General features: G+C 39.5%; 4 protein-coding genes and 1 long non-coding RNA gene across 6 annotated transcripts in view; 4 read left to right on the top strand and 1 right to left on the bottom strand.

Annotated features, from left to right (window-relative positions):
* Positions 1-10,836: 10,836 nt before the first annotated feature.
* Positions 10,837-17,035, top strand: LOC103463646 (uncharacterized). The gene is made up of 4 exons (XR_533533.2): positions 10,837-11,304; positions 12,203-12,401; positions 12,864-12,976; positions 16,951-17,035. It is a non-coding gene; the product is annotated as an uncharacterized LOC103463646 (long non-coding RNA).
* A 12,420-nt stretch (positions 17,036-29,455) lies between these two features.
* foxq2 (forkhead box Q2) lies at positions 29,456-31,480 on the bottom strand. Of its 2 annotated transcripts, XM_008407130.2 has the most exons (3): positions 30,800-31,480; positions 30,296-30,387; positions 29,456-30,074 (listed from the first exon to the last, which is right to left on the bottom strand). In XM_008407130.2, the coding sequence occupies exons 1-3, from the start codon at positions 31,281-31,283 to the stop codon at positions 29,694-29,696; spliced, it is 957 nt and encodes a 318-aa protein (XP_008405352.1). In that variant the 5' UTR covers positions 31,284-31,480; the 3' UTR covers positions 29,456-29,693. The 2 variants fall into 2 exon arrangements, with proteins under 2 accessions (XP_008405352.1, XP_008405351.1); XM_008407129.2 differs by lacking the exon at positions 30,296-30,387 and having other exon boundaries at positions 30,795-31,480.
* A 3,927-nt stretch (positions 31,481-35,407) lies between these two features.
* On the top strand, positions 35,408-46,671 carry pias4a (protein inhibitor of activated STAT, 4a). Its single transcript, XM_008407131.2, has 11 exons — positions 35,408-35,483; positions 37,977-38,358; positions 38,438-38,522; positions 38,618-38,659; positions 38,798-38,888; positions 39,881-40,009; positions 40,894-40,999; positions 41,123-41,196; positions 41,286-41,446; positions 42,995-43,152; positions 43,559-46,671. The coding sequence occupies exons 1-11, from the start codon at positions 35,457-35,459 to the stop codon at positions 43,831-43,833; spliced, it is 1,530 nt and encodes a 509-aa protein (XP_008405353.1). The 5' UTR covers positions 35,408-35,456; the 3' UTR covers positions 43,834-46,671.
* A 2,367-nt stretch (positions 46,672-49,038) lies between these two features.
* On the top strand, positions 49,039-59,456 carry map2k2a (mitogen-activated protein kinase kinase 2a). The gene is made up of 11 exons (XM_008407132.2): positions 49,039-49,810; positions 50,148-50,358; positions 51,636-51,782; positions 52,265-52,342; positions 52,840-52,891; positions 57,103-57,227; positions 57,811-58,024; positions 58,125-58,189; positions 58,309-58,370; positions 59,117-59,162; positions 59,249-59,456. The coding sequence occupies exons 1-11, from the start codon at positions 49,722-49,724 to the stop codon at positions 59,357-59,359; spliced, it is 1,200 nt and encodes a 399-aa protein (XP_008405354.1). The 5' UTR covers positions 49,039-49,721; the 3' UTR covers positions 59,360-59,456.
* Positions 59,457-61,746: 2,290 nt separating this feature from the next.
* Positions 61,747-69,914, top strand: part of zbtb7a (zinc finger and BTB domain containing 7a) — a 29,250-nt gene continuing 21,082 nt past the window's right edge. The window contains exon 1 of the mRNA XM_008407133.2: positions 61,747-61,959. Coding sequence (XP_008405355.1) covers positions 61,939-61,959 — 21 coding nt within the window. The 5' untranslated portion in view covers positions 61,747-61,938. The remainder of the gene's footprint in view (positions 61,960-69,914) is intronic.

The following is a 69,914-nucleotide window of genomic DNA, read 5'->3' as shown; positions in this document are numbered from 1 at the left end:
CACACACACACACACACACGCACACACACACACACACGCACACATTTCCTTAAACTTTATGCATACGCCTAGAGCTTAGTTTTAATTTGTATTTTAATGCGCTGCTTTCAGATCCAAAAGAGCATATCCTATGGCAAATACAATATAAAATATTAACTTAGTCAATATCGCCATTGTGAGTGGGGCGATGCTGCGCAGAATGGTGATTAATTTCATATTAATAAATGCGAACGAGCACCATTTTGGCATCGACTCAGTGATTGCGCAGCAGACTGTGTGCGCGCTTTAGCGGCCCTGTTTATAACTCCAGGTTCTGTTCTCAAAAGTTATAATAGATTTTTATGGAAGTACATAGACGATTAACAACAAATTAATCCCTTCAAATAAGAAGATTCAAAAATCTTTTATTATTATTATTATTATTGTTGTTGTTGTTGTTGTTGTTTGATTGTTTTTCGCTTTTTCTCAAAGCAGTGTCGATCAAGCAATCAATGCCGCACCGACAGCTCTGCTCTGATGGCTCGATTGTGCCAAAAATATCTACTGCGCAAAAATTCCTCTATATATTTTATTTTTAATTCTTGCAGCAATTTTTAGAATAGGTTTTACTCGTGAAAGTAATGTGACAATTAATTATTTTTCAGACAGAAACGAGTGTCTTCCCAACTAAATCATAATAACTATATTATAAATAACAATCAACGGTACTGTGTGCGTATAATGTGTGTGTGTGTGTGTGTGTGTGTGTGTGTGTGTGTGTGTGTGTGTGTGTGTGTGTGTGTGTGTGTGCGTGTGTGTGTATGTGTGTGTGTGTGTGAGTGAGTGTGTGTGTGTGTGTATGCTGCGTATGTGAAGCATTTTTCTAACGCAAGTTGTGTACTTATTTTTTCATCCATTGTTTGTCATTCGTCCTTTTCTGATTGTCCTAGAAATGCAGAAACTATTTGTCCAAAAAACACAAAAAGACAGTTAGTGGTGTCCAAATGTGGTTAAAGAAGTTGTAGAGATGAATTCTCTGTGTTTAGGCCAAAATTGGCCAAAAAAAAAAAAAAAAGAAATTTCCAAAGCTAAGTATGAAAGGACTGTGAAACGTGTCTTTTGATGTCCGATGATTGGAGGGTAGATTTAGGCCCTGAATCAATTTTTTATTTTCTTTAAAACTTTTTTTTTTTTTAAGTTCAATCATTTAATATCTCCACACTGCATCAGAGCGAGTGTGTCCTCCGTTAGACGAGCTTCCCCGCTAAGCTTGTCTATTTTCCCAGGAATCACTCGATAGAGACAGACTAATCTTTTCATGACTTCTTGAATGACTCCGCGGCTGATGCATCACGCCTAATGTATTCTAAAGTATATTTACTTGAATCTGGCTATTGGCAAAAGTTAAGTAGCAGTGTTTAGTAATGTCGCATTGATCAGGCCTCTGAGCAAGTCAGCGGGACGGGGGAAGCTGCTGCTCTCATCCCCAATCCACACACACTACAGCGTGGCCCTTCTGGAGATAAAACTCGCGTCATCTGCCTTGTTTGCCCGTGGCTTTGCCCTAAGTAAGCGGGGGCTGGAGAGTTTTGTATGACTTAATGTGTAACATCTCGCCATAAAGTCGAGCTCCAGTTTATTCAGCACATGCAGGAACTGTTTCTGCAGCTACACTCGCTGTTTTTATTGTAAAACATTTCTTACCACATACAGACTATAAACAACTATATATATATATATATATTTTTTATTATTATTATTTATTTTTATTTTTTTCAATATTCGCTTAGACCTTTAACTTGCCTAAGATTTTCTCCAAAGTTTCAATAGCCCACAGGCCAAATCAATGTCACCCCGCATTTTGAATGTACCGTGTTTGTCCTGTTAAATCTTTAAACGGCAGCCTACTGTTAAACAGTTTGTTTCACAGCCAGGCCTCTGCGGCCACATATAAAAGAGCTTACATGTTGAATGGAGGGAATGGAAGAGAGAGGCGGAGTTAGAGACACCCCCACCTCCTCTGATCTTTCACCCGTTTACCAATTAAGGCTCTCACGGTGGAACCCAGAGAGGGGGGGGGGGGGGGAGAGAGAGAAAGAGAGGAATCAGTTGCACATTGAATCGCTGTGTTTGTAAAGCGTTTGGCTGCAGTTTGTTAAGGAATTAGTGTGTTGCCATAGATTACTATTTAGGTGCATTTGCATTTGAAAGCGCCCCAGCAATATAGAGGACCGTGGTGATCAATAGCCCTGGTGCCATATCGATCCATCCGCAGTCTGATCGATCGGCAGGAAGAATTGGACGCGCATTTCCACCCCTCTGCTCTCTGGGTTTCGGTCAAAAATGAAAAGGAAGTTGTTCGGAAATAGACGCTCCGTGCACTATAAAAATGAATTTTGGAGCGTGATAAATGTTAGTCATTTAGTTAAATTAGTTAAAATCTAATTAAGAACACAGTTTAAGTGTAATGTTGAATAATTGTTCAAAGCTAACCGCGTTATCTATTTTATTTTGATAACCAATCCCACATAAATATGTTTGATTAGTATTTAATAGTGTTGTTATGTTGTCAAATATATTTAAATAGACTGTATCATGAAATTTCCTATACATACTAACAAAGTACAAAGGGCTTCTCAAAAAACCCTTTACAATTGAATTATACAATTAATTTTGCAAGTTTAAAAACTTTTAACCAATCAAAAATGTTATTTAACACAACTTTTCAAATATGCAATATATTAGCCACTAAAATGTTGCCTCGTAAACAATCAAAATACACTGCCCTAATTGGCTAATGTCCAGCAGACGAATGAGCAGCTGAACTATTTACACTGATTCAAGATAAGTTATGAAGTTAACATGTTAAAGGACAACAATGCTGGTTTTTCTGATCAGAGTCCATATATTAAGAAATCTGTGAAAACAGTTGAAAGGTAGTACACCAATAAAAATACTTTCAAAGGCACGACAACTAAACTGTTTGTGTCAAAATAGATCATAAACAAGATATTGAGCTATCTTATAGCAGCAAAATACCCAAAATGGTTGCTGATATCACCAAGAACTCAATCGAGTTGATAATGACATTTACTTAGCTTTATTTTTTAGCAAAAGCTTTACTTTATTGGTCTGTTATAATAATAATTGTATCTCTGCAGTGTGTTATACTGAAGAAGCTTAAGTTCTTAAGAAATATTGTATTTTTTCTGGAGGTGACGAGCTGTTCCAACTCAAATGGGATGGCAATGATGTGATTCTTGCTTTCTTCCCGTATCAAGTAATGGTTGCTGTATTTTTAGTTGAGTCAACATACATTCATGTGAAAACGAAAGTGTACATTTCAGGTACGTGTTTATTTCCTGAATTTGATATTAAATAGACACCAATACGTCATGTCATCATTTGCACAACAAAGACAGTTTCAATGGAAAGTTTGTGGAAAAACTAGTTTTCCACTAGCTTGTGAAAAACTAAATAAAATTCCATAAAAAAGCAAAAAATATGGGTGAACTATGTTTTCAATATAATTTCAAATATTCTCATCAGAAGTTGGAATCACTTTCTGTTGTAGTAGCTGTAATCTGATTAGATTGATTAGTTATCTGTTCTTTGATGAATATGATAGTGATTATAATTTTGGGTGTTATATCTCGCTTAGATAATTAAAACAGGCATCAAAGTATTTGTACCCGAGGACCTCAAGGTTTGATCCTCAGGGGCCTCAAGGCTTTTGGGGCTTTGATTATGAATTAATATGTCATTCAGTTAAGAACTGTCACAAGAGTTGAGGAAGTTTCTATGTGGGAGGATGAATTTATGTTCGCAATTAGCCTTTAGCAACACTGATGCTATAGTTAAACATGCATGCAAGATTATTTCTTCAGGCGTGTGGGAGTTGTTGCCAAAGAATGACAAATCTGAGGTACACGGTTGTCAGGGAAACAGTTTATATGCCACCTTAGTAGAACAGATTTTGTTTAAAATTAGCACTATTTCACTAATGTTTTCGGCTGTATTTAATTTCTTTGACTATTTAAAGGACAGTGTTAATTTTAAGTCAAACTTACTAGCAAGTTAATTTTCTTAATCCTTTGCAAGTCGTTGCCAGTGAGTGGAACATCTTAGCTGTGGTTTTCAAGGGAAAAGACTAATGTTAAAATAAATATAAATTGTGTTTCCTTTTAACATGGCAGAACAAACTCGACGAGTGCAATAATCTTGATAATTAGGCAAAATATAGCTAAGAACATTTTAATAATGGGCAGGAATTTATCTTCGTTATCAAACTTTCTTTTCACTGTTCAAAACTGTTATTTGACTCGGTAAAACGTCTCTGCATGATCAGAATTGTCAATAGTAAGCTTCTGACAAGATCCTCCAATTAGCTACAATGTCAGACATGTGCAGATTGCCCTCCTGTGACTCCCCGTGCAACACAGAACACAGGTTAAAGTCCTGATTTGGACTTTTAATCCTCTGCCCGGTGACACACCATCATCTCTGATCTTTTCCGACTGCATGTGCACCACCAGGATTCTGAGGTCGACTGGTCAGTGCTCATTATCTGTCCCTAAATCAATGCTAAAAACTAAGGCCGCCAGAACATTTGCGTTTATGTTGCCATGCAAATCTTTGTCCTTTCTTGTATTTGTTTTGTGTTCCAGAAGCAGCGGAGGAGTGATTTCTTCACGTTGGCATTTTGAAAGCGGGTAAGCATTGCATCTTATCTGATTTTGCATGAGTGTATTTTACATTTCCTTTGCTTTTATTTCATGTCATTTATACCTGACACATTTTACTGTTTCACTGAGACGCTGTTGTGATTTTTATCTTGACAGGTTTTGTTAAAATACAATTGCTGCATGAGTTAAGCTGGAAAATGTTCTACTCAGAAATATTGATTATAATCCATATAGTTAAACCGATATAAATTTGAACAGTAACTCTATTCATTCAATTTTAACAATTGGTTTTTATCAGTGTGCACACAGCAGGCCTCTGTGCATGGATTGGCACTGGGAAGAAATGGGACAACAGGTGCAACCTAGGAAGGCCTCTCTCACAGCCTCAAAGACTAATCAATAATTCTTATAAGTGATCAAATACTTTTGTGTATATTTTTAATTATAACAAATTTAAGCTAAAACAAATATTCACATGATTTTTTTTTAAACAATATGAACGTGTTTCCAGATTAAATAAAATTGAACTAGGATAGTTAAGAGCTTTTATCTTGTAAATTCCGTAAGCGATCCCCGTGAGAATTATCCTTCAGAAACCTATCCGGGCTCAATTATCCGTCATTTGACCAAATTGGAAAAAGACAAATGCGCTCAAACAATCGCCGCCCGTCCGTCCCTGTCTTGTAATTTATCGGATAGGAAAACGCAACTGGAAACAATAACGCCGTGAAAAATGCCTACATATATTTTGTCATAAAGGTCGCGGAGGCCCTGCGGATTTATTTTTGAATGTGACAAGCTGTTAGCGACCGAACCATCACTCAGGTGCGCCGCATGTGATGTCACTGCGATCAATACAGCTACTAATCACAAACACGATCAATACAGCATCGATCTGATCGGAGATGGATTACACAAAATGTTATATGCCCGGATTAACTTCTTTGTCTTTTGGGGGTACTTTCGGCTGATTTTTTTTTTTGTTATTATTTTTTATTTTATGTGAGGCCATGAAGAAGCGCTGCTGAAGCGGTCGGTGCCTGGTTTAATGTATTTGTAAGAGGGGTGCATTAGGATAATATAAAGCCTATTAAATGTGTTGCTATGCAGCGGAATTCTAACATTTTTCTGCAGACACGTCTTTTCAACAGCAAATGTATAAATGTATGAACAAAATAAGCAAGTGTACAAATTGTATTGTTTTGAAATTACCCACATTTCAAAGACAATTAAATATCTCTAACCTCTTTTACTTATCTATACATTTAATAAGTCTACAAATAGAAAAAAAATGAGTCTGTGATTAAGTGTGTTTATAGGTGTGTGAGAGAGTAGGTGTTATCTTTTTGCTTCTGGTGGTTTCATGTCATTGTCATTTTCAGCAGTTTCAATATTTCTTCTGTTAATCAATAAATATGTTAAATTAATCAGAGAATAAACTGTTTTCAGACGAATAGATGAAACTTTCCTGACTTGTTTCTGGACAGATTCAGAATAGAAAGGCAGAACTTCACTGTCACCATTTCAAAAATAAAGCAGCTAAATACCGGTCGGCACAGCAGACATGTGGTATTGACAGGGTGAAAAAGCAACAAAGAGGGATAAAATAGAACAAAATTAAATAAAGAAAAATATATGTCATTCATTTGTGTATATTGTCCCTGGATTGTATTTTGTATTTCTTTTTTTTTACAAAGAAATGCTGTCTGTATTAGATTGACAGCATGTAGTCAAGCTTTAAAGGTTATAGAATTGGTTTCAATAGCTCGGTAAGTGGTGAGCAATAACACTATATTTTCAATAAGAGCTAAAGTGCAGGCAAAATAAACTCCCATATTCCAAACATGCGTACAAGCCAAGATACTGTGCTTTTAAAAAAAAAAAAATCTATACCACACATGCAAATAGTTATTTTTACACCCTCTAGGTCTGTCTCTGCAAAGCCTGTAAGGCCTGAAATACACACATTTATTGTATTTCACAGGCTGCTGATTAAAATGAGCATAGATTATGAAATGATTATGTGTGTGTATTATCTCCAGAGCTAGTTAAGAGCATCGCTCATTGTTCTCCTTCCACTGCCTGCCTGCTTTTTAAACCACACAGCTTTTTTCTTGGCTCTTAAGTACTCCTAACGCTGGATTTATTAGGCTTAAAGCGTTGCAGACACATCTTCCTCAAAGGGGATCAGACATTAAGCGTAGATCAAAAGGATAAGGTCTTAAAAACAGAACAATACCTCTTTGCACAACATTTTTGCTCTTATTCCCTCACGCATGTTAATGCGGGGATTGTGCATCAGACCGCTTTAAGTTTCAAATTAATTTCAGGCATTCATGCGCTGCAAGAATTCTCTTGCAAACGGACCTAAGGGGGGTTATTGAACTCGCCATTTTGTTGCTCACAAAACACGACGACAAAGTTATCTTAAGAATTCCAGGTAACAGTTTCAAATATGTTGATTACGAACCAAAACATGCTGGAAGTGTTTTCTTTCTACTTTTTTTTTTTTTTTTTTTTTTTGGAGACAGAAAAGCGGAGGCTTAGAGCTACGTTTTAAAATGCAGGCTCACTCTGCTGTGCTTTTGTGGTTTTCACAGACAGGGCTCACTGTATGAAACAGTGACACAGCTTGAGGGGAGATGATGGACTGCTTGGCTGCATCAGTAACATTCAGATGCGTACACAAACAAAAACAAAAACAAAAAAAAACACACAAGTGATGACCTACTACTATACTAGTCATCCTGGCTCAGGCATCAAACACTTCCCCCCCGTTTTGCTTCAGCTGCAGCACTTTATTTGCGAGCTGGAATTTTTCCTTCTAGTATCACTTTACCGTCTTGTGATTTGTTCCTTACATTCATCGGAGGAGTTGACAAACCTCTGTTGCAAACTATAAGTGTCAGAGCATCACAACTGTGGAACTACGACTGACTCCTGCTCCTCGCCCCCCCAATCTGAGTCCACCTACCCATGCGTGCCCCCGACACTCCCTCAATGCCTCGCTTCAACCAACCCCTCCCCTTGTGAAACTCCCACCCTCCACACCCCATAGAGCACCCGTTGCTAAGCGACAGAGGGAGAGAGATGGATTGAAGAGACATAGTCAATCAATTCTACAGAGAGGGTGAGAAAGAAATGGAGGAGGGTTGGGGGGGAGTAAAGAAAGAGGGAGAAACAGAGAAGAGAAAGAGAGGAGGACAGAATGCAGAGTGATTGTAGTCGTATTAAGGCTCCAGTTGAGGCTAAAGATGCTCCTTCCAAACATCTATCTTTGTTAACTGTATCGTGCCTCTGAAAATAAATCCATCTCTGCAGCTGTCCACCCTTCCATCTTTGTCCAAGTGCTTTCCTTTAATACTTTTATCACCACAAATTACAGTCTGCACAAGCAGCTTGTGTTTAATATTCCCTCACTCAAAAGAGAGTTAATTGTATATTGCAAACGCTCTTTCTCCCCGGGCTTCCTCTCTTTCTCCATTAGTCACTGCTGCACACACTCTCACACACGCACACACACATGCATACACACAAACATGCAGATGCCCAGCAATACCACATGCCCCTCCATGTCTGTGTGTGTGTGTGAAGCTGGGTGTTGAGCGCATCGACTGAGTATCGATCCCACCACTCACCTCCCTGCAGTCAGCTCTTGTCCTACATAGCATGCCCTGTCTGATTTCTCCCTTAATGGCTTTTATCCAGCTCCAATCTTTATTTAAACTGAAAAGTAGGAATTAGCACCCACTTCTATCCTGGTCTCTCTTACCTTTTTCTTTTCAGCATCGTCCCGGAGTTTGAATCGGTGAGTATTGGTCCATTGACCCCTTCTTTCCCCCAGCTACAAATGCCTTCCCCACATGGAAATGTGCTGGACAGCATTTTATTTCCATTTCTCCTGAGTTCCCACTGTTCCTTATATGCCTCATATATAGATACAGTGCAGCATGCAGTGCTGTAACTTATGTTTTCTTCTCGTATTGATAGACCCGCCCTGCGCTTTGTTGTTTCACTGTGAGTTTGGTCTTTAAACTAAAAATGTCACCATAGAAATTACAAAAGATGACCGTTGCGGCCTTAAGTCGGATGTTTTTGAGTTACTTTTTATTGAAAAGTAACTTCAATAACTTCATAGTATAAAACATGTTTTCATGTCACCGTAATACAATTTTTCTTTTCCAAATCATTTCAAGTTCATGCGATGGATTTACAAAAAGAAAAATCTGAGCTGCAACAGCTTTTTTAGGACTTACACAAGACACCAAATCCAACTAAACTTCGAAAAAATTAATTAAAAACAACAATAAAAGATAAACATACAGGTAAAATTGGTGCATTAGAACAAGACGCAAAATACATGAAGAAAAGTGTTAACCGACATATGCCGCATAAATTGATGTAAATTCGTGGCTCTTAACCTGTTGTTCTACTGCAGGTGGTAAGCCCACTCCTCTTGAAAGTACACAGAAAAGAAGGTGGCGACTCACAAATTACAAGCACTGTAGCAGTTTGCAGCTGATTATGAAGTAGTCCTCAACTGCAGTAATGCGGGCATTTCTCCGGATTGCTGTGGTGAAGAAAGAACAGATTTACTGGTCCTCACACCTCACCTAAGGTCATGAGATATAGATCATGCCTGAAAGCATGCATAGTATCTCTGGATCAATTCTCTCTTTAAGCCATCAAAACATTTACACGCATGCATACACTGAACTGCAAGTAGGTTTGCAACTTGGAGTTAAGGTCATGCCTAAGGAAGAAAACTGAACAATGTTCTCATCGCCAAAAGACACTCTTCTCAGAGTCAAGCTAGCAGAGCAGAGGGAGCTAATTGTGTTTGTCAACAATTCTTCTTACTTTGTTTGCAAACAGCTTGAATAGGTGCATAAGTCAAGTTTACACGCTGAATGCTGAATCTCTGATTTGAAGTTGTTTTCCTGACATGCTATATTTGCCAAAGCATGTCCTCTATTCTGGTACTAAATCATTCAGTTTTAGACTCATCTGTCCAAAGTGCATTACTCCAAAAGTTTTGATATTTGTCTAGAGCAGGGGTCTCAAATTCAATTTACCCGGGGGCCGCTAGAGGCAGAGTCTGGGTGAGGCTGGGCCGCATAAAGGATTGCACAAAAAACATTTTAAAAATATCCTCAAATGTCATCAACATTTAATTATTTCTCCAATACATGAACTGTATGGAGAACCAAAACTGACATAATAAGAATTAAAAACATTTAGGTTTTCCTTTTCCTTACACATGAGTTTCTGTCAAGTAATGTATAAATTTTCTTTATTTCCCCTAAACATGCGTTTTTGTCAAGAAAAATAGATATTTTGCTTTGTCTATTTTTTTTTTTTTTTGCTTCTCTCTTTTCTGCACTCTGTATTTCTGCTTGCTGTTTTTCCATTTGCTGTTTTTCTGCTGTATCGTGATGTTAATGAGGAGAACTGCCTTCTATGTTTAATATTGACCAATAAAGCTTTCGAACCAACGTCACTGCGTCAGACGTTGTGGGGCGTTTAGGTGCAGTCGCTCGGTGCCATCTTTCCAGGCCACAGACCAAAACAAACTTTATCCCGGTGGTTTTATTGTGTTACCGACTGCAGTGAAGTTTGTTTCAAGTTGGATATTGGATTTTCCAATATCCGCCGAGCAAGCGGTGTTTAGCTCAAGGTTGATCCGATTTATGAACGCTAATTTCGGCCAGTCGTTCACTAGCTCCCTCCTCAGCCTCGGAGGTTCACTTCACTGCAGTCGGCAACACAATAAAACCACCGGGACAAAGTTTGTTTTGGTCTGTGGCCTGGAAAGATGGCACCGAGCGACTGCACCTAAACGCCCCACAACGTCTGACGCAGTGACGTGACGTTGGTTCCAAAGCTCTATTGGTCAATAGTAAACATAGAAGGCAGTTCTCCTCATTAACATCACGATACAGCAGAAAAACAGCAAATGTAAAAACAGCAAGCAGAAATACAGCGAGCAGAAAAGGGAGAAGCAAAAAAAAGACAAAGCAAAATATAAATTTTTCTTGACAAAAACGCATGTTTAGGGAAAATAAAAAAGAAAATATATACATTACTTGACGCAAACTCATGTGTAAGGACGGTCCTCCACAGAACTGCAGGATTTGGCTTTGACAAAGATATGATGAGGGTGTGACAAAATGTAGTTTATTCCACTTGGCGTCGCTCTTGTTCTACGTTTTATAGAAGTCTTTAGCCAGCTAGCAACGTATGGAGAACGTCTCGACGCGTGACGTCATTACCGCTTCCACTTGTCACAAGAGTGCGGCGGATGACGAGCAGCCCGGTAGCAGTCGCCTTTCTCTGCGTTTGATCGTGACATTTGTTAATGGTAGAAAGTACCGGAATGGCGACTGCAAAAAAAAGGCAATTGGTACCGGACTGTTCCATCATCCCCCGCACTATTGTTACAAGCGTAGTGTGCATGAAGTCAGTGTAGCTTTGGCTAGCCTAGCACCGAATGTCAGCCATGACGAGGAACGGCGGGCGGGACTTCAGAGGTCCGCTCACCCTGCGGGCCGCACTAATATACTTTCACATCAAGGTGGGAGCCACGAGACATCGTCCTGCGGGCCGCGAGAACGAGACCTCTGGTCTAGAGCTTTCTTCTGTAAGTGTAAGTTAAATCACTGCAGTCTTTTCCTGATTGTACAGTCACACACTTTGACAACAGGAGTCTGCCATTACTCCTGTGATGACATTTTAAGGTTTTTGGAGACTTCTTTTAACAACTTAAAGTGTAATTTTATAAACTTAAACTTTGAACAGCCAGACCTGGGCGTGTTGGCAGGGATTTTCAATATCCTTAAAATTGTGAAAACTTTTTTTTCTCCACACATAGATGATTTCCGATATGTTTCAAACTTCGTTCAGTCTTCAAAAGATGCTACAGCCTTCTTCCTGGAGGCTTCAGACAGCTCTTTAGGTTTTACCATGTCAGTCACTCTTGTTTCGTCCATCAGAACAACACCAAACTAAATGTTTGAGGTTTAAACAGGGCAAATCTCTGTCAAAAATCTGAGTGATGACTTTCTCTACATCTGAACTCAATCTGTGTGTGTGATTTTAGCCATAGCACAAGTGAGTAAGTGTTGTGTTCTTCTAATTTGTTCCTCACTAGTAGCTACATTTTTTTATTAACAAAAAATCTCTAAGGTCTTTTGCTCAGATTTTATTGTTTAATTATATTACTGGAATTTTTCAGTAATATCAAAATTCATACTGTCTATATAGTCACATATGTTAGAGAAACACCCAAGATTTTATAGGGTGTGTAAATTTTTTACATGTTGGTAAAACAAACTCAATTATGAAGAAAAATAGAACAAGAACAACATGCCTGTGGTAAAAAGCTGTGAACTGAAGCCTCTCGGCTTTCAGCCACTGAAAACGCTGCACAGCCTCTCTACCGATTTACTTTTTTTCTTTAGCATAAAAAATTTATCCTCAGTAAACTTCAGTGTATAATCAAGCTAACCATAATTTTTTTGTTTTTTTTTTTATTTCAGGTTTTTATATTCCGTGAGTTTTACTCTCCGCTTTAATGCAGCAGTTTGCCTCTTTTGCCAAGCAGAGGCAGACCCAGGGTGGAGCAGGCCCTAGTGAGGTCAAAGTGCAGAGTATAAACCGCCGCTCCAGAAGGGTTCAGGAGTAAGGGAGAAGTCACTCTTCAGTTGTTCCCCAAACCGGGTTTCACTGCAAAATCTGGTAAACTTCTGTATTAATGCAGCTCCTACTTCATGCACACATTTGTTTCTGTGTCCGTTGACTCTGTTGTCGTCAGTCATAAGTGGGTTCATCAGCTGAGTGGAGTTAGTTAAAAGGCTTGCATTCACACATCATGCACTGTCATAGCAACAGGGCAGACATCCTGGCCCTGGAATGAGCTGTGTTTATTCTGCACACACAACTTTTCATATTGATGGACTTCCCTTATTGTGATCAGACAGCCACAGCCCGGGGAGGAACCCTGTGCGTGCCGTCACCCCCTTTTCGATTTGATTTGATTTGTTGCTCATAGAGCAAAGTGACGGGAGACACTCTTATCTTGGCTGAGCAGAAACAAGCCGTACCAAATAAGACACATTGGGCTATCTGTGCTGGCACACACAATAGGGATTAATTGATCTTCTAATACCACAGATAAATCAATCCCTTCCTTCCCCCCAGTGAGCTCTCCGGCCAATTGGACTCCCCGCCTTTTGATCCACGCGCCACATTCAGCCAATGGCAGGAGCTCGGAGCTTGACTGACAGCGATACCGGAGAGAGCCCGAAAAGAAGGTAAGGGAGAAGAAGTCCATCAGAAAGCCATTGGCAACGGGAGTGAAAGTGTGGGTAAGCAATCCGCAGAGAGCACGAACACGCACAGAGGTGGAGTGAAGCTGCAGAAAGCAGGTAGAGCGTCGCTGTGATTGCTGAGTGATTTAGAGAGGAAGCGCTTGTTCTCAGGTGTGCCAAACCGACTAAAGCGTCACTTAACTGGAAACAAAAGCAAATATTAAACTGAGAGGTTTTTTCTCTTGATGTTAGCGATCACATATCCTCATAAAACAAAAAAATCCTCTCTGTAGCTGTTCTCCTGGAGGCTACTTCAAGCTCTATCACTGGCCGAGACATCAGCCATTTTCTCCCATCTTATCTCCACCTTCGTTTGATCCATCTCCATTAGACCCCCCCTCTCTACCCCCACCTCCCTTACACAGCCCAGCACCACCGTCGTTCTCAGCCCTCTCGCTTCTTTTTGTTTCTCTCCCACCCTATCTTTGTCTTACCAGAACCTTGGCATTTCTGTCATTCCCACAAACACCGTTTTCCTCATGCAGCTCATATAATAACGGGCTAAAAATATGCCTTCTGTGTGTGTGTGTGTTTTTTTTTCCCTTTCCAGTATTGATTTTGCCCATAGCATTGTCTATGGAGAGCAAGAGAGGAGAGAGACAGAAGGCGGGGGAGAGAAATGAAGTAGAAACAACTGGGAAAAGAATTGCTTTCTACGTATGTGGTAATGCTCTCACCTTTCCTATTTTACTTTAAGTGGGAAGCTATACCCTACTTTACCTTAGTGCAGTACCTTTCAATTAAAAGGTAACTGCGGTCAGTGTGTTCCTCTCTAGCACATCTTTACCTCTCAGCATCTCGGAGCAGCAAGACGTTTACACACTGTAGGCATTTAATAATAACCTGCTGAAATTAGAGAAACCCTACCACTGCAAATATGCTCCAGATCAGCTTTTCAGGGAAAATGGTTGGCTCTTTTGGCACTGGTGTGTAATGGGAATGGAGAGAGTTGATCAATAGGCTATTGATCGTAGCCGGCCAGAGTCTGGGGAATTGAGAATGAGAATAGAGGAGAGTCAGGGTAGGGGGTTGGCTCCAGGTTGAATTTTTAAAAACGCTCTATTTCAGCGATGACAAATAGTCTATTTGAAAAAAGAGAGACAAAGGCGGAGGGAGGGAGGGATCGTCATGAAGACTTAGAGAACGGGTCTCTGCTTGCGGTTTCTCTCCAAGCGGAGAACTGAGATCTCCCCATTTCCTAGAAGTTACAGTATTTTGGGCGAGAGATGCTGAACTACAAAAGACAAAGGGAGCGGGGACTTCTCAGGCTACAGCAGCAGCTTGTACTCTGGCTGGAAGAAAAGAGGAGGAGGGAGGGAGGGACGAGGTTGTTAAAAAATCCTTATGGTCTCTTGCAGGGAAAAAAAAAAGGTTTAAGACGAGGCTGAAGAGGAATAGAATAATTCATTTTGTGGACAGCAAATTTAGTTTGCATAAATCTATATTTTGGGAGCAGGATTGTCTTATGTTTACACCAAGTGAATGTTCATGATTAAACCTTCCAAGCTGAGCTATTCCCACAGAATAAAAAGTTCATGCTCTTTTGTGTAATCACAGAGTCAACAGCATGTAAGACGGCATTTGGATTATGCCAGTGTTGAAGCAAAATACATAAAGCGCAAACCATGCAATCTCGATGCCTTTCCCCACACCTTCTAACGGACATAAAGACTTTTGTGCATCCTTTTTCATTTTTGGAGGTTGATTGTGTACTAAACTTGATAAAGGGCCGAACATTAAAACAGCACAATAATAAATGTTGCCTCTTCGAACTATATTGGTTGCACAGAAATGAAGGAAGTTGAAAGACAGTAGTAATCACAGAGATTGGGTAAGCTTTAAAAGTCTCGCATCAAACCAAAAGTTATTCCTTGATTCCTGCAGAACTTTAGTGGCCCTGCAAAACAATTTATATTTCTCCTATTGATACCTATGGAAATTAATAATTATACAGAACTGTGAAGTAGAAGGAAAAAAAAGTCTAAATTTTTATACCAAAAAAATCTGAGTTTTTCATGTAACTGTATTATTTCTTTAGTTTGTTTTTTACTAAAACTCAATATAACCAGTTGTTTTAGAAGCAATCTGACTTGAGTATCAACCCCACCTGTGCTATTTTAATTTTTGTATATATGCTCTGTGAAGGCTGCAGAGGTTTGTTAGAGGACAGATAACACCATGAAGGCCAGGGAACATAGCAGACAGGTCAGGGAAGTAGAGTTGGGGTGTAAAACAACACTGCATATCAAACGTGCATGTAGGAAACACAGCAAACACGCGAAAGAGCTCTGCTATGATGAAACCAAGCCCTGAGTTTTTTGGTCTTCAGGAGTAACATGCTTGGCAGAAAAATACCACATTCTAAACACCAGGTCCACAGTGAAACAGGGTGATGGCACCATCATGCCGTGGGAATGCTTTTATTCCACCAGGTCATCAGATCTGATAGAAAGACAAATGACGCAAAACTTAGTCCAATCATGGAAGTAAGTTGTTTTGAGAGTAGAAAGCTGGGGTGGAGGTTCCCCCTCTGGCAGGAGACTAACACAAAGATGCCGAGAGCTACAAGGGCATGATGAACTACATGAAAACACATTAATGTCTTTTAATGGCACAGATAAAGTCGATAATCTAATTGGGAATCTGTGACAGAACTTAATTATTAGTGTTTGCACATGCTCTCCATCCAGGCATGATGGAGAAACCTGAGTTGCAAGACGTGCAAAGCTAGTCTCACTAAATAAAAAAATCTGATTCAGAAAAAATTTAAGGCACATATAACTATGCTTTTTTTTTACAACTGCACTTTGTGTCAATCTATAATATGAACTCCTAGAAAAGACATTTGTGTTTATAATTTCAATTGCTATGAACTGTCTTGAGAGGCACTGTATAAGTCTGTGTGACATACATGTACAGAGGTCGGTTAACATGCATCAATTTTAAATGCTGCTCAACTCTGCAGGCTAAACTCCAAGCAGTTAGAGCACCAGTCTGTAAACACCCCAGAGAGGAACCTATATCTCCGTAAAAATTCAGTTGTAAATAATGTATTGAATGCAAACTTCAGGTCCACAGGGAGATATGGATAGGCTCATTACTCTTTTAGTTCTCTGGCCTTTTACGTAGTCCACCCAGCTCTCAACAATCGACTCCAGATGCACCCTCTATCTGTTTTGATTTAAAGCTGCTTTTACCTGCGGATATTGTTATGGATATAGGTATTGTTTTTTTGTTTTTTTTTGTATTTCCTACACATCGCCATGAGGTTTGAAGGCTGTTAAACTTGTGCACCCACCCACATGTCTTGGGCCCGGCGCGCATGCACGTGGGAGTGCGTGCTCCGTCTGTGTGCCGGTAGTGGAGGTGAATATGTGTCTGCCTGCATCTGTGTGTCCTGTCCGGGGTGCATTGATCTCGAAGCAGGATGTCAAACATTTTAGCGCCGATCCCGTCCTTGTTATTGCCTCACACAGCCGGGTTGTTAATGCATTAAAAATCGTTTGTCCCCAGCTTTCCAAACTCATCTCACCCTACTGCCCTGAGCAACACAAGAATACCCCTCAGTTGTCGCATATGCAACGCTGCCGCCCCCCTCCCTCCCTCCCTCCACCGGTTGTTTCTATCCACATCCCTCCATCTTCTGTCTCAATCAATCTTTACGACACCCGGTTGCATCTCGCTAATGTTTCCGGACTTGACCGTATCCCCGTTCAAAAATTCTTAATTAAGCCCGTTCTGTATGTTTACTGTTGAGCAAATTGCAATCTGACAGGGATAATAAAACATTGGCGAGAGAAGGGGGCAAGAGGAGCATGTGGTACGACCCTTACCTCTTTCACCTGTCCCTATCTCCAGCCCTGCTTATCTCCCTCCATCCCCACCTCCTCATATCTCCTCTATTTTCTACTTCACAGGTTTTCAGGAGGAAAGGGAGGGGACGGCAGAGAGATACAGTCTTTTGGCACCAGCTGCTGAGAGTCTTCTCTCCACCGCTGTCAGAGTGGCTGTTTATTTTAAAATGCTCCCGTGGTGCCACGTTGATACGTCTTGGCAACCCCGCTCAACCTACCCGCTTCTCAACTCTGATAATTAAGATTCATGAACCTGCCTCCATGTCAACTCTTACAGATGTGAGTCATATATCTGCGTTCACATCAGCATCTTTCTTCATTTAGATATCGACTCATATAGTGCTCTCACATTCTGCGATCTATAGCCGCGCGCAGTGTGTATTATATCTCTATTTCTGCACGGTTTTGTCTGGTCACTTGAGAGCAGCCGTTTGCTCTACGCTTCAGAGTGATGGGGACGAGGGGAGCATCGACGAGGATTGCGTTAGCCGCATGGCTTAACACCAACTGCTAAAGAGCTCCAAAAACTATGACGGAGGCTTTAATTACTTTAACTATACCAGCAGAGGCGCACTGATTTTTACAAACGGAAAAAAGCTATTCAAACCAATCTGGTTATTTTGAATCAAGAATGTGACTTGACTGTGATTAACCGCATTGTTAAATCAATTTCACCAGTCAAATTCAAGTCTTAAAATAATAATGATATTAATTAACAAGATCACTTAAATAGACCATGCCTGACAACATGAAGTAGGCTAAATGCAATCAAAAAGCAACAAACATCACTGACATCTACCAGTCTAGACAGATATTTCTAAGTCTTAGGAGCTCCAGTGAATTACAGAGTGAGCTTTTGTCCACAAAAAGAGAAATCATCCACTATTCCCTATTCATCCACAATTAAGCTACTTGGACACTTTCGGCTAGAAAGATAAAAATTAAAGCTCTCTTCCTGTTCTGCTCATTCAGATGCTTTTTTGGTTCCTCACTACACAGTTTCTCACTCATTATGTTGTAATTTACAGCATCATTTTGAACATCTTAACTTTTTAGACTTGACAACAAAGGTTTTAAATGTATATTTAAAGCATTTTCATAATGAAAATAAAAATAAATTTCTGATTTAGGGAGAGGAGGAGAGAAACCACCAAACCTTATTTAGTGGTGAATATAGTGAGACTGGCCAATATGGGCAACAGTGATTAACAGGTATTGACTACATTATTACAAAGGCAAAATAAAAGTGCTTTGCTTGATTTTAATCTCTTTCTGTTATTTTTGTTTAGCATAAATGCCTATTTGTATTTCTAACAGGATAAATATTACACTTTATCCCTTTCTAAATTGAAATGTGGAAGTAGCCTACAACAATTTGTTTGCATGCCAAAATTTAATGTTTAAAGATTAAAAGACAAAGGTTCAAATGTTAAAATAATATACTGATGCAGTTATAGACCTGGCATGCATTTATTTAAAAAAAATCCATACATTAAAGACTTGAAGCTTGACTATGAGTTAACTCTTAGATTTCAAACCTGACTTGGAGTTGAGACTTGACTTGGAAAAAATTACCCAGTCAGAAAATGGCTTACAAGATAAAAGACATACAACTAAACTCATCTATATATGCAGCCAGAGAAACAATTAAACAGTTTTCAACAACTGGAAACGACAATAACCAATTTTTATCTCGTTTTTACAGCCAAGATCAACAAAATCTCCTAAGCTTGTTGTTAAAGAACCAAAACCTGCCATCCCATTGTGTCTCCATAGCGACGATTTGTTTTAGGGGTTTTGCTCACATCTTACCAGGGGTCCCAGTTATTACACAGGGTGCTGTTTATATAAGCTACGTTTATGCTAACTAACATAATCAGGTTTGGGAGGCCTATGTGTTGCAATTCAAGTGATCAGTAAAGACATTGATCATTGTTACAAGGAGATACCAAAACGAGTCTAACACCTTTTTGCATCTGTAGTGAAAACAGTTCAGATGATGAGATCCTCTGTTTGTCTTCCAGCACCGCCAACAAATGACACCATCTGAAGAAATATAGAAGAAAAATAGTAAAACAATTGTAATGTATGAACCAATTGCAAAGCTTTATATTTCCAGATTGTCAGCTTGAAACGGTCAAGACTGTTTGCAGTAAAGTAGTAAGTATGCTTCTCATAAAAGAACATGACAAGAAACATCTGCACATTCTCCAATAAATATTCAATATATTGTTTTCTTGTTTTTATTTAAAATATGTTGAATTCACTGCACACTAGTTTACATTTTACATAATATTTCTGAAAATTGGGTTGAAATAATGAACTCATTGTTTTTATCAGAACATTATGTAACTGCATTGCAATCCACTGTAGGTCTCACATGCAGTCTCAGACATAAAACGGTTCAAATAAACCTGGAAGAGCTCTCGCTCAGCTACAAAACCACAGACTGAAGGTTTTTAAAAGGGCATTGCGTGGAGCACAACAACACGTTGTGGAAACTGGGTCAGTTGTATCCAAAGCACAACATCAGGCAGACCAAACGCGACCACACGCTCAGAAGATCAATACATCAAGCTTTGTTTACTGAGAGACAGAGATGCAGCTTCATCACAGACATAGAAATTCCCTGGAAAAAAAAAAGAATGCAATCAGCGAATGCATGGCTGAGGGAAGGCTGTGTATCGGCTAGGTCAGAGGAACATAGCATCTCTGAGACACTCACAAGGAGAAGTAACAATGTAAAAAATGTGAGACCACAGACATGTTGACAACAGAGGATTTTCAGAAAAGGAGGAAAAAATCCTGACGGTGATTGGAGTTTGTATCAAAGCCCTGGTCTGAAATATTTTTTTGTCTTTGTAATCAGACTAAATATGCAATCTGCTTACTGTGACAACAAAAATAAACTTAAACACAAATAGAAGCTAAATAAGAACTGCTCGAAGTTCAAAACACAGGAATGCCTGAGTTAACAACTTATTTTAATATGCATACTCTGGTAACTCGACATATGTGAACAAAGAAGGTAGGAATGAATAAATTATGATTCTGAAAGAATGTTTCTGACACATTTTGAACAATAATGCCTTTCGTTTGATACACCAATATAAAGCAAAACATGGGTTTGCAGTAGAAGATACTTTTTGATGGGTTTTCTTGAATAAAATCTACAAAGTGTGGAGTGCATTAATATTCAAATTCTCTTATTTAAATTAAGTCCAGTATAATTAAATAAAAAATTTAAAAAGATTGGGCATGTGTGTAATTTATTATGTGAATATATTTGGATGTTCAGGAAAAGCTTCAGAGGTTTATGTAACTAAACATTAGTGAAAAAAATATATACTGGAAAGCCAGTCAGAACATTTTAACAAGAACAGCAACCAAGAGGCCCACTGCAACTCTGGAGGAGCTGCAGAGATCCACAGCTCTGGAGGAAGAATTTACTCACTCATCAACCATTGGATGCATTCCACAAACTGGGAAAAAAATTTTTACCAGGGATTAGAAAGCAGGTCAGAGTTAATGGAAAGATGAATGGAGCTAAACGCAGGGAAGAAAACCAGAAAACTTGGTGTAAACAACTTGAGACTGAGATAGCCTCACTTTCCAACAGAAAAGCAATTATTACCAGAGGAGACTGATCTACAAACTCGGTCTTGGATCAAAGCAAATACATGTAAAAGAATAGACGGACCAAGTCCAACTGAGAAACTGTGGTAAGACGTGAAAATTGATGTTAACAAATCCGTATATCAAATTTGAATGAGCTTGAGACGTTTTGAAAAACAGAAAAAGACAAACTCCCAAAGACCTTACAACTGTAATCGGGATATGAGTGGTGCTGGAAACAAATGCGTCACATTCTTCTGAATTTCAAAAACCATGTAACATTGTAATTTTGCTTAAGAATTACACACTTGTCTTGGTCTACCATAAAAAATCTCATTAAAATTACTATGTTTTTAAGATGGAAGCATGTCAAAAAAAATTTAAGGGATGTGGATATGTATGTAACTATTCTGTGAATAGTAAAGTGAATTGGTTGTATTTGTCACTTTATTTTGAATTGATTTTCCAGGTAAATTTCTAAGTAATACTCCCATAAACTTTTCTTTACACTTATAATAAAAACAACTGAAAAGTCCAGTTTTTCTTTACTTAATGTACTGCAGGCACATCTCCGCTTGGTTCATGGGTAAATACTTTTAAAAAAGCTCCAATGGAGCACCTGACTGACAGGTGCAAAGCCCTGTGGGATGGCGCTGTTGTGTCTTACACTTGGCTGAACATATACAGCACATCAGAGGTGCAACAAATCCATCGCTGACTGCCAGAACCTTTCAGAGGGCTCCTGTGCCTGTGAACAACACATCTTCAGGTTTTTCCACACCTCAAACCTGATGCGTCTGACACACCGACACGCACGAATGAAATGTAGCCTCGCAAACCAGCGTGTGTGACTTGTGGCAAAGAGAGTGGCAAAGTGTGTCTCTGAAATTAGTCCAGGTGTGTGTGTATGGTTCGGTGTGGGGCGATTGTGTCTCTATAGCGTCTTCAGAGCGGTTAATCAGAGTAGGGGTTGAGGAGAGTGCCACAGTGAAGAGTCCTTGAGCCCTCTCTCCTGTGTTGACACCTCTTAACCTCAGTCTATCATCTCTCACATTCACACACTCCACTTCTATTGACACTCGCTTCTCTGCAGCTCTCCAAAGACCCGAGGAGAATCCACTACAGTGATTGCCTGTGCAAAGGGAGAGTCTGGGAGCTTGCAGAGACCAGGGGGATTATATAATGCGCAGACATACAGAACAATAAGCGATCGGATTTAGGAGTTGTTTGGCTCCTATAATCGGCATTTCTCAGTGGACAAGCAAGAAAATCTTTCAGAGAGCATGATAGCTTCAACCTGCTTGTATTAGTTTCTAAATGGATTTCTCCTGTGTTTTCCGTCTCAGCAGGACGCTCGTGGAATCTGTGTCCACTACTGTCACTGGCCAATGTAAATGGGGTCAGGAGCTGGAGGTCAACTGTGAAGAGGTCAAAGGTGGCCAAGCAGTGGGTCTTGTTAAAATACCTTTTAGCTTCCTTCAGGGATATTATGTAATGGCTCTGGGAATAGGTGGGGCTGCATGTTGGCTTTATAGTGGTGGAAGTTGGGTGATATATGCCTTCTGCTTTAAGCCGGACACATATCCACCGCCCTTTAAAAAAAAAAAATTCAATACAGCAGAAGCGCTGACAGGTCAGCAAGAGATCAAGCCTAAAAAACCGCGTTTATGTATTTTTTGTTTTGAATAGTCAATCTTTTAAGAAGAACCCCTAAGACCTATCTAACATTTAGCAGAGATAAACTGATCAGGGTTTTAATGACTAATCTGGAACATGCAGATATTTTTTTATCACCAATTTATTTTAGTTTTGTAATTAAGCACTTATCAGCAACAGAGATTAACCGGAAGAGAAAAATATGCTGCAGTTTTCTTGAAGGAAGTGTAGGATCTAAAGGAAAATGAGTGTCATAAAGAACCAGAGGCAGTGCAGAGATCTTAATAATGACGACGCAGGCAGGAACAGGACAGGAAATGGCGCTGGTATGAGAGTGGCAGAAAAATCCAGCATGGAATAGTGAAAAACCAGGATCTTAAAAACAGACAGGGGTGGAAACTTAGAAAAGAACCAGCTGAGTTAATCACAAGACTCAAAAGGATCAACAAGCTAAAAGAAAAGCTTGAAACTAACATAAGAAAACAAACTGAAATGATTATATGAAGGAACAATAACATCAGACTAAATAACCAAACAAAGAAATGAACTGATGTGGAAAAACCTTAATGACTATCATAAACAACTGAATATGGCGATATTATTTCTAACAGTAATAAACCCAGACGTAATTAGATATGAAGACAAAAGAAAACCAAAACACAAACATCCGTGGATCATGAAAATGAAGGGATTAGATTAACCCCTTTTATGCATCAAAACCATACAGCAAGTATTGATCACTCAAAAAAATGTCATTTTAAAAATATTCCTATTGGTGCTTATGACTTACAATTCTCACCTCGTGTTTGCAACAACTCAATGAATACACACACACAAAGACAAATTAAGACCAAAAATTAAGTCATCAAAGAAAATAAGTACTGAACACATGAATAAAAGAAGCTGGGCAAAGGCACAGATTCTTATTCCTAGTTTCCTTCCTCTTTAGTGCTAGTTACTTCATTTCAGAATTTTATTGTTTTGATTTGTTTGTATATGTGGATTACTTGACATGTTACTGATAACTGGTGCTAAACTTTGTGTCAATATTTCTCAGTATGTTTGCAAAGTTGACCTGATTTTAACTAAACTTAAAAAAAGGAACTGCATTAAGAGTTCTGTTTGTTGGTACGTTTACAGACCAAAAAAAATGGAAGTTCTCAGTTTAGATGCACTTAAAGAACAGGAGAAAAAGACAAAGAATTAAGAGGCATTGGGGGCATCACTACTAATTTACATTTTTACTTTGTGCCACAAATTAAAAACTTTTAAGGTTTTTCAGAGTTTTTTTCTACAAGGGTTATGTCAAAAGCTCACACCTAAGAGGTCGGCAAAAAACTAGGTTGTGCTGATCAATATATTCGAGACGTTTGAATTTCAATACAACGGGAACGCCTTTCTTCAATCTTAATTTTTAATAAGGTGATAATAAGTGTATTAATTTTCATAACTCCTGTTCAATATCATCAGAATATGAGCGATGGTGGCCCATTTTTGCAGGCCGAATATGCATCTCTCTCCTCTGTGTTTCCATTGATCAGTCCTTAGCTGTTTCTCGACCTCCCTCTCTCGCTTTGTCCTCCAGTCTCTGCCTCCTTCCTCACCCTCGCAACCTTGCAGTGTAAAATTCATCCTTATTCTCTGCTTTAGCAGCCTAACTGCGCGCACTACCTTTTATCAGTCCAGAACTGTTAAATTAATAAATTGATATTGACGAGCTATCAGCCGCGGGGATAAATTATTTGGGAGCGGGAGGCTTGGGTCACATGACTTTTAGTACCTACGATTCTGTAATTATTCCCCTCGAGAAGATCAGTAGAGTGGTGCAACGCCGCAGAAATAAACCCGCACAGACGCTCACACATACACATGCATGCACACCGTCATATAAAGACCTGTAAATATCCTTACATCTGGGGGTTGGTGGGTTGCAAGGGCCATGGGAATACTGAAGATCATTACTGTTATCATAACCACCATGATACAGGGTGCTACACTGCTGCTAATTGGATTTTAGCATAACGGTTTACACAAAACTGAGGTGAGAAACCAAAAGCTCACACACAATGTGCGGCTGGATGCAAATTGTACAATATTGAGCCTTATGTTGCCGTGAGCACAAAGCAGCCTACCTGCAGATGTGCAGAGTAAACCAGCAGGATGAAACTCCTGCAGCTGATAGTCCTGCTTTCTGTAACATATGCAAACTAGATTTTGCAAATACAGGAGGCGAGCCCGGCAGAGAGGAGAGCGGCAGCAAGTGCATCAGAGGGCCAATCACGGAAGTGCTCTTGCTGCCCTCTGGCCATCGCTGACCTCTTGACCCTGGCCGTGGCCTAAATGTCAGAGGTTACCAATCAGGGTCACTGGGGATCACCAAAGGACCCTGGCCATGGATGCATCGCCATGGCAACGCTGAGCCGGCCATAAAAGGTGAGATGGGGGGTTGTTATGCATTCTGTATGCTAAAATCATGCGAAAACACACACACGTATGCATGTGAAGTTCAGCATGTTTGTTTGTTTTTTTCTGGTCAACAGAGAGTCAAGCTGCCCTCAAACAGCTTCATGAAAGCCAGCAGAGAGCTGGGAGGGTTCCAGCAAAGCCTGGCACGAACACTGAGAAAACTAACTTGTTCACTTTTCACCCTGACAGTCCCTGAGCTGGGAGCGGGCAGTTTGAGTTTGATAAAACTCAAAGGTTTTAGTAACAGTAATTGTTCTAGTGCTACTCCGTCCCACTTTTTTAAACATATGTGTTTTGTGACTTTCGATCAAGCAAAATGTGATTGTTCGCGTTGTCCTAATCATGAACTAATGAATGAAGAACTTTAATCAGGCAGGCGGCAAAGGGGCGCATGTTAACTCTGGAGGACCAGCAGAGATCCACGGCTCAGGTGGGAGAATCAGATAGGTTTACGGGGTTTACGGTCACCATGTGACAAAATATAAAGAGTCACAGAGTGAAAACACAGTGTTACATGTTCGACAAACTGGTTGTTTTTTTTATCCCTTTTGAGCAGATCTTCCCAACACGGACTGATTTCATGTGTAAATGTTTTTAAGGTGGAAATTGTAAGAAAAAAAATAGCCTAAGGGGGTTATAGATTCCTGAACCAGTGTTATCTGATATTCACATGTCTGATTTATGGATCCATTTCAAGTTAACATCCAATGTGAGTGCGGATCTCATTGGAATAAAGATCTATTTGTGATTTTTTTTCTTCTTTTTTTATGAATGAAGACCGGGCTAAATATATACATTGACAGGAAATATATAAAATAAGATAAGTGCGACATTAATTATTCGCGGCTATACACTGCCATTAGCTGTTAGTGAACGGAAATTGTGATCGAGGGGTCCAGTAAATAAATACTACTGCTATTAAAACGTTGCAATCAGTTGCATTACTAGCTGAAAAGCCGCTGCCAAGAAACATTCGCTTGCACCTTGCGTCATCTAGTGGTCGGTCGCACCTCTTCCTCCTCCTCCTCTTCCTCCTCCGCCTCCTGCTCCTCGGGTGTTACAGCTCGGCTCTTCGGCGCTGCGGAAGACGGGGGATGAAGAAGGGAGAAAAAGAAAAAAAAAACCCAGCTAGTCTGCTTTTGTCTCCGGGGAGCTGCGGGTCGATGCCTCGTCCCACCATATGTCTGATCGCAGCTGCCAATCAACAGGTCAACGCGACCCCGGGGAGGCACGCACTGGTGGGGAGGAAAAGGAGGGGGTGAGATCAAACAGTGGACCTCAGGGATGACAGATGCAGATGAAAAAAAGAAAAGGCAATAAAACATTGCTTCAAAGATGGCAACGGTGCACTGGGAGGCAAATTATTGTTAACAGTAATCTGCAGAACAGCGCCTCGCATTCTGATCGATTCACTATTATGGAGCCTTTGAAGCCGAGGTAACGCCGGGCTTTTGTTCATAGTGGGACACAAGCAGAAAATGGGCTCTGGTTTGGGTTCAGCCGCAGCGCTTCTTTAAGCCCTTAAATGCTGCTTACTTCTATGCAATCATGTTTTTCTAATAGTGCAGCAATTTGGGCTCCGCCAGGCTTCGGGGGCTTTTCAGAGTTATTCAGCTGCAGGAACAAACTTCTGAGGCTAATCATGAAGTGAATGGAGATCTGCAAATACGTGGAACAGCAAACGCTGTTCCACGTATTCATGATTGTTATTAATATGTTAATGGATTGGTTTGTTTTTAAAATTAGCTAGCATCCGAACAAAAGTATTTTTGTTCTAAATTATAGCATAATGTCACATTCTTATACATTTTACCTAAACCATTCCATGAGGCTCTAGCTGCTGTTTAAGTGTTTCTCGTCTCTAATGAGGTTTTCCTTTATTTTCCATCATCACTGACCAGCTTCCCTGCCCCTACTGAAGACAGCCATCCCACAGCATGAGGCTGCCATCACCATGTTTCACCAAGTGGGTGTCATGTGCAGGTGCAATGTTACTTTACATAGTGTTATCATGTAGGTCAAAAGGTTTGACTTTGGTCTGACACTGGGTGACAAAAATAACTTCATACAAATATGTGGTGTGTAATTTTTGTGTCCCTATACCTAACAGCACCTCTAAAGTTTTTTTGTTTTGCCACTCTTCTATATTAGCTGGTTTTGTTCATGCACAGCTACTAGTTCTGTGAATTGATATTCCCGCCTGAGCTGTAGATTTCTGCCGCTCCTCCCTGCAGTCTAAAGATATGCATTTTTGGTTAATTATCCACTCTGAATTATTAGATTTGAGTGTGTTTGCTTTGTTCTGTCCTGTACATGTTCAACGCCTTATGGAGATGCTGTATAACAGGAGCTTTGGACAGTATTAGCCACTAAAGCCAATTAAATTTTCATCAGACTTGTCAGTGTGTAAATATATCGATCAGTAAAAAATGATTAAATTAGCGAGTCCTAGTTTAACTTGGGTAAATTCTAAACAATAAGATTAGAATTTAGATATTAAAGTTAGTAAATGTTTTTTTTTTTTTTTTATCTGTTACATTTGAATAATTTCTCTCCAAAAGGGTTGATTCATTTACAAACAACTGAAATATATGCAAGCTGTTATTGGTTAGGTTTCAACAAATAGTTTTATCTGTAGGTCAGTCTGCAAGGATTAAGCGAGTAAATTCATGGATGAATATTATGTCCTTCCTTTGAAATATTTAAACGCCTTGAATTTCTAATTATAAGCACACACCTGATTTTAAGCTGAAAATCACCTTTACTGAAGTGAAGCTAACCTTTCAAGCAGCTCCCCTCGATCTATCACCACGTATAGATTTATCCTGAATGATCTGTTGTATGTTGGTCAAATCGCTGAGTTACACATGAGTTAAAGGGAATCAGCTTTGGAATGCTGCTGTAAACAGAGTGTATTAAAACACGGCCTTAATGTTTCCTCGCCGTCTCAGCAGGGCTGATCTTCTTAGCTCACTCTCTGCTAATCAGCAAAAAAAAAAAAAAAATCTTTGGGCTTTAATCTACGGCCCCCAGCACGCCACCACCCATCTCATTAGATTAACAAAATAACATGCACATATGCATGCACACACAGAGACACACAGCTCTCAATCTGACCTCAATCGGATTCGGAGTAATAATGTGGTTAATTATAATTTAGTGTGACTATCAACTTTGCAACACTTTTTGCAGGAGAAAACTGTTTAAAAATTGTACAAATATCTTATACAATGCTTCACTTAGCAGTGTATTTCTTATGCAGAAAACAGTAGTGTGTGGGGGGGGGAGGGGGGGGGGGCGTGTGTGTGTAAGTGTGTGTGTGCATAGCAAACATATGCAACGAAATTAAAGCCGCAAAGCTGGTGAATTGAAGAGGATTTCATGCAGAGACTTGTTCATGGGAATTAAGCAAATTAGTTGTTCTCCAATTAGCTGCTGACATTGAATAGGAAGATTTGGAGAACAAAAATTAATTAGATGGATTTGTCATTTTCTAATGAACATCGCCAGAAACTAAGTGTGGTGAGTAACACCTGCTCTCCCAGCTCCTGATCCATCTGACATATTGTTTGTCTGTTCAGAATCTAATTTTATGTCAAATACTGCTGTATTCAAATATTCAATATTTTGCAAATAGGAAGCCCACATGAGCGGAGAACAAACAAACTTTAGAAAAGTCAATGTATGATCTAATCCTCCTAGGCTGAAGAACTGTGGATCTAAATGCCAACCTTTGCAAGTCAGAAAGGAATTTCACTATTGATGTGAGCAGAGCAGGTAAAAATTAACTTGATACTTATTTTCATGGCAGTATTGTTGGCATAATCTCAGAAAGAAAGCTGCAATCTGGATTTTTTTAAAGACAGAGGTCAATCATAAGTACTGCTCAGTTTGGTGAATATTTGCTTTCATTGTGTAATCTTCTTTAAAGTCAAAATTTTTGTCTAGTTACTTATTCTGGTAATTTAAAGCAGTTTTTTTATTTCCATTTTATCACTAGGTCAAAAAAAGGCATCCCTGTAATACTCAAGATAAGCCAAATTATCCAGATTAATTTTCATCTACGTTTTAACATTTTTAACATTTTACAGAATAATTTCTCATTTCAAGTAAAAATTTGTCATATGCCACCTTCTATTTCTTATTTTTTTATAATCTAGGAAAGTTATTTCCCCGTTTTTTATATAGTATGTATGAACTACATAGTTCATATGTACATTATAAAATGTACATACCATAATGACATCTTCTTTGTTGTTTCTATTTTTGTTTCCAATTAAACTAAAGAATTAGATACAATATATGCTGTTCTTGGATTTTTCTCCAGTAACTCATTGCTTCTTCCCTCTTCCTGCTTCCTTCCCTTTTCTCTGCTTCCTACATCCAAGACCACCCATTGTCCCCCAACCCTCCTTATTTTAGAGCTGCGGCTGCGGATTACACAGTGTGATAAGCTTCCTAGTTCTTGAAACTATTTGGGATTGCTGGGATTATCTGGCCTCATTTCCTTGGGAGTCGTCTTTGGAAAGCCCGATTTTAGTCTCTTAGGGCTCAGGATTTTGCATCCCGACAGCTTTGACTAATTAGCATGTAGCAACGGGTGGGGTCCTATTAGGAGGCTCACTTTTAGTATACTTTTAACAAAATCTGCACACACACACACACACACACACACACACACACACAAACACTCAGTCTGGTCCATATGTCTTTTGGGGAACTATGTTCATGATGTTCATCATTGGGTTGTTTATGCTAGCTTGTCCTATAACATAAAAAAGCTGGATTCTAAATAAAGCTATAAATAAAAACACACACAATGAGAAATTTTACATAATTTAATGAAATTATAGCACAACTTTCTAATACTAGAATACAAGGGAGTGAAATGCAGAAAATATTTAAACTTCTTCATTTAACTACTCATATTTTTAAAATTAGGGCTATAATGTAAACTGGAATCATCTAACGACATGAACAACATGAAATAAAATTCTAGAGTTTTCCCTTTTACCACATAGTAAGAACATGACATCCAAAACTGCAAATACAGAAGGAGTCAAACCCTCTCAGGGTAAAGAGGGATTGAGACCCAGGTGGAGACCCACTTGTGGGTGCATGCTGGACCATGGCCAGTAGAGCCTGGGAGTCAAACAGGACAGAGGAAGTGTCGGGATCTGAGGGCAGCACCAGCAGGTCGTTCTGTGAGGAAGGGTAAGAGTGGCGGCAGGGTGGTAGGGGGAAGTTAGGGAGGAAAGACGAATCTGAGCTGCCACCCTGCGCACCCTTCTCCGTGCCCTCCGGCATTGGTAGTCGCCTTTTGAAAAATCTTGGTAGTTTGCAGGGTGAATCGCCCAGAAGTGGCCTTTGCCATTGTCGCTTCGACCTGCTTTGATGAAGCAATCATTGAGGGACAAGTTGTGGCGCACGCTGTTTCTCCAGTTTTTATCCTGTTGGAATATGTAGAGTGGAAAAAAAAAATGTGATCAGAACAAAATTTGCTTGAAAGCAAGCAAGAGTAAAACGATGGCTGATGGCTGTTCGCAACTGGAAAATAACTAACGAGGCCGTTAAGTACCAGTGATCCACTTTAGTCCTGCTGCTGGCAAGCAGGCGCCATTGTGTGTCGAGAGCCTGTATGATCGCAGTAACACACAACACCCCAAGTTACCTTTTTAGCACGTCGACTAGCGATCAACTTTAATCCATTGGCCTGCATCCAATCTGCTGTCGCACCTGGTGAAGGCAGTGACAGTTTGCGACCTAGCAACAGGATTACTTTATTTGCGAATTTGCCAACAAGAAGCTCATCTACTGTCCCTGTGAGCACCTAATTGCTTAACCACACAGACAGATTACCTGAGCCAACTAGGTCGCTTTGCTTAAGAAAATGGTTCTTAGACCATGTTTCTGTGACTGAACTGAACACAAGCAGTAATTTGTAAAAACATTCATTCCTGTTTTTTTATTTTTTTTTATTTGGGACTCACTTGAAATGCATTTGTCTCAACATATCAAAGAGAGACATTTTCAGAGTGCTCAGTTTACTTCAAGTTAACACCCAAGTTTGACTTCTTGAATTCACAACTACACTACCTTATTGGAGTTTTCATAAACACACAGTTTTTTCTTTAACATTTAAGCATAAAAACAGATTAACATGAATGTACCTTACTCTTGAAGTAAGGATAGTGGTCCATGATCCACTGGTAGATGTCACACAACAGCAGTTTCTTTTCCTCAGACGCCAGAATTGCCTTTGAGATGAGCGCAATGTACGACTGGTTTGGTTTGTCTGAAGATTTGTCAGAACTACAGCTTGTGGTGGTCATTTCCTCCTCTCCCTCCTCGTGTTTTTCTTTGTTCCACTCCTCTTCGGTTTTACTTTTTCCTGTGTCTAGGTCCGGATCCTGTGGGAGCGTCCCCTGTACATTGCGATGAATCTCCACCTCTTTTAGTTCAGGATTCTGGTCATTTAGCATATTGTTCTCCGTCTGCTCCGTCGCGCTACTTGCCGTCACTTCTCCTTTCGAACCTTTGACTCCGCTATTGAACAGAAGGTAGTCAATAGTGAAGCTCAGTCCAAGCCTGTCGCTGCTTCCGTTGTGGCTGTTCCTGCTCTCCATCGTCAGTTCCAAGTTGGGTTCTTCTACACTCATCGTAAATGTTTTAATGGTTTCACGCTAAACGTACAGTAGATTTTTAAGTCATGAATGAAAAGGGAATCTTTTAAAAGATCTTCTCAGAGTTGTTATTTGAGATTCAAAGCCACTTTTAAAATAGAGCCCCTCATAAAGCGATTGCCTCTGTGCCAACGGATTCTTTCGCCAAAGTCTTACGGTTGACAAGATCACGGATAAAGATGAGCCTTTCAACTGTTGTGAACCTCGATGCGTTAATACCTGACACAATCGCCACCCGTGGAAATGACGTCAGCAGCTTTGTTAGCCAAAGAAAACTATTAACTTTTGGGTTTCACACAATAAACTGCAGCTACAAACTTCTCTCCAGCTTCAAATTTTCCGAGTCAAAAAGGAGTTCTCCCATTTGTGAAGTGAAGTTGTGTCTCTGTTTATATAACTGTGATTTTATCCCTCACAGAAAGGAGCAAAGAAGGCACAAGGGAGGTCCAGGTAGGGGGTCTCAAATGAGGCGGATTATTATTATTAATCTAAGCAAATCTTTGTAATTACAAGAGATTAAACTCTCAAGATTTAGCCGGACATGGAGTGATAAAAAAAATGGCTATAAAAAGCTTTTAGCTTGTTTTTAACGAGATGTTGTCCAAAAAATTGCTTCAACAACCACAGGGCAACAGTTAATAGGCAAAGCTCAGTGCTTTTGAGTTTAGGCATTTCATTTTACTAGAGAGAGCACATAGTGTTGTATTGCAACATACCAGAGTGGTACAAGATGATGGACTATTTTCTGTTATTGATGTGAACTATGTTCTAATTTTAAGCAGAAAGCATTTTCATAAGCAGAACACTTTTGTTTATATTATTTTTTTAATTTGAACATAATTATGATGACTAATACTGTTAAATATAATTAAAACTACAGTTCTCTGGAAAATAAATTATTATATCTATTTTTATATAATACTTTGTGGTCATAAAATCTTAGCAACTTTTTATAAGCTTTAAGAAAAGCACTTTTTCATTACTGTCTTCCAATAATGCATCAACTTTTTCAACTCCAATTAACCTTTAAAATAATGCTTTCTTTATTGCTATCCATTGTTATCAAAGAAATTAATGCATAAAGAATTCCAGGTTGACTGTATAGAGATAAATACTTTGTATTTGTAAATACAAAGATGCAATCCATGTGCATCCTTACATGGATTGCTTTTCCCAGTGACTAAAGGGGAAAAAGGGCGTACTTGTTTGTTTAAACCTGTGGTTAGAAAACTGCTTTTCCTGAACTTGTTGCAGTTCTATTTGACTTATTTTATTAATATTATCCTTGAAATCTATTCTTAGGGCCAAATATTTGTTATAATGTTGAGTTGTGAATTACAGTTCTCAGGTAAAAGCTTATTTCAGACTATTTAAACTCCGAGAAAAGTGGAGATCATGCATTTGTTTTGCAAATTAATTAACATTTGTTGTTATTCATATTTGATATTCTAATTTTATTGATTCTAAAGTAGACAGATTTATTTAAACATATCTTTGCATAAACAGATAGTATTGATCAAATTAAGTGAAGATGTCTGCTTTGTTCTATGTCTCCAACAAACACAATAATTCAAATCAGACTCACTTTAAATCATGCACCATGTTGCCCTCTTCTGTTTATATAATGGAACAAGATGTACATTATGGATCACTAATTTAAATGTTTTTGTACTATCGCAAGCCAGATAAATTTGTTTTGATGTGAATGTTCCACCAATCGGAGAAATACAGATGTGGTGAGATGTTAGCACACATCTCACCACATTATTGACATTAATTGACTAATTAATGTCAATAATTAGTGGCTTTTAAATGTTTACGTGGAACTACTCTTTTTGCAGGGTTGAATTATCTTGTTTTATTTTGTTGTTATTTTAAGTCATAAGTACGCATACAGGCTCAAATAAATATACCCCAATATTGCTCATATTCAATTACACATATATACTGTTATTGCTGCCAATAGTATGCTTCGGGCATAAATCTGGCTGTATACTCTTCCTGAGAGAATTAGAATGGGTCATTATAATTGGTTGGTTTTCTTGCATAAAACTTTTTTTGACCCTGTGATATTGATCTGTCATGTATTAGAGAAAATTGAAAGCCTGCATCTCAGTTGAATCATTGACAGATCGAAGTTAATGTGAAATTAATGGCTATGGTATTTTGAATTAGTTGCAATTCAAAATTCAGCACTGCAACAATTTATAAGGCCATTTACAGGACGGTCTGCTGAGGTTCACATTAAATTATGACAAATTCAGTATAAATTATTACATCTGGTTTACTTCACTCCAGCAAAGGTTAGAAAGTTGCAGTCAAATGAGAAAAAAAACTCCTTTTAGATTCTCAGTTTTCTGAAAGTTTTGCTTTTCTAAACCTCTGATAAGAACTGCAGCTGTCTAATGCTGCCACATGTAAGCACAGAAGTAGGAAGTACTGCAAGTCAATATGTAATGTTGACTCGGCTTTGTTACATATGCAGCTGACAATTTGGCATTACTCATTGAATAAGTACTGTTTGACAAAAAATTACATTTTATTTAGTCAAGTTTTTACATTATAAAAATTAAATAATTTATTACGTTGATTTAACTTAAGATTTTATGTTTTATTAAGTTGATTTAGCTTAAGATTAATTACATTGATTCAATTTAAGATTTTATGTTTTTATAATGGTAGTTAAAAAGTCACAAACTCATTTTAAAATGTTTTAACAAATGTTGAGCAAGTTTTGTCAAAACAAAATTCTCAATTTGGAATTCACTTCTAAAATAATAAAATCGATTCTTAAGTGTTTATTCATGTATTACTATATATATATGCATTGTTTTACAACTGTAAATTTTTTATTCTATTACAAATTAAGTTACAATGGTCTTGCGAAGCAACTAACTTTTATGAACAAAATTTTTTGTTCAAGCGAAAATTACAAAAAACATTCGTATTTTCCTTTTTTTGACAAATGTTTAGTAAGCGCTTATTAGATGTTCAGACATTGAAGAAAAAAAGGCACTGAACAAGCTAGCTACTTAAAAGTTCCACCTAAATATAGCAGTAAGTATGAAATCAAAAGACATCTGACAAACTTTCAAAGCAAGAATATGGGTATATCAAACACTGTGACTAAAAAAACCAGAATAAGTACTTACTATGGGAAGATGAGAATTCACGTGAAAGAAAAGACACATGCGTGTTCTGTTAATCACAGCTGCAACTTGTTTTCTTAATTAGAGAGAATTGACTATTTCCAGTTTGTCTTTCTCTCTTTAAGTTGAAGTTCTAACACATTTTAATAGGTTAAGTGAGATAATGTGTACAGTTAACTGGATTACATCAGTCCAGCTGACTAGAACCCTAATTGTTTTTTGGGGGTTTTTTTATAATAAAGATAAAATATATTACAATATGGTCACTCACTTCATAACATCCTATGGTGCAGTTTCACAGATTGATTTTCTATGAGGCTGTTTTTTGGAAATATGAAGAGCTACTGGAAAATCAGGACTGGATTATCAGGATCATGTTGACTGATTTTTTTTATATAAGTATACATTTCCAAACATACACTTGTAAGAAAATGCTTGAACTATTTGCTGCAATAGTAGTATTCATGCTTTAAATTGAATTTAACTGTTTTGTACAGTAATGCCTGTTCATTTTGTTTAATTTAGTCGTTTTTGTGTAATTGTAACCATGCCTCACACAAAGCTTCACCTTCACATCTCATGACTGGTTACAAAACCCGAAACGGAGTTTTTTGCTCGGACGGGATTTCAAAGGACCATGCTACCCCATCCACTTTGACAGCCTGTGCTCTACTTTCAGCTTGAACTTCAACAGTACCAGAGACATGGGTTCGAAATTTCTCAACATTATAAAACTGAAACATATTATGTTGGCACCTATTTTGAAGCCCATTGAAATTCATTGATACTGAGGCCTAATGTAGAAAAAGAGACCTGCCTCAGAGTATTTCTTAAAAGGTGTACCATATCTTTAAAAGACGGTAATCCCGCCTATTTTAAGTGTCACTCTTTTGTTTCGCATTCTGATTGGTCAAAACGTCAACTCTGTCGAAAAGGTTTGGCCTTTCATTGGTCGAGGACTTGTCGTCATTTGTGACTCTCGCGGTACTGCAACGCGAAGATGGCGGCCGAACTGGTGGAAGCGATGGTAGGTAAAGCTTGGTGGCTTTAGCTTGATGGGGAAACGGACGCGGGAATATGACCTGAAAGTCACACCGGCTCTGGAGTAACATGGGCTCGTTTATCGATATTTTAAATATATAAATTTCTACGAATTTGGCATATTTAAATCACGACGAAAAGAACTAGCCTGTGGGGCTAACAAAGCTAGCCTGCTAGGTTATGTTAACCAGGCAAGTGCTTGGTTTAGTTAGCATCATGCTGGGTCTAAGGGAAGACACCGATAATGAATGAGACCACATATCAAAGATGTACACATTTCACCTAACTTCATTTGTAATACAAATAGTTTAGGTATTTATTTATTAGTTAGCTTCTTTATTTTTAGAGCCGGCCATCTGTCAAAATGATTGAATACTGACAAGCTAGTCTCTAGAGAGGCAAGCATCCTGATTGCTACCTTATTGATGCTGAGCATTTTGCTTTCTAAACAAAAAGAACAGAATTGTGTGGGTTTTTTTCAATCTAGACATAAAGCATCCGTCCACTTGTATCCAAGTGAACACCGGCAGACAAAGTAGCAACATGTCAGGTCGAAAACAATGTTTCAATCGCTCTAGTTGCTCATTTGAACAGACGTCCTCTCTTAGGCTGCTTGTTTTTGTCTAATATACCCTGTTCTCTGCTGAAATGTTCCTCTTATTATGAGATCAGCAAACGAGTTCTTTACATATGAGTAAACATGACCTCAGATGTTTATCAAGTCATGGGAATATATTTTGTAGCATTGAATGTCAAAACAAAACACTTATAAATTGAAAATCATACACACACTTATGCTACTGATCTTGAACCACCAACAGGCTTAATTTGAAACGTTTAACAAGTTATATTTAAATGTTTTGGCTTTTTAATAGTCAAAAATGACAGTTAATCAATTTGTAATACACCTTTTTATTCATTTTCCTTTATGCAGAATGTTATATATTGATAAGTAAAACATGTAGAGGGAATACTCTATCATGCAACACAAGGATTAGGCTTGGATTATGTTTCATTAAAATCATATTATTTTAATGAAACATATAAAATGTAATACTTACAGAAAAAAATACATGTCCATAATTCTATATGGAAATTGTACATTTATTCAGGCTAATATTATTCAGAATGTGCTAAAATATATTTTGCTATGTAAATAGTTAATAACAAATTAATTGGTTGAGCAGAAAAAAAACTGTCTCTTCAGGTAAATCTGGCCATGTTGGTCCAAACTTAACCGGTAAGCCTTGGCTGTTTTGCTAATTGGAATAATAAAAATAAAAAAGATAACAAATTATATTTTGGGTAGTTTCATATTGTTAATGTTAAGAAGACAGACAGCACAGCCAAAAGCATAACTGCCAATCGATTGATTGGAGTGAAAAGTAGCTGCATACTTGTTTATAGAAAACACACATGTGAACATCCACTCATTGATTGTACCAGCTTGTTCTGGGAGGGTCGCGTGGGGGCTGGTGCCTGTCCCCAGCAGTCGTTGGGGGAGTGGCAGAGTATGCCCTGGTCAGTTGGACAATCCATCATAGAACAACACAGAGGCACACACTCATATCTACTGGCCATTAAAGTAAACAATAAGCCTAACAGTCATGTTTTTGGGAATGCTGGAGTACCCGGAGAGAACCCGTGCTTACATGGGGAGAACATTCAAACTCCATTGAGAAAGACCCCAAGTTGTGGGTTTGGACCCGGATCTCACTGCAACACGAGGAAACAGTGCTACCAACTGTACTACCATGAAAACCCTGAACGATATGCTTAAAAAAACACTTTTGCCAGAGCTGAACTATACATTTGATCCTTTTTTTAATGAGAAATGTCATTTCTCAATATAAGTGGCATTTATCAGTCAGTATATATACAGATATACTCGATAAATAAATGTTTTTCTTTTTACCCTTATTGTTAGTGCTATATGCACCTTCTGTGAAATTTCATTCTGCTAGTTAAACAACAAAAAACTTGCAAATGCCCCCAGCTGCAAATTGTACAAGAATAGCTTTTTTAGTCCATCTCATAAACCAGAAATTGTGTGAAGTATTTTGACATTTCAACAAAGTAATGCTGTAATCCTACCTGGGATCAGGAAAAACTACTGCCACTCAACAAGGCTGCGTCAAGCTGTAAAATGTACAATGTAAGGTCTACACAGAAACACTAAGTTTCAAGCATACATTATGTTAAACCACTTTGGCTGTTGTTACAAAAGTCAGTACGTAGGATGCATTGATATGATATAGTGATGTAGGCTATATATTCACTTTTTAAATGAACATTTATGATCGTAGTGCTCTCTACAACAACGTGGCTACACGGGTCTAGTTTTGAGATGTTCCATCTGCTTGGTTAGAAACTTGGTGTTCAAAGTGTGAGATGTTTTATTCTGTTAAGTTTTCAGTTTACAGGCTTAAAATGTTCTCCCTGAAGTCTTTCTTACGGTTTTGCTTTGTCCTCCCTTCAGAACATGGTGAAAAGTTTCCGGGTCTCAGACCTACAGACGCTGCTGGCCTCAATGGGTCGCAGCAAAAGTGGTCTGAAGCAGGACCTGGTGGGGCGTGCACTGAGGCTAGTGCAGACCGAGTACAGTCCAGAACTCTTGAAGAACGTCCGGCAGCTTTACGAGTCGCGTTTCCCCAAATCGGCCGCGTGGCTCCCGGCGCGACGTCCAGAGGGCGTCCCGGTGGCGTATTCATCACTCAGCTCCTCCCCGTCGTTGACCTCACAGGGCACAGACTACCTCAACGGGATCTCCAAACCGCTCCATACACCTGCGACCGAGGTCAGGCTGGTCCCTCTGCCCTTCTACCAAACCTTAGAGACGCTTCTGCCGCCAACAGAGCTGGGTAAGTGCAAACCAAGTTCATTTACTAAGGTTTTACTTTTTTTGTTTTTGCTGACTTGTGCCTACTTTTGTCTCTGTAGTTGCTCACAACAGTGAAAAATTACAGGACAGTCACTGCGTCTTCGAATTAACACCAAGCCAAGCAGACCAGGTCCGGAATGCAAGGTAATAACTCAGGAGCTTTGTTAGTTGTGTTTTTTTTCTAAACTGCTTGTTTTTATAACGCTAAAGTCTATGTTTAATTTAAACTGTCTATCCAGTGAGCTTCGTGCTGGGATCCGATCAGTCCAAGTGGTTCTTAGGTGAGTTTCGAAACGCTTATCCAGGTTGTGTAGAATAAATTTTTTAATTTGATAGATGCGTCATTTTTGTTCAGTCTTTTTAAAACCCTGATTATCACAGATGATCGTTCATGCTGCTGTGCTTCCTCTGTCATGCAGAATCTGTTACTCAGACCCTATTGGTGTTCAGGAGGACCAGTATCCCCCCAACATTGCTGTCAAAGTCAACCAGTCCTATTGTCATGTTCCGGTAGGTTGATTCACTCTGATGTTTGCTGATGTTTCAGGAAAGCAGGTTAACCTTTTACTGTTATTTGCTGGCTAATTATTAGACTTTAATACTGTATTACGAAAGGACAGGTTTGACTCCAGCCTGGGTTAGCATCGTTTTGTGTCAGCATATTTTCTATTTGTTCTGATCATTTTTCTCTAAACTAGAGAGATGGTTGTGTGAGAGAAAACCAGCCTATCAATTGCAGAGCTGCTCAATATGTTGAATTGAAATATTCATTGCATTTATAAGTTTTGGATCATATTTGGGAAGGATGTAATTTTTCAAGTGTCATGGATTTAAACGCCATTCAGAGTCTAAATCCATGCAGATTTAGACTCTGCCTGTTAACTCTCAGCTGCTGTTGATGCCAACATCAGATTTATATTTGAAAAGGCGGAGACTTTAGAGTTCAGAAATTGTGTTTAAATCATATTTGATTATTGTCATATTCATTCATTTCATTTAGTACAAAAAAAACAATCTAACACATGTTTTGATATACTAAAAAAATACATCTCAATCCATATGTATTTCAAATTTTAAAACATATGATTAATAGTATCTCAGAGTCATGTGCCTTGCTCAATACTTATTGAAATCCTCTGACCAGCCCGTCTGGCACCAACAACCGTGTGACATTCAAAATGTTTTGAATCCCATTTCTTCCCCGTTCTGATGCCATCTGATTGGCTGATTCACTAAGCATGAAGCAATTGAATAAGTGTCCATAATAAAGTGACCAGTTGGAGATCAAAATGCTTTCTTAAGAGGGATTTAAACCTCATTAGCACTTAAGAAATCTTCATTTTGTTTATAATCTGTTTAAGATTTGCTGTGTTTAATTAAGATCAAGTTTCTATTAAGATTCTTTGTTTTGTTTGAACTGAATTTAAACATGTTACTTTCCTCTGTGTGTGTGTGTGTGTGTGTGTGTGTGTGTGTGTGCGTGCGTGTGTGTGTGGTTGCAGGGATATTACCCCTCCAATAAGCCTGGAGTTGAGCCTCGGCGTCCTTGTCGTCCCATAAACATCACCCCCTGGTTGCATCTCTCCAGCGTCCCCAACAGAGTCACCATCACCTGGGGGAACTTTGGCAAGGTCAGGCTCAGATGCTGCAACACTTAGCTGCATGTCAGAGCAGCAGGAGAGCAAATCTAAGAGAATCCACCAAGGCATGCTGGGACTCGTAGGTTTTTAAGTGTTTTGTAGGTTAAACTGAGCCTGGTTTCATAAAACTCTTCAGATGTGTGGATGAGAACTACTACAGAGGCAGAAAGGGAATAATATGGAAAAAGAATTTGTGTTTGGGAAAAAAAAGAAATGTGTTGATAATTGGTTAAAAACTTAAATAGAATTTTAGAGAGGGAAAAAAAATCCAAATCAGTCTTTGGGTTTTGCCCAAAGATTATGAAATCTTTTTGGTTTACTTTGTATTACTTTCTTAAATTTATGCTGGTATCAAAGTATCTTTTGAAGAACCTGGAAAATGCTGACTAACTTTAATGCTTTAGTTAAATGAAATGGCAACAACCTCATCACCTAATCTATAACTTTCAAATCCATTTCCCCTCTTAAGTGGAATAAATAGTGAAACTGCTCCATTAACTTCAGACTGCCTTGTTTTGTTTAAAAGCCGCCGTCCATTTTGTTTTTGTCCTAAACCTTCGATTGCACAACCCACTCAGTAAGCCTGAGTACAGAGTTTTGTTTTCCCAGAAGAGGAGTTTCTGAGCAGTTTCTACAGATTATACTGCAGGCTTTTTTTGTGTGCGTTTGTTTTTTCTGCACTAGTGGAATGTGCTAGTTGGATTCTTTTTACTTTTTTTTTTTTTTACAATGTCCCTAATGTTATTATTTAGAATCATATGCACAAAAATATGGAGAAGTAAATTCATGCATCCAAAAATAAAACTCCTCTTGTCTCAATCTGTGTAGCAGTTGATTACATCTTGACAGCTCAGGTTGTAAATCTCTCTTTGCAGCGTTACTCTGTGGCGGTGTACTTAGTGAGGGTCTTCACAGCAGCAGACCTCTTCAACCGGCTGAAGCTCTGCTCAGTGGAGAGTGCAGAACGCTGTCGTGAACGCAGTAAGTCAAGATTTCAGAAAAAAATAACTGCGATCATCATCGTCATCTTGTTTTTGGTTTTTAAATACCCTCTCACCTCCCCCTTTGCTGCATTTCAAATATATTTCTACTATTTACCACCAGTCCAAGATAAGCTTCGCTTTGATCCAGAGAGTGAAATTGCAACCACTGGCCTCAGAGTTTCTTTAATCTGTCCAGTAAGTACAACAACAAAATACAATTTTGAGAGTTGTAGATTTTAAAAGGTTGTTTAATTTGCAACACCTCCATCATCCTCTCGTCCCAGCTGGTGAAGATGCGGCTCGGTGTGCCATGCCGAGTTTTAACCTGCGCCCATCTTCAGTGTTTCGACGCGGTTTTCTTCCTGCAGATGAATGAGAAGAAGCCCACATGGACTTGCCCCGTGTGCGACAAACCTGCTCCATTTGAACTGCTTACAATTGATGGGTAGGAGACTTTCCTCTCCGGCCTAATCTCCTTTTTCTCTGTCAATGTACAAACATTTAGACCTCTCTGTGTTAAATTCACTCTGTTGTTGTTATTTTTAAAAATCTTCCGTTTCACTTATTTTCTGTTTATAAAAAACTGTTCAGTTTTCCTGAGTCAGAAAATTACAGTAGATTTAAAGATTTATTGAAATCTTGTTAGTATTCCTATATGTAATTTCCTATAAGTTTAGATCTCCTAAACCATGTTTCTGCAACCGCAAAATCTTATGCCACTTAATTTAGGCTGTTAATTTCAAACAGAAGTAAAATAGAAATTAAATGCTTTGATCAAGAATGCAGTTCCTTTATGGTTCTATGCAACAAAATGACTTACTACAAGGGTTCTCTTTTCACTTCTTTTCTGCAAACTGTGATTTGCTTTGTAAGGAGGTCATTTTTCCCCAATTGCCATAAACATAAAAGGACATTATTAGTCTCCTTAATCTCTTGTAAAACCTTTTTTTCTTTGTTCTTTAAAAATGGAACAAAAGAAATGTAATTCATTAATTGCATAGTTTAACAAAGTTCTATATCACATATATTTCGTAAAGTAAAGATGTCACCAGATGTTTGTACCAGTGCACAGACTCACAGGGGTCTCTCTTTTCGAGAAACTCTCAGATGCCAAGCGTTTCAAAGAGCATCTCCTACCTGCTATTCTCACTAGTAGCTGCGTTGTTAAAATCTACTTTCCATGTCTCTTTGGATAAAATCGTCTGCAGAATCCATGAACAAACATTTTAGCTTGTGAATGATTCCTTTTAGGATTCTTGTTTCGCTGCCAATCCTGCTGGTGGGCTGTGTTGTTTTGCTCTTTTTCCTAATTCTTAACGACTTTATTTTTGGAGAGAAAAACATTTGTAGGTATGGTGGAAAAAGTAACACCCTGGTTGCGAGAATTAGCTAATATTGTGAGAAGAAATTGTTTGGCGTGTTGGGATGAATGCAGAGGAGATCAGTTGGCACTACAGTCATGTCAATCCGGCAGTAGTGTTTCCAAATTCTTCCAAAATTTTAAATGTCAAGGTATCAATTTAATGTACGATGATAGAAAAGAATAAGCACAGTTCGAGCTCGTCTGCAGTTTTTGGGCGTGTAATGTCCTGCAGGGTCTCTGCTCCAAACTCTGCGGCATTCATTTAATTTCTCAAAGACTGAAAGCATTGTGCTACATGTTGGCTGTGAGGTGTATTTGCATTCTTTAGAAGAAAGCTAGTGTGGAAAGTCCCCAACTTTTAACTTCTCTGTAAAACTTTTTTTTTCCCCCCCAACAGTTTTCACTGTTGAAATTTCTCATCAGTGGATAAATTGGTTGGATTTATTCTAGCTTGTTTTTATGGTAGGATGGTTAGATTTTTAAATGCTTGCTGAATATAGAGAGGCAGAAGATTTGAACCTTGGTGCTTAGATGTGAGTTGGAGTTTTTTTTTCTTCTGTTTTGTATGTTTGTGTGTTTTCTTTTCTTTTTTCTTTATGAGGTCCCTCAAACCTGCGCCGTCTGTTTTAGGTTATTATCCGAGATTCTCAAAGAGACGAGTGAAGACATTGAGGAGATCGAGTACCTAACAGACGGTTCCTGGCGACCAATCAGAGATGAGAAGGAAAAGGACAGGGACAGGGAAAGGGAACGAAGCAACACACCAGAGTACCCCGTTGTTGATATATGTACGTAACTAACCCTGTGCCCTCTCGCTCTAAATGTTTACATACAGTGCCTTGTAACACTATGAACAACCACTTCAGTGTATTTTATTGGGATGTTATATGATAACGGCACAAAGTAGCCAAATATTTTAAAGGAAATACAATTGGTTTGTAATTTGTAATCATTTTTAGCTCCTTTTAATTTGAAAATCATTTCATGTCTCTGAAAATTAAAAAAAAAAAATTTCATTATATGTAAGCCATAATCAGTAACGTTACAAGAAATTCATTTGTCAAAAAGAAAAAGAAAAAGAAATCACCCATCGTCCCCTCAACTTTACAGTGGTGAACTTTTTTGTATTGGTTTATAATATAAAATCTCGACAAAATGAATTTGTTTTGTATAACATGGGGATTTTTTCTTCAGGCATTCCTGAAGCAAACGGACATTCGCCGGCCCACAGCAGCACCAGTCTGTCAGGTCGGTCCGGAAGCGGTTCTGTGGGGACGTCCGCCGCCGCAGGTCCTCCTGCGGCGGCACCGGGCGGAGGAGTGGTGGTAGATCTGACTCTGGACTCCTCCTCTGAGGAGGAAGGGGGCGGGGCTGGGGGGGACAGCGACGACACAGATGACAGCACCGACAGCCCCGCCCCCAAAAGGGGGCGGTACAACTATGACAAGGACCTGGTCACCGCATACTGACCCTGCAGCTCTGTCCCTCCAAACAGACTGACACGCGGAGACAGAGAGGCGGGCAGGGCGGCGGGCGGGGCTTAAAATGTGAGGACAGGAACACAGTAACCGTCAAGATGCACCGACACTCTCATCTCCTGAGCATCAGAGCCTTTTTAGCAGCTCTGGTTCGATTTCAGACGAAACAAACACACACGCTCAAACTTGTTCTGTCAGTGACTCTTCAGCTTGCAGTGAGCAGGAGTCCTGTTTGTTCTGCACATTTGTGGAAGCAAGTCCATTTGCCCCGGCGCCACCCTGCAGTGAGTATCCGTACCGTCCAGCCTCTACTGCAGACACCGACTGGACCGAGCACCCCACCTCCGTCTGTTTTCCCTCTCTCTTTTCAGACTCCTCCCTTCTCACCATCTCTTTGTATAGACTCCAATTTACTGGCTCTTTTAGCCATGGGCGTTCAATGTTTGCATCTGGTTTTTGTCACATTGCTTAGGAACTGGCAATTTGAAAACAGAGGCTGCTCAGTAGCTTTTTGGATGAAAAACAAACAAAATAAGGCATGAAAATGTTTGAAGGACAAGGCAACAATCTTTTGAGAACCCTGGGAATCTTTTGACAGATTGATTTAAAGCTTGAGCTCTCTCAGCAATTCATCCATTTTGGATACGTCTTCAGCTTTCAATTTTTATTGTCCTAAAGAGAACCTACCTCAGTCATTTAACACTTAGCAGATTGGCCCGGAAGTTGGTTTGAAAGAAGTGGGTGAATGAGAATTTCTGAATCCAATTTTACACTGGAGTTTTTTTTTTCTTTTCTTGCCTCTTTTTTTTTTTCTTCCCCTTGTTCCGTGCAGCTGTGTTCCCTCTGCAGCAACAAAGAAACCCAGTTGAAAAGTAGTAGGTGTGTGGATTACCATCTTCTGAATGAAGCAAAGACTTAACACCTCTGTGCAAAAACAAACGGCTACTATTAGGCATTTGTTGAAATGAAATAAGTTATTACGCGGGCAGACTTTACATCAAAATTACTGTACTGGTACTGGCCCAAAGCAGAAATGGTCGCTGGCAGGAGCTGGTTATGGAGTTTTGGTGCCTTTTTTTTAAGTGATTGAAATTTGATTTCAGTATTTGAAGGTTATCTGAGGATGTCACAAAGTGAGGTTTCAGTTTCGTGTGTTTATTTTTTTTGGTTGATTCATACTGAAGGTTTTGAATCAAACAAATTACCAGAACAGGCTGTTGAAGTGCTGATGCCATTTTGGGGTTGGAATTATTTATTTGGTATATGTTTTTATTATTTTTTTTATTTTGCAGTTGATCCTGGTCAGTTGGCTTCATCTAGCTTCAGATGTTACTTGCAATGGCATCTCCACTTGCATGGGATTTTGCTGTTTGCAACTAAGTAGCTTCAATGTTGGTGGCTCTACTTCTTTAGGTATAGAAGACGAGCTGGATCAAAGATTCAAGGCTTTCAGTGCATTTTCTGCTGCATAAAATCCTCACCTACCTGACCGGGTCACAAAGGGTCCTGTTTGAAACTGACAGCGGCTTTCTGCTGCACCAACACTCTCTCTCTCTCTCTCTCTCTCTGTGTCTCTCACTCTCAGGCTCTTAGCATTCTAGATGATGTTTTATCTATTAGCTGGAGTAAAATCAGATCTTATTTGCTGCATTCTCAAGACTCTAATATATCCTCTGCACCTGCATTAGTGTAAATATTTGATGTCTGCCTCCCAGATAAAGATGCTCAGTCTACAAATGCAGGCTTCAGATATATTTCATGTATTAAGATGTTTCTAGAGATCTGCGTTCATGTAACGCTTTCAGATGTTTTTCTTAGTTTGAAAGACACTTTGGTGTGGCAAATATTAAACAGAGACTCTTGAACCAGTTCTCGCATGCTATCATTCTAGGAATCCAGTAAAGGAGCCTTCAGCAGCCGCAATCCTGCTTCACTGTGTGTCGGTTTGGTTCGGCTAGGTCCAGTTCTGCAGGGTGTGCTTTCCGAGTTGCAGTTTTAGCAGATAGGTTTTTATTTTCCCTCGCTCAGGTTCACAGATTTACACGACGATTCGGGGCGTGTCTGATGAAAGGAATTACTTTAGATGATCTCGTCTTCCATGTTTCCCTTTTTACCTTAACAGCATATATGACATGGATATGAAGGGGGGATAGTTTGGTGAGCCACCCAAAAACCAATGCCTGCAAAACTGAACAGGATAAATCCAGAAAGGACACTTTGAGGCAAAATGGAGAAATCTTAATACAGGTCTTTAACTTTAGAAGCTGTCAGTAATTTATGCACACATACTTTTTTTTTTTTTTTTTAATTTGTTGCTGTGAGGGGATCTCTGACTTCTCGTGGGCTTCTGGTCAAAGATGAGGTGGTGCGGGTTGCTACTGTGGAACTGAGCCACTGAGTGCATTTAGTTTGAAAGCTAGAGACAGCTGAGGCTCTTTTTCTTACTTTTCTTTGTAGTGGCATCTATTCTTTTAAAAATTCATATTGGTAGCACAGGCAGAGGCTTACAATCCATGATGTAAATGTTTTTTTTTTATATGTTCCTATTAAGACAATAAAATTAAATAATATTTTATTAAGCCTTGATTTGCCTTCAGTTCTTTTAGGCAAGTAGACAATAAGAAGCTGAGTGCAGCACCACTGGACTCTTAATGCCACTGAGAACTGAGAGGACTGATTAAGGTGGGTTTTGTTTTTCTCTGTACCAAATGCACAGATGTGGGGACACGTTTGTTGCCTGTCGAGGATGAAACTGTAAAATTGGAAACGATCGTATTCTAACAGCTGTTATTGATGTGTTGAATTAATTAAAATCAGTTCTTAAAAAAAGTGTCTGGTTTTCATTGTGAGATGCGCATAAGTGTATTTTTGATATCCATAACTAATGAGCGTTAGTTATGGTTCCTCTGTGCTCTTTGTGACCTCTCAGAACAGCTGCATTTATATTTTGCTTTGTATTTAATTTTTTACAAATTCTTACGGGCTTACACTTTCCAGATGTTTGTAAATGTCGGAAATCATTTTCCAACCCCATATAGTCAGCAGTAATGTACTAACTTGTCCTTTTTTCTATGTTAGGCTCCATTATAGGTACTAAGCAACATTGTGTACATACAGTAATATTGTATGCAATAGGCTTTTTAATAAGAAGAAAATTCTTTGCGAGACAGCCTGAATGTATTTATTATATTAGTCTGAAAGGAAAAGGTGTTCAACATTACATCTTTTAACATTTATACTTTCCAGAAGACCAATCTTAAAAAAAAGGGGGGGAAAAAAACACCTCAAATTTTAGTTTTACATTTTATTGTCTAGGAAGTTTCAATGTAAAAATTTTATTTCCTATTGTTGCCACGGGGTGGCAGTAATGTGCCTTAATTGTTCCAACTAAAGTGATGGGAATTCCGGCTCCTTTCCGCAATCCGGCTTCTTTGTGTCAGGCCATTAACGAGCCATCTTTTGGAGCTTCTTTTCAGACTACGCTACGTAATGTTGAAAATTACTGTTTGTGCCTCGGATTCAGTAAAACCTTTAGATTAGAACATTTGACCAAAATCGTGCTTGTCCAAAATAACAGCTTTGCATGTTAAAATAGCTATCAAAATATCTAGCTGGGACCTTTATTCCTCTGCCAATGGCTCATCCAGAAACACCACAATGAAACACAGAACGACATCTAAAGAGCTGCAGGCCTCACTTTCCTCCATTAAGGTGAGGTTCACAATTCGACAGTAAGAGACTCCGTGCCATCCATTGGAGAGATCCCAGACCAAAACCACTGCTAACCAACAAGAACACCAAGGCCCGTCTCTCGGTTCCTAAACACGCACACAAAAGTATTTGGTGATCCTTATTCAGTGGACAGACGAGACCGAAGCAGAACTTTTTGTCTGCATCTGTTTTATGACTAGTATTTAAGGAAAAGAACATTTTACCAATGTTGGTATGAGCCTCTGTGGCCTTGGGTGACTTGATGAAGCCTTGATTTCTGTTAACTGGCAGAAAATGCTAAAGGAAATGATTGCACAAACGTCAACGTCTGACCTTAAACTCAAGTCCATTTGTGTTTGGAGAGCCTGTGGGTGTACCTTAAACACCCCATAATGCTTGAAACCTCTCCTCTACAAAGAGGAGTGGGCCAACAATTCATCCATGGTGCTATAAAAACTCATATTCAGTCATAGTAAATGGTTGATGGAAGTTGTTGCCACAAAGAGCAACACAACCAGGTACTAGATTAGGCAAGCAGGTTTGTTTAAAAGCTTTTTTAAAAATTGGTCTAGATGCCCTTTAATCTCTATAGATATATTGTTAGTCTGAGAACTGTAACAAGCTGACAGCATATAGCTGAAACACATCCTATTTTTGCCCTTATTGTTTCAGTGCTGGTTATCCATATTTTTAGAATAACTTTGTTCCCTTAATAAGTCATTTTAAAACAGCCTTTTGTTTTTACTCAGCTTATGTAATATAAAATTTGTAAATACTGGAATACCACTCGTTATAGCTAAGCGCAGTGAGATATAACTGAGCATGTCTTGGTCTTTAGACGATTAGGAATAATTTTGTACAGTCCCTGTTTCTGGACTGACTTAAAGACACTAAGGTAATTGTTAAGATAAATATCATTGGAAGTCCTTCTGATTTGCCTCAAGGTAAACAATGTGTGCTGTTAACTGACTGTGCTACCAGACACATAAGGGCAAATTATAGTACAATGATTTGGTATAAAAGGACAGACTCTCATCCGTTTTGACTGCTACAAAAAACACAAGCCTCAACCATCAGCAGACTGAAGTACAGACAGCCAACAGTAAAAACAAAAAAAAAACATGAGTGTGGGTGTTTGACCTGAATTTAAACCAACAAAGAGCTCAAATGCTGACACAGTTAATGTACATTGCCATTTGTTTTCTTTTTCTGCACAGTCTACATGTCAGGTTTGTTCCAAATATCAAAAAGAGCAAGGAGAAGTCATGTCGCTCTTTAGAAAATGAACTCGCACTAAAGAACTGACTTTCCTCGTTCAAGCAAAGGAGCCGGCATTTCGAGTCGGCTCGTTCACGACCGACACACAACCACTACAATAAACGCTTTAGAAAGCACAGAAACGAGTGAACGTGGTTTGTTCATTGCTGAATCAATTAATCACGAGTGTCAAAAGCTGCACATGTCCGTCCAAATCAACCACGGGGGTTTTCTTGCGTGTCCTTTGAACTTGTCTGACAGGATGTTCGCGCTATTTATGCGTGACTCTCCCAGTGGGTGTCACAAACACACCGAGGTCTGATGCTGCAGGCAACTCACTGCTGCTGCTTCCTGTATTGAGGCACCAGCGGTCAGCGCGCTGAACAACTGTACGTTTCAGAGCCCCGCACCCCCCGAGTTTAAACACCGAGGGAGTACTGCCGAAGACCCCGGGGTGTCCGTATCCTGCTGTGGCTGGACGGAAGCTCAGAGAGGAGGACTGCTGTTCATTTCGGCTCACAGACGCAGAGCACGATTTTGACTGGAACTGGTGCTAGCTAGTAGCGGCTAAGTGGCTAATGGCTAATAGCGGCAGGTAGATTATAGACAAGTAGCCGAAGAAAACAAACCTGTCACATTTTCAACCTATAGATGAGACCGAAAACCAGCCGACTTTTGAAGGGCATATCGGTATGACACGGTTTACCTATTTAGCGAACTGACATGCTCCAAAAAGTGCATTAACTCTGCTAACGTTAACTAGCCAAGTCACTAGCCACTTAGAGCGAATCCTGTTGCTTTTTTTTCCCCAGGTAGATCTCTGATTAGGGGCAAGGTTAGATCAGCCGCTGCCCGCCTCGTTGCACTATAGTATTTTACTGAGAACGTCGTTTAGTTTAGTTAAAATAGAAATGGCTCCTAAAAGAAGACCCGTTCCCCTGAACATTACGCCCATTGGGGAGGGACAGGCCACCTCAAACACCATCGATGCTGCATCTGAGTAAGTACATTTCTGTCAAGTTTAAATCAACTCTGACGGGGAACAAGTGCTACTTATTCCTCTATTATGTGACGCTTTTCTACATATCTGTTAATGCTTGATGCATTTGTATTGGGGTAGCAATGTAAAATCACTAAAATATATGTTACTATATCATAAAAAATAGATAAATTGTGGAATTATGTTGTTTCTTTTGAGTTTTCTCAGTTTTTAATTGCAGAGTTGCTGTAAAACAATCCAGTTTCTATGCAATTCCCTTTAAAATAAATGTGTTTTCTCTGTAATAGTACTTCACGTATGAACTGTTATCCTTCCTGCTTGCATGTTCTCCGCACAGAGCCAACCTTGAGGCCTTACAGAAGAAACTGGGTGAGCTGGACCTCGACGAACAACAGAGGAAACGCCTGGAGGCCTTCCTCACCCAGAAGGCTCAGGTTGGTGAGCTGAAGGATGAGGATTTTGACCCAATATGCGAGTTGGGGGCCGGAAACGGAGGAGTGGTCAACAAGGTCCAACACAAACCTTCTCGTTTGGTCATGGCTCGAAAGGTGAATGCTGAAGATTTTATTTACTTTTTTTTTTTTTTGCGTCAGGTGAAGCAGAGATGTTTTTTTTCTGTTTATTTTTTTTATTTTTCTTCCCCATTCTTTCATGGTTTGACAGGTTCTGAGTTAAATAAGAATCAGATAAAGCTTAGAGACGCATGCTTTGACGCGTACATAGTGATAATTATGTTAAAAAAAATTCTTTTTTTTAATGTTGGGCTCAAATTTACTACCACAATCCAAAGAATGTTCAATCCTTAGGAAAAACAGGTCTGAGGTCAAACGTCAATGAGAACCTGGAAATGTTATCTGATGAACTTTGTGCAGCAGCATTTCTCATAACTTTGAGAATTTAACTGTTTAACTGAATAGCCTACCACGTAAATCTCAAATGGTATTGTTCTCAGTAAATGGTTTGGGAATTGTTCGAAAGTTGGGTTACTTTCCAACAGTGCCTCATTTTCAGAAAATATTGGAAACTGTTTTTATTTCAATAATCTTAAGTGTTGATATTTAAAAAGTCTGAAAAACTCAGATTTTCCATGCAAGATCTATGACCACATTTAGTTATGCTACAAATGTGTAGGTCTGTTTGTTCATCACTTCTTCCATCTGATTTATTTCAGACATTCAAACTACCCAACCAATGTTTGAAAGAGTTTTGCTGCTAAAATTAACCTTTTGCATTTAAGTCGATAAAAATCAAAACAAGATGTGATTTTATTAATCAAAATAAGCTAACTACTTGCTGGTAGTTATCCACCACCAGCTCCTTCATTATTAAAATGTTTCGTATAAGACACTGGCTTTAGTTGCTAGAGTTGAACTTGGCTCACTTATGTTGAATAGAATCTATTTTGGCAAGTAAACTAATAAGTGGAATTAAGCATGTTAGATTTTTTTATTTATTTAAATCATGTATGCCATAAATTTAAATTGTAATGATCTTTTAGTAAGTGTTGAATTTGAACCTGCAGATCCCCTCGTTCAGGTTCTGAAGCTGCAGCTCTGGCATGCTCAAGCTTGTGGGCTGTTTTAACTTGTCGGTATAGTTTCCAAGAAAAAGTTCAGAACCACTTGGTAGCAAGTGGTTCTGAACCACTTGCTACTTCTCATACAACTGGAGAGATCACTTCTCTCCAGTTGTATGAGAAGTGATCCGTGTCTTTCCGGGTCATTAAATCCGGACCGTGTTGTAGTTGTATGTCGACATGTCCCCTCGGTGTGTTAAAGGCCGTTACTTCAACATCAGCAGAAGCTCTCAACTTCTCTTTTCCCAGCTAATTCACCTGGAAATCAAGCCCGCCATCAGAAACCAGATCATCCGAGAGCTGCAGGTGCTCCACGAGTGCAACTCTCCCTACATCGTGGGCTTCTACGGAGCTTTTTACAGCGATGGAGAGATCAGCATCTGCATGGAGCACATGGTGAGAGACTCTTACTGGTGGTTGTCTCCTGAGCCTGTTGAATGAGTGAACATCTTTAATCTCATCAACATGTCAAAGTGAAGCCATGTTGAGTTTGGTCTCTTTGTGTAATGATCATCCTTTGCCACAAATGATCAAATGCTATTGTTGCGTTTTGGGATATAATTGTTTTTCTCATTTAAAAAAGGAATTAAATAATGTATTTGCATGTTGTAATGCATTTCTAATATTATACTAAAAAGGGTTAAGTGAAAAATCAGCAGACTGCGCCTTTTTTTTWATATCCAGTTAATTAGCAGAACAATCGATTATTAAAATAATCATTAGTTGCAACCAGACTGGTCATTTAGACATGTTCCTTGTTAAATCAGTTCATTCTTTTGATTAATGGGAAACAGAGGTGTGTTTACATGCTTGTCTGTAGAAGTGATTTATTTATTTTTTTACTTTAATTTGTCTTAATATAAATATTTTCTCAACAGGACGGTGGATCATTGGACCAGGTTCTTAAGGAAGCCAGAAGAATCCCTGAAGAAATTCTGGGAAAAGTTAGCATAGCTGTATGTATCGTATTTGGATTCCTTTTTTTTTTTTTTTTTTTTCCTTTTACAATTTTTTTTTATGCATGATCATTAATTATACTTTTAAGTTTTTAACTTGCCAGAACTGAACATCTAACATTCAACTTTGTCAGTGATTTAAAACGGGATGTTTATTAACATGTTCAGTATAAACAGCAGAACTCCACCCATATTTTACTGTGGAATGTGACTCGAAATCACTCATGTAGAACCCACCTGTTCACAGATTTTTAAAAATGTATTTTTTGTGCTTTTTTTTTTTTTTTTTGATCATTTGGAGCTAAATTTGAAATTGAATGATGGGTTCTTTACATTCATTACTAATACTGTCACAAATCGTTTCGAACAGCCTTGAATTTGATCCTGAGCGGATATCTGGGAAGAAATCGGGACATCTTAATTCTCTCTGCAAAAAAAAAAGAAAAAAAAAATGTTGCAAATATATGCTTTAATAGTGCTTAATCTCTTACTTACAGGTCTTAAGGGGATTAGCTTATCTGCGAGAGAAGCATCAGATCATGCACAGAGGTAAAGACACATCCTGCAGTCTAACAGCAGAATGACATTTGATTATGAAGGCTGATTAGACGCTGCCACAATCAGACTGTTTTCACAATAACAAATGTTGCTTTATTTAGAAAACTATCAGCAATTACCAAGCATGCATTAGTCTCAAACCAACCTTCATTTACTTATGCTTCAGATTTGGTTAACTTTTAAAATCTTGGCATTCCAGACTGTCAGAGTATCTTTCAAGGCTTCTTTCTTTTTCTGAGAAGTGAAGTTGTTGCACCACAGCACACTTGTCATTGCAAAAGCCAGAGGAAGCTCAGCGAGCGACGACTAAAACAAGAAATAGGATGTGCAGTTGTAAGGAGATGGGTAATTGATGAAGGCATAAAATGCATAATTATTTAGCTGTGCTATTTGTATAGAGAGCAGGGTTTTTGCCGATTCTTGGTGTTAAGTTTTAATTGTTGAATTTTAGGCTTTTAAGAAAAATTATTCCGCGATTTTCTATATTAGGTTTTAATTACATTTAGCAACTTGCTAAACTTGTGCAATATGCTGTTTTTATTGCTTCTTTCATTCCATTTTATTCATCTGTTTTAAGAAATTGCTTCATTCCCAGTTTTGTCTGAACAGTTCAAGTCATGCTGCCATTTGACATGACTACAAACATAAATGGTCAAAGTCAAAGCGTTTTTGTGACTTTATCTACTTCTTTTTTTTTTCTTTTTTTTTCCTCCTCCTTCATGGGAAAGTATCTTTACTACACACTGTTTCGAGGGGAATTGGTGTGTAGTTGCTGGAATTCACTTGAGTCTCGTTCTGGAGCCAAAACACTCCAGGTTCAGTTAACAAAATTACCTTTACTTGGATAACTTGCAAAGTAAGTTGATTTAATTTTAAAATGCAATTGTACTAAAAAGATTAATCTACTGAAAATTGCAGTAACCCTGCAAGTAGTATTTTTATAGCTGTTTGTTAATACGAAGAGTATAAAGTATAATATAATCAAATGTCCAGTCTAGACTTGATACCTGATAACTAGATGATGTCAAAGAACCAACACAAAACTTTAAGTGCTTCTGATACAAACTTCTGCAAAGATTACTAAGTAGGGTTGGGCAATTATTGTATCCTTATTTACTGTGATAAGAATTTTGATTTATTTTTAAATCGGACGTGACAATACTCAAAAAATCACTGTCTTCTAAACACAACTTTCAGGTTGGACGACTGAAGCTTCTGAACTTTCACCAGTTGTGTAGTAAATATTTGTTGATCATATCGTTAAAGATATGATCTGACAGGTATGGTCTTGTTTTCATGGAAGAGCCTCAGTATGAGACCCGAGCAGTTGGAACATTGTAACTGTATACACCAGCTTGTCTGGGTCCACTCTTCCTCCAGCTTGTTTAGATTTGTGGGAAACTTGCATTCCTTACATGTTCACTGGTGATGCACGGTTCAGTATCTGTGTCGATTCAGCCAACTGCATAGCTTTTAAAAACCTCTTCATATCCATCCGTCGTCTCAAGTTGCCTTCATTACATGAGATTTAAATTGATGAGGCCTTTTCTTTTTTGCGGATGTTGGATTTTTTTTCTAAGAACAACAGATCCTTAAGTCGGGATTCTGACTAAGGTTGAAGCTTACCGAACAATCCTGAGTTTTGTCTTATTTATTTATATATATATTATTTTTACATGCATAAAATAGAGGACTATAATTTGCATGTATTGGTAATAATTATCTACAAAGCAAATCCCACTATTTTAACAGCTTGCCGTTTGAATGCTCAAGTTTAGTTACAAAAACGCAAAATCTTACCAAGTATTTTCGGTCTAGTTTCTAGTGCAAATATCTTGGTACACTTGCAACAAGACAAAACTAACTTATAGGTAACTTTTCAGCAAGACACATGAGCTTGTTTTAAGTCTATAATTCCGTAATATTGATAAAAAAGTTCCAGTTATGAGCGAAATAATCTGCCAGAGAAACGAGACATTTTTCCCGTACAAGTTAAAATGTCTTGTTTCTCTGGCAAATTATTTCGTATATAATTAGTACTTTTTCATCAATATTAAGGAATTATTGACTCAGAATAAGCCCCTGCATCATGCTGAAAAGTGTTGTCATGGTTTTGCCTTATTTCAAGTGGACCAAGCCATTTTGCACTAGAAACTAGACTAAAAATACTTGGTAAGATTTTGTTTTTACGGTGGTGACGCCCTTACCCGCTCTAAGATGTGACTGAGACAACTCAAATGTAGGAAGACTTCACAAAAATTTGAGTTTCTTTTTTGCTGTCGTTTCTGCTCATTTTAGGTCTTCACCAAAACCACTTCTTTTTGATCATTTGCTGTGATTCGTGAACGTATTTTCTTTTGTCACCCATTTTTTTTCCCCCCGTTCCTGTGGTCGGTGTCATTCCCTCATGACACTCGGCCCTGCTTAAATCTTTTGTCAAAAGTTATCACAACTAGCGCTCTCTTAATGATTTAAGACAGATTTTGTTCAAAAATCTATCCAGACGATTAACTCTTATTGCTGGTGATACAGACCCAGATTCAGATGAGGAAAAGTGATTACACGCCGCTTAAATGTTTCCAAGACATTTATTACTCCCGCCGCATCATAAAGTCTTATCTGGGAATGTGAGCAGTTTGTGATCGATTTAGATTTATGGTGTAAAATGAGGGCTGCTTCCACATCACACCAGTGAGAAATCGCGGCTGTCCTGTTATGAGTTTACGGCTAGAGGACTGCAGCAAAGTTTTCCCTCTGTCTTCAGGGTCGGTGGTACTCCAGGATGGAGTTGTCTGTGAGCTCAGGCGGTAATTACAGCCTCTCGGATGTGATTAGAGAGCAGACGCGCCCTGTTGACCCTCCCTGCCTGTCTCCCTCCATCGTTCTCCTGCTCTTTCATGCCACCTCTTCCTCAGTCATTGCTCACATGTCCCATGGCCTCTGCTAAAAGGCACCATTATTTTTGCAGGCTGTATTTCTACGCAGACTTTTAACTGGGCTTGTGTGACGTTTGTTGTGAAAGTTGAGCCGTCTGCCGCTCAACTGGCCAACCTGCTCATTTTTTTTGTGTGCGTGTCAAGAGGATTTTCACTTGTTTTGTTTTCTCTCCATCAGAAACCACTGCTTATGCTCAATGCCACTACGCTCATGTACAGCTACTCCTTTCCATGAACCTTTCCACTTCTTGCATAAGAAAACCAAAAAAACTTTAATGTGTTTTATTTGGCGTCATGTGATAGACCAACACAAAGTAGTGTATAATTGTAAAGTGGAAGGAAATGTGTGTAAATGGTCCTTAAATTTCATCCACGACCCGAGTCAAAACATCGTAGGCTGCAGATGTTACATCTAGCGACTGAGGCTTTTGCCCCGTTTCTTTCGTCTGTGTTCCTTACATGGCTTGTGGCAAACTTTAAACACTTCTCATTCATTTCATTCGATGATGCCACGCTCAGATTTATGGAGTGCAAGACTAATAGTGTTCCTGTTAACAATTTCCTTTAACTGAGTTGTTGATCTCCGTAGCGCTTGTAGAGTTACCATAGGCCTTTGGCTGTATCCTTGATTTCTGCTCTCCTTGCCACATTTGTTCATTTAAGAGTCCAGTCACGGTTTGGTATATCTGCGATAAGTCCGTGGCGATAAATCAATTAATCACGTAGTTTAAAACGAGTGATAATTTCAATTTCCACGATTTGTTTTTTCTTTCTCTTTCTACCAAAGACTGAGTGACAAAAGGCTCCAGTGTGGTGCATTGGTCTCAACCAGCCTCTTTCTTTTTTCTTTTTCTTTTTTAAAGGGTAATATTGTTTGGAGAAACTTTACTTCTGGGTAACGGAGCAGATGAGTAGATTTTGTTGTTAGAAAACGTTGAAAGCAGAATGCAATTTTCCTTCTACTTGACAAGTATGTTATACTTTGTGCTTCTCCATCACCCAAAACCTCAGTAAAGTAGGGGGGAGGAGTCGAGGGGTATAAAAACTTTTGCGAGGCACTCGATGTACTTTAGAAAAAAAGAAACAAAAACAAAAAAAACTGTCTAAAAGCTTTAAGGTGTTCTATAATATGACAGCAAAGCAGTAATCCGTGTTTGCATAGCATTTTTTTTGTTTTGTTTTGGTGTATTGTGCGCAGCACTCGTCGTAACCCTGAATATGTAACGTACATTTGTTTGTTATGTTTGTCCGTCCCTTCTGCCACAGACGTGAAGCCCTCCAACATCCTGGTCAACTCCCGCGGGGAGATCAAGCTGTGTGACTTTGGTGTGAGCGGCCAGCTCATAGATTCCATGGCCAACTCCTTTGTTGGAACACGCTCCTACATGTCGGTGAGTCAGCTCTGCACGCCTGCGCCCCCACCCCTTTTTTCCTCTGGCCCTATCCCCACTTTCCCTCTCCATTCCTCTCGCATGGCTCTTGCTCAGCCAGACCCGCCCTCTGCCTTCCTCTCACTCCCCCCCTTGCCAAGAGGCGAGGGCTGTGCCCAGGAAAGAGCTCGAACGAGCGCCTGCTCTTTCTTGTCCTCCTACCCCCTCAGTCTGAGACGCCTGGGGTCAAGCGTCCCAGTGTACTTGGAGTTTCCAAGCACAAAGTTGTTCCTAAGCAGCATTACGGACGGTACAGGTCGTTGGCCTTTGGCTCTCATTTTCGTCACACACCTGAGCTTGGACACGCATCCAACTCAAACATTGTAAAGCTGTTTTTCCCCTTCCTGCCAAACCCTCTCTCTCTTTGTCTTCTTTTCCAAATCACACCCCACCCGTTCTTGCCTCTCTATCCCCTCTTCCCTCCCCTCCCCTCTCTTCTCCGTCGCTTCCTGCCTCTCCCCAGCCCCTTGCCCAACCCTCTTGCATTTCCCTGGCATCTTGGCTGTACCTGGTCCCTCTGACGTAGTTGTGCGTTTCTCAACAGCCGGAGAGACTGCAGGGCACCCACTACTCGGTTCAGTCTGACGTGTGGAGCATGGGCCTGTCCCTGGTGGAGCTGGCGATCGGCCGCTACCCTATACCCCCACCAGACGCCAGGGAACTGGAAGCCATCTTTGGACGCTCCATCATGGACGGGGCAGAGGGAGAGCCTCGCTCCAACATGGCTAGACCGAGGCCACCGGGCAGGCCTGTGAGCGGTACGAAATCAAACGTTTTTGTTTTCTTAAACTAAAGTTCTCATTGTGATCTTATACAAATCCCAAGAGGTCATGATCATTATTTTGGTTTCCTCCACAGGACATGGAATGGACAGTAGACCTGCCATGGCTATCTTTGAGCTTTTGGACTACATTGTGAATGAGGTCTGAAAAATAACTGATCGATTTAGTCGCTATATTGGTTTTTTTTTTTTGTTTGTTTGGTTTTTTTTTTTTTCAGCTGTTCTCCTGATGTCCTCCTGATGATGACTTTTTTTCCACAGCCACCGCCTAAGCTACCACAGGGTGTCTTCAGCAGTGACTTCCAGGACTTTGTGACAAAATGGTGAGCGCCACAGAATGAGGAGTGCTATTTATTTGGACACTTGTGTATGGTTGGAAAACTGTCATTTGTTTCAAATTAAATTTTTCCACTTGGTGACTGAAAATGTTGCATTACGTAGATAGTCTGGCGATGTGGTGCCTTGTAAAAGTTGCTGTACACCTTAAAATCATTCATATTTTGTCACATCACAGCCAGAAACTTCATTTTTGAGGTCTTGCCCCAGATTGTCGAGTGGATTTATGTCTGGAATTTGACTTGTTTGTTTTAACACACAAGCACAGTTGACCTAAACCTTTCCACATTACACACTCAAGTTGACCCAAGTCGTTCCATTGTGGCTCTGGCTGTATGTCTGGACTAATCCTGTTTGAAAGTGAACAGTCTTATCAGTCTAGAGTAATTTACAGCTACTAACAGGGTTGTTTTTTCAGGATGATTGTGATGATTTAGCTCCATCCGAGGGTAGACATGTAATATGAATGACTATTGTTCTGCCAGCAGATTCGTCCACCTGCAGGTTTCTGCAGTTCTCATAGCTACCATAGTTTCCTGACCTGCTTCTTATCATTTAGTGTCAGTTTCACAATTATGTACAACTTTGTTGGTCTGTTTCTTAAAATCGCAATAAAATACAACAACGTTTGTGGTTGTCATGGGAGGAAAATGTGAAAGGGTTCGATGGTTATGGGGAATTTTGATGCGAAACATGAACATTTATAAATGTCAACTTTCTTTTGTATCTGCAGCTTGATTAAAAACCCAGCCGAGAGGGCGGACCTGAAGATGTTGATGGTGCGTATGCAGTCTTTGTTGACCTTTATTCTTTTTGATCTCTGGGTAAGAGTAAATGTTGCAAACCAAAGTTTCTTTGTTTTCAGAATCACACATTTATCAAGCGATCGGAAGTGGAGGAAGTGGACTTTGCCGGATGGTTGTGCAAAACCATGAACCTCCACCAGCCCAGTACTCCCACTCGCACCACCGAGTGATCAAGCAGCCTCCACACAAAAGAAAAAAAAAAAAAAAAATCCTTGTCTGTCCCTGGTCTGACACATTTCTGAGGTGTCTCTGCATTCATGTACACAATCCACCACACATGCTGGCACTTTTTTTTTTGTCCATCTTGCTTTTGGGTAAAATATTTGTAGCTTCCCTTTGTTTATTTCGTCACCAGCAGCGGAGCCTGTTGAGTCACTATTGTACTGTAAGACCACAGCTTCACCATGGTGGTGCCGAAAGCAGCCGCCGTTCACGTTTTCACACCGCTGCAGAGGATGTAAAGCACTGAAGGGCTGCCGTAGTGTCATCAGAATTCCCAGTGGCAAACTTCTTTTGTATTGTTGAATATTCTGTATTAATCTTTTCTATGGTGGCTTGTGGGGTTGTATTTTATTAACCTGCTGTAAAAGAAGGAAACATGGTGTACTGAAAGTTTAAAGGAAATGTAACCTGCAATCATCTTGCAGACTTTATATTTGCTAATTGATGGGGAAAATGCCTCAATTACGGTTGAACTTTTTTTTTTTTTTTTTTCCCACATTTAGTTACTAGCGGTTTCTGGCAGATCCCCCAGTTTAATAATCAAAAAGAGTGCATTGCAAGCAAAACGGGCACCCACAGGAGTCATTTTCACTTTTTGGCATGCAAGCAATCTTTTAAAGGATAATTTTGTGAACACTTTCCCAAACCAAAGAGGGTACTCATGACTACTTCTTTTGCTTCAGTGGCTGGTTGTCTTTAAATTCTTGAGCAGTAAATCTGTGTAATTAGGTAATCTCATTTACTTTCAATAATTTACACTCCAACAGTGTGGAGTTTAGTTTGTTTTTTTGTTTTTTTTCCTCCATATTTCTTTTACATCTCTTGTACGTCTCACAAGGGATGAGGTAAATTCCTCCTGAAGCTTGGAATTTCCAGGATGTCTATCTAGACATTACGAAAATTAGGACAAAGGCATTTTCATGAGTTGATATAGCATGGTTTATCTTTCTAATGGCTATATGTGTACTTAAGATCATGAAAGGGATGAGCTGGCGTTTTTAATCAAGCCTCAGTTTCTGCTATGATGGTGCAAGTTTTCAATCGCAATGAATGATCTTTTTTGTTTTTTTCCTCTTTATTGAATACCTTCTACCCAAAGTGTGTTTGGTTAATTTTCCACTGTACTGCTACATGTGACGCTCCAAGTTTCAACTTGGGACAAGACTTATTTAAAGCCTTGCTTGTGGAATAGACTTGGGTTAAAATGTTACTTAAACACACTTTTTTTCTTTTCTTGCAACTTTGGTTTAAAAACGACACAAACACAGCCTTGCAGTGTATTGTGAGACCTGACAAAGGGCACAAGGGGTCTGACTCGAGATTTTTAACCCAGGTCAGTTTTGGTCACTTGGTGGTGTTACCTGCTAGCCCGCTGTCTTGCTAGAGCTCTTGTATTCTCTCTCTGCTTATGGCTGCCCTTTCTACTCCCCTTCCCCTCTGAAATGTGCATTCTTCAAAAATAAATGGATGCATATTCACCTGTATGTGTACAAAGCTATAAACAAAAATTACATGAGTACTATTTTGCAGTCTTAATATACAAATTTTTGATTTTATGTAAATGACAAGAAGAGTCATTTTATTATAATATAAAAATGTGTTGGAAATGGTTATAATGTATAAAAAATTGAAATAAAATTTATTTGTGAATGTAAATGCATATGCTTGTCTTTAGAAGAATTGAGCATTATAAAATGTGTTTGTTGCGGTGACTTCAGGGTCGAGATGGTGGTGTTTTTGTTAACCCGTAATGTAAATATTACTAATCGGTTAGAATAAAATGTAAAACTAAGTACGCGTTCAAAAATAAGACACCAGAAAAGGAGATAATTTAAAAACAAAAGTTGTAAAATACAAATCAGCTGTATTATCTTTTAAGAATGTAAAGATAAAACTAACTTTAAAACAAATTGTGAATTATGATTATTTTAAGATCAAAATAAAAATGGAATAAAAGAACCTACTAAAACATTTGAAAAAAGATCAAAAGAGGAAAATTTTATATTAAAATACAGATTTAATGAAGTTTAAGTTGAAGCCCTACTAATGTTTTGAAAACAAATTATTTTAGGTGCAGTAGAGATAAATGGCTATTTGTGTTAGTTAGATCATGTCTATAGTGTGAAATTTGTTGTATAGTGAGTATGATTGCTAAGACTAATAAATGTGAATTAGGGCTCATTATGAAGCCCTAATATTAATTATTTGGTCAATTTATTGTTGTTTTGGTGTCTAGTCACAGTCTTGCCCGGGTCTTTGTAAATCTGTTCTACGGCCCTGGCAACAGGAGAGTCAAGCTGAGTTACTCTGAGCGTTTGCGTTTTAAAGACTCTACTGAAAATATAACTTTTAATTTCTACCAAACCAAAAAATATATAGTATGTCTGGATAGCCAGTAGGTATGTGAGCGTGCTTAATCTCCGACCATTAGCGCGTAACCACAGCGACAGAATGTTCCCAAGAACTAGCTAACTTTGAAAAAAGCTTTTGGTTAATTTTGGAGACATAACAAGCGTGCAGGGTGATAATGGTGCTGGTTTTTGAAACGGTAAGTGTTCCCTTTTTATTTCCCAGTATTTCTTTTTTTTTATTTATTTGGTATAAACACAACTGCATTTCCACCTTCAATGAGCTTTTATTTATATGACCGTGCCAGGCTTAATATTTGCGTTTGAAAAGCCTGGACTTGCAAAGAGCGCTATAGTTTTCAGTGAAAACTACGAACAAGACTGGCTACGAACACTGTCTCTCTGGTTTGGGTGGTTGTATTTAACGATGATAAACTACATAAAGAAGCTATAGAGAAACCTAGAACCTTACCAAGGAACTCTTAACGAAACCTGGAAATTACTGATAACACATTTTCTCAAGTGGAATCCAGTAAAGTTAGCATTAATTATGGCGTTAATAGCTACGAAAATCTTTCACTTGATTTATCTTGTGTGTTCTCTGATTTGGGCAAAGAAATGTCTTCCAGACCCAGTGCCGAAATTCTGAGCTGTAAAAATGAGCGTTGTTAGAAAATAAGTGTTTCCTAAGGGTTCACAATCTCAGTCACACAGTCTCAGGCGTAACATTATGACCACTGTGTCAGCAGAACTGCACAACACTCATCTTTCCATTACATCACCTTTGACTTTAGTAAAAGATGAAAATAAGGCAAAATATATATTTTTTTATTCCAGAAATGTCGATCTACTGAAAAGCATGTCAAAGTGCTACTATACAGTATAGTCAATACTTGGTTAAGGCTTAATTGTGTTCAGTGGCATGTAAGTGATCAGCCCTGTGGACCTGCTGAGGTATTTTAGAGCCCCAGGTTGCATTATTAGTATACTTCAGCTTGTCTGCATTATTAGCTCGGCTTTTTAGCTTCCCTCATGCTCATCTTGACAAACCCCAGTTCAGGTCAGGACAATTTCCTGGACAACCATGCACAGTTCCGGTATGATGGTCAGTAAACCAGTTTTGGTACTTTTGGCAGTGTGAGCAGGCACTAGGTCCAGCTGCGACATTTTTTCAGCATCTTCACAAAGGGAGTGAAGGGTGACGTGCTCTAAAATATCCTGGTAGACAGCTGGGCTGATTTTGGGACTTGATAAAACACACCAACACCAGCAGGTGTTATGGTTCCACACATCATCACTGACTGTAGAAACCTCACTGTAGACCCCGAGCAATTTGGATCCTGTGCCTCTTCTCTTATCCAGCAGACAAGCTACTGGAAGTCAAGTTACTGAAGAGGTGGAAGCCGTTTTTGATACACAGAGCATCACATTTTGTTTCGCATATGGGTGCATGTCTGCAGGTCATCCCTGACAGCTGTAGTCTCTTTCACTGTAGGATAAAACACCCTGCAACTGAAAAGGTTCAGGAATAGTTGGAGTGAGTTTGAGGTGTTGATTTGGCCTTCAAAATTCCAAGATCTCAACCCAGTTGGCCATCTGTGGGATGAGTTGGGCAAACAAGTCCTAATAAATCCGTTAAAAAGTCTTGCCTCGTAACCTAAAGGCCTTAAGGATTTGCTGCCACAGCATTGAGATGCCAGATTTCACAGCCCACCTTCAGGGCTCTGGTAGAGTCCATTTCACAACGGGTCGGGGCTGTTTTGGCAGCAAGAGGGGGATCAAAATATTCACCAGGGGGGCCATAATGTTACACTTAATCATTGCATTGTTTTACTTAACTTTATTAACTTCTTTGTTGTGAGTTCTTATGGCAATCTGCTTTCTCAGAAATAACAAATGGCGTCATTCACACAGTAATGAGAAAGGCAGATCAGACGTGTGGTGTCTGGGAGTGAAGTGGACCACCCTATGCTGGTCTGAACGACAAAATTGCCTTAAAACTGTCTGCCCCCACTCCTCCTGCTTCCCCTCCCTTTTCCTCTCGCTCACACATGCTCAATCATTGCAGGGACAGTGCTCTACAGTGCCCTCTAGGCAGACAACGTGTCACTGCAGCTGTGCAAAGGCACGCAAACGTAAGAAATGTTGACACCATAAAGCCGCTGGAGTTCCTAGAGTGCAGCATCATATAGTCTGCAAACTATCTTGCTAAGTCATTTTATAGCACATGTAGATGTTTGTTTTGATTATTTGTAATGTGCAGAAGTTGGGATTGATGTCAGATGTACACAAGACAACACTGAAATTACTGAGGGGTTTAGAATGTCCGACAAAAACAAAAATATAGAAACTATGTTTTTAGTGATGCTGCATCAACATTATATATCAAATATATCGCTGCCTTTTCAAACACACAGGACAAACATTTTACATTCATCATATATAGGGCCTCGAATCAGAAAATACTCTTGCACAGTTCTTCTTTGCTGCTTGTGAGTGTTGGTTTCTTTTGTTGCTGCTGTTTATAAATCCATGACCTGCCGCATTAAATGAGTTTTGCTCATTAATGCCAGAAAGTGTTTGCTTTATTAGGTTTTTACTTGTGCTGTCTCGACTTGTCAATGTAATTGATGACATCGACTTTGAGCATCTGTGGACATCGATATGAAGTGGACACATCTTTTTAATGAGTTCATCTTTTAGAATTTAGCTTTGTTTCTCCTGTGTGTTTGGCACCAGTCATTAGCCGACCGAGTCTGACCTCCAGTTTCAAAACAAGTATGGCAGATAAACCCGCCAGCTTCGCTGTCAAATGAGCCAGGCTACAATTGTTTTTTTGTTTTTTTTTAAGTGTTGAAAGGCTGAAGTAACAAAATCATGAAAGTATTTATAGTTTAGTGATGACAATCAGAGGTTTGAATGTGCTGTAGGATTTCATTGGCAACATAAGCATTGACGATTAGGCATGATGATGAGGTAGGTGAGGAGACAACGCAGATGAGCCACTGTGATTATTTGACTAAACACTAAATGATCCGTATGACGTTAGATTCTTAATTAAGTCTTTATCAAAAACATTTTACACAAGAGTCAGTCCAAACAAACAGTATTATCAACATTAACCCTGTGTTTGTGTTAATGTGCAGACATTATGCAGTCAAAAAAATCAAATTTCTGCTTTAGTCAGAGTTAACTGAATAGACGACGTGGATTTTTAAACGACTAAAATTGAAGCCAGACAAGCTCAGACATGATAAATACAATTAATAAGTGCAATAATTTATGAGTGAGATGAAACTATTATAGATTTCATTAGAATTAAAGAATAAGGTGTATTAAAATGTAAAAAAAAATCAAAAAGTCTTTTTGTTTTTTTTCAGCTCAATTTCATTGTATATTATACTAAAACATAAGTGCTTCATTTGATTTAATTTTGATGTGTTGCACTTAAGATTTATGATTTTTACTTTAATTACTGGAAAACATGTATTAACATTTTACTTTGCAGTATGCAATAAATATTTTGTGGTGAAAGGAAATTAACTGTTCAGATGAGTCAATGAAATAATGAAAAAAAAAAGAATGGCAATAATTGTTAGAGGCAACCTAACAACAACAAAAAGTCTTCCTGATCGCACATAAAAGTAAACAAAGAAACCGATCTCTACCTAAGTGAAGAAAACTCATTTGATAACTTATTGCTGACCTAAGCACTTGCTATAATTTAAACTGACCTTCCCCTGTAATGCCAGGTATGCATAATTGTGCTCAGGTGAGTTGTAAAATGGTATTTATAGCAAATCTAATAAGTTTGTTCAGGACGATATTAGCCTAATTACATATTTTTTCATATGTAATCTAGTTAAATCGTAATTACTTTTGTAATCTGATCACATAGAACAGATTATACATAATCAGTTACCTCCCAGCAGTGGCTCTGATGCAACTCAACATCTTCCTCTCCAACCCACTGCATGGCACAATGGCTGGCTCGCGCCCATCGAGTGGGTGTGCTGGTGGGCATTTTGGAAGTGGCGCAATGTGAAGTGCGTGCACACATGGGAATTCAGATCTCACAGCAGCGAGTGGGGAAGATCTCAGCTTAGGAGCAGTCCTCACCTGCTGGAGCTTTGCAGGTAACGTGAACAGAGGGTGTGTATCGAGGGGGCTGCTGGCAGCCCCTGCCGTGTGTGCTGGAATGTGCCAAGACTTGCTTTTGGGGTGGGACAGCATGACCTCAGGCAATAGGATGGGTGGGTGCGACTTGCATAGAAAAGGAAAGGAGTAGCGAGGGATGAGGCGGGTGAGAATAGACAAGAGTTAACAACTCAGCTTTAACCCTGGAGACAATCCACAAACGCCGGTTTGTAGCCAATGACAGCCATAAAGAATGCAGTGGGCAGGCAGGGGTTAATAATTTGCGTTGTCTCCGGTTCAGTTTATGATTTGACAACTGTCTGCTTTTCAGTACTAAGAGATTTCCACCTTACTTTCATCTTGACAGGAGGAGGAGGGGGCTGAGGACGCCGAGGGATGCTGTGTCTTTAAGAGAGAGAGTGTGTGTGTGAATGTGTGTGAGAGAAAGAGAGAGAAAAGGGAGGGACCTCTTTGCCCTCCAGAAACCAGGAAGGGAATTGAGTTGATCTGCCGCTGCTTGGTTAGCGCATACGGGGGCTTTAAGCTGCGCGACAGTGAGAGGGAGATAGAGAGCTCCGAAGAGGAGGAGAGGAGAGGGCCGAGCTAACCCACAACAAGCACCACCACGGCCATCACAGGTGAGCTGAAGGCGACCTGTCATCCCTTCCTCTGCCTGCCCTGGGCCTGTCGAACTCAGGGGGTTGGTAGCAGGGAGAGGAGAGAGGAAGGACTGAGGGAGGGGGGCCAGAAAGGAGAGCAGGGTGGGGGGGGTTGGCCGGAGAGAGGAGGTGGGTCGCAGCAGCGGTCTCTAGTCAAGGTTCCTCTTTTTTTTATTTATTTATTTATTTATTTTTTTTATTTCTCTTAAATATGTCCTATATAGAGCTACTTGCCTCTGGGGGAATTTTGTGATAAAGTTTATAGGATGTGATCAAAACATTAACTTTTCAGGCAGGTGGAAGCACTTAGAGGAGGAGGAGGCAGCAGAGGAGGAGGAGGAGGAGGAGGGAGGGAGGCGACTGAGCCGAGAGAAGGAGGAAGCAAAAAAAATAATAATGATACTGGAAAGGCTACAAGCAGTGACAGCAACTTTTCGGGACATTACAGGGCGAGACACTCATTGCAGGGTGTGCTGTGTGTGCAGAGCATGTCTGGGTGGCATTAGGTTGTTTAGAGGAGGGGTAAGTCAATTTAGGTCAGGAGTTTCAAGTGAGTCTGAACCGTCCCAAGAGCGCAGAGCTGATGAAAGAGCGCACGGCCGATGTTTCAGTGCTGCCCCTGACAGTCTGAGCTGAAATCTGTTTTGTTTTTTTTCCTCCCACAGCGCCCTATCCTTGTTTGATGGTGCTCTGTACTTTAATACCTGGCAGGCTGCTAGCAGCATACTGTAGTGTATAATTCAGCCCTGGGTTGCTTACGTTAGAGAAGGCTTGGAGATAGTGGGGGTGGTGAGGGCAGAGAGGGAAGCTGGGACTCGTAGTCCGCAGCGGGGGCTGTGGAAACCAGGTGACATTGGGTTTTGGCCTCTATATCCCAGAGTGCCTTGCCCTCGGCCATGAAGGAAAGGGAACAGCCGTCAGCCTATCCCTGCGAGGAGGTGTGGCGAGTTAGCCGCTGCAAAGCCAATGAGGCGAGGGGATGCAGGAGCGGAGTTGTGGGCTGAAAATAGAGGGTGGTGGTGGATGGGATGGGGGCGGGTAGGTGTCTGTGTGGGATCAGGCAAGGGCTTGCCTGTATGACTAGGGCCACTCACAAGTTTCCTGCCTGGTAATGCTCTAGCCCTGCCCAGAGACACAGGCAGCAGAACTGGCCGGCAAAGCAGGGGAAGGCAGAGAGGTCCCAAGAAACATTTTCTGCCTATTCGGTAAGCACTGCGAAGACATCCTCACACACACACACATGGTGTCTTTGGGCTGGGAATTAGAGGAGAGGGGAAGCAAGTAAGGGAAAGTAAATACCAGAGTGTCTTGATAGAGTTCAGAGTTCTTGACCCACTTGAAGGCAGAGTAGGGGTTGGCAAACGGGTCAGGTGCCGCATTGACTATCTGCTGAAGTTTGCTTTATTGCCTTCGGATGTTTTATCCTACATGTGTTGTTTTGAATCTCTCAAGTTGTGGTTAATTAGGTAGAGTAGCTGCTAATATTAGCAGAGTGAGAAGATGAAGATATTTGCACATCCTGTACTGCTGCTGCTGCTGCTGCTTCTTCTTCTTCGGGGGCTTTCAGAGTAATTCTACAGAAACCGCCCCATCAGATACTTTGCTGAGCTGTGGCCGACAGCTTCTGTGGCACAGGTGTTGAGTAATAGTTTTAGAAACTTAACTAAGTGACATCTCGTCTTAATGAGGCGGAGAATAGGTGACACAGTTTGTGACGGCTGAATCCCCTCTCCCTGACGCGGAAGGCTGCCGTGGCTGAGTCTGTGCAATATTAAAACAAAACGTAAGCTCCGGCAACTTTGTGTAACCGTCCCCAAAGAGCTTAAGCGTCCGTCGATTGATTTCAGCCGTTCACAGCTACTCAATCTTATGACGTCCCTTCTCTCTTTACCGCTCAACTACCCCATCCTCACCAGCATCTTGTTAAGACCAGATTGTAATCTGTCCTGCCGCCATGTAAGGCTTTCTTTTTTAAACCAGTGGTTTAAAAACTTCACAGCAGCCCCGACTGTCTTCCTCGATAACCAGATGCTTTTTTTTTTTTCTTTTTGGCTTTGCATACTTGTTAAACCCGTTTTTACAAATGTGCGGGCATGGAGAGGGTAAATGACGAGCACAGTACACCCATTTTATGGGAAAGTCTTTCATAATGCTGCTGTAAATTAAGCTGATCACTTCTTCTTGTTCAGCCTAAGGTAAAATAAAAAAATTAAAAAACTTGATTAGTTATTGTAAATGCTGCCTTTTGAATGTTCTCTGCCCTATGGATGAAGAGCATGGTTATTTCTAGTGAATTCCAGCAAGAGGTTAAACTAGGACGCCATATGTGTTTGTATGTGTGAGCGCGCGTGCACGTGTGTGTGCATGCGCGTCTGTGTTACCAACAATAGACTCCAGAGGAATTGCAGGGGACTTCAGTGACTGTGGGCAGGTCCAAGACACCACCCATCAATTTGGCGGTGAGGCTGAATACAGTTTGATATTCCTGTATGTTTGTGCCTGCACCACGATGGCCCAAAACTAGCAGGTTCAGGCAGACCGAGAGGACAGGTTGTGTGATGTCTCCGTGGCAGTTTGAGGCTTTATTTCAGAGTAAAAAGTTGGCAGTATACAGTGGGATACATGTAGCTGTCATATTGTTTGTGTAAAGGTTTATCTATGTGTCAAAATGGCTCATACAGAAGATAGAGTTTTATAAGGACTGTTTCCTGTGCCGCTTCTTTTTTTTCTTTTTTTAACATAAATACATTTACAAAGGCTTACATATTTACAGTTGGAGTTGTTTCATTTGCCTCTTCCTTAGTGAATGCAGCTTCACTTCCCCCCCTCCATGATGTTTGGTTCCCCTGGTCAGCTGCTTAATATACCACAGCTTCCAGCCTGGCTAGACAGACAGACCACTCTCTGTTGTTTTTCTGTTGTTATGCTGAAGACCAGGGGCAGTAAAGGGGCTTCTTCTGTTCTCTTCTGGGACATTTATTGTGCAGAGTTTAACACACAACCTGATCAAATTAAGAGCAAGAGAGTGTGGCTCGGGATGTTTTTCAAGAAGAAGGGGAAGGCTTCACTTACATTATCGCAGTGTTCAAGTTAAGCCTTTGTATTGATGAATTATAAAATACATCGAGTCAGAGGAGATGGACCTGTTTACAAAACTGACAGGAAAATCCCAAACATTTATTGATAATAGATACAGGCCAAGCGACTAGAGGGATGTGTGACCGGTCCGACACCGTCTGCTTGCCGATGTAGTTACTTGGTTTACAGTGAAACAAGAGAAAGACGATGTGTGGGTTGCATTAAAGTATGGCGAGACACAGGGAGGCGGGTGGGTCCGCACAGCTTTGCCTCCTCAGCAG

Source organism: Poecilia reticulata, linkage group LG4, assembly GCF_000633615.1.
Source record: "Poecilia reticulata strain Guanapo linkage group LG4, Guppy_female_1.0+MT, whole genome shotgun sequence".
Classification (NCBI taxonomy): Eukaryota; Metazoa; Chordata; class Actinopteri; order Cyprinodontiformes; family Poeciliidae; genus Poecilia; species Poecilia reticulata.
This window is presented reverse-complemented; position numbering and strand designations above follow the sequence as displayed.

Bases quoted from the DNA above. Each gene is read 5' to 3' on its own strand.
- foxq2 (XM_008407130.2), bottom strand. From the start codon at position 31,283: ATGAGTGTAGAAGAACCCAACTTGGAACTGACGATGGAGAGCAGGAAC. The intron at 30,388-30,799 runs GTAAGGTACATT...TCCTGTTGCTAG, and splicing joins CCACTATCCTTACTTCAAGA to GTCGCAAACTGTCACTGCCT. The intron at 30,075-30,295 runs GTAACTTGGGGT...ATATTCCAACAG, and splicing joins CTAGTCGACGTGCTAAAAAG to GATAAAAACTGGAGAAACAG.
- pias4a (XM_008407131.2), top strand. From the start codon at position 35,457: ATGGCGGCCGAACTGGTGGAAGCGATG. The intron at 38,660-38,797 runs GTGAGTTTCGAA...TCTGTCATGCAG, and splicing joins TCAGTCCAAGTGGTTCTTAG to AATCTGTTACTCAGACCCTA. The intron at 38,889-39,880 runs GTAGGTTGATTC...GTGTGGTTGCAG, and splicing joins AGTCCTATTGTCATGTTCCG to GGATATTACCCCTCCAATAA.
- map2k2a (XM_008407132.2), top strand. From the start codon at position 49,722: ATGGCTCCTAAAAGAAGACCCGTTCCCCTGAACATTACGCCCATTGGG. The intron at 58,025-58,124 runs GTACGAAATCAA...TTTCCTCCACAG, and splicing joins ACCGGGCAGGCCTGTGAGCG to GACATGGAATGGACAGTAGA. The intron at 58,190-58,308 runs GTCTGAAAAATA...TTTTTTCCACAG, and splicing joins TGGACTACATTGTGAATGAG to CCACCGCCTAAGCTACCACA.